The sequence below is a fragment of the Ixodes scapularis genome, unplaced genomic scaffold (assembly GCF_016920785.2).
Source record: "Ixodes scapularis isolate PalLabHiFi unplaced genomic scaffold, ASM1692078v2 PGA_scaffold8__174_contigs__length_109621045, whole genome shotgun sequence".
NCBI lineage: Eukaryota > Metazoa > Arthropoda > Arachnida > Ixodida > Ixodidae > Ixodes > Ixodes scapularis.
Window position 1 is genome coordinate 62,550,870 of NW_024609883.1, and position 68,192 is coordinate 62,619,061.

At 46.0% G+C, this 68,192-nt stretch overlaps 1 protein-coding gene across 1 annotated transcript; it reads left to right on the top strand.

The window, feature by feature from the left end:
* Positions 1–424: 424 nt before the first annotated feature.
* LOC8038720 (ATP-binding cassette sub-family C member 3) lies at positions 425–54,303 on the top strand (the record flags this gene model as incomplete). The annotated part of the gene is made up of 20 exons (XM_042287009.1): positions 425–510; positions 1,788–1,950; positions 6,894–7,151; positions 10,785–10,988; positions 14,638–14,784; positions 18,545–18,635; positions 19,119–19,321; positions 20,371–20,547; positions 24,341–24,508; positions 26,124–26,305; positions 28,270–28,345; positions 30,061–30,268; positions 30,875–31,185; positions 31,375–31,713; positions 33,385–33,486; positions 36,719–36,919; positions 38,510–38,668; positions 40,240–40,406; positions 50,525–50,719; positions 54,147–54,303. Coding segments are annotated over 20 exons (3,594 nt in total), but the record flags the coding sequence as incomplete, so codon positions are not given.
* Between the last annotated feature and the right edge of the window lie 13,889 nt (positions 54,304–68,192).

Below are 68,192 nucleotides of genomic sequence, written 5' to 3' on the forward strand. Positions count from 1 at the left end.
AGAACAGTCAAAACCAGTGCACTAAGACTTTGATGTCATTACAGAGAAATTCAGCTGAAGCGCAGATTGGAGAAGTGTGCACCGGCAGCGTGCGGAATGGTCTCGTATCGTCTCAGCGCGTACTTGGTTTAAGGCTCGGGTCTAATTGCTTCGCTGGCGCCGTACGACGGTGTCGACGTACCATGGAAGAAGAGGAGGATGTTCAAAGGAATTTATTATTCTAGGGCGGTGTTGGCTTAACTCAACTTTTATGATCTCATATATTGAAACTTAATATACTATTCCTAGAGTGCGCATTGAGTCCATGCTCAGTCTACTTTTTTGCCCGGGCTGTCGGAACGATGTTTTGATCTCTCCGAATGTATGTTTCAGATCGTGCGACAAGTATTCCAGGAAACGAACTCAGCTTCTCAGAGCCATTTACGACATCATATGGCTCGACACATTTTGGGTGATCATAGTTCAATACGCCTATTGCGGGTGTCTCATAGCGAGGGTCCCCGTTCTTGAGTGAGTACACCATGGCGGTTTTATTGTTTCATTGTATTTGTCCTGTGGCCAGGCCATGTTCTACGGTTTTGTTTAAACTCATAAAGAGCTTACAAAGCGATAGGCTTATTGCGCCGTATTTACTCATTTTCACTTAAGGGGCAGGCCGCGCAACCAGAATTCAAGCAATATTTAAAAAAAATTCAATTGCGATTTTAGTTATGATTGATATCCTGCTTTAGTTCACAGCTGTTTGGCTATGATTACTTAAATCAGACACTTCACGCGAAACATAATATTAAAAAATAGTATTTTTATTTACGTATATGATTATTTCTATATGCGCTTGTTTTTTTATTTGAATAAAAAAAAATCAAGCATGAAAGTTATATCAATCTGAACAGAAGCAAGAAGCGGTGCGTTTCTGAGCAAATCATAGCGCTGACATTTACTTCAACCATCAACTTTTACCTTCCAATGAAAACAGAAAAAGTCATTCCATATTCTACGCAAATTAAAACGCGAAACAAAAACAGCGAGTAAAGCTTTTTATTTTACTAATATTTGATGGGAAATAAGCTACCTTTGTTCTACTATGGCGGGGTGGATCACTAAGCTGTTCATACAAGCGCTATAGATCGAAAGTCATTCTTCCGCGTTATTTCCAGCGATTGAAAAAATTACTGTCAGTCCGCAATGTTTGAAGTTAATTTACTGGTGAAGAATCAATACTTTTTGCTACAGTTTTCTAAATCAAATTAATCTGATTGAAATCAAATAGTCTAATTTACAACAAAAAAGGCTAGGCGGCGCAAGTTAGCCGCCGTTATAAAGTGTACAGCTTGTAGCACCTATCCAGCACGTGGGCTGTTCGTCCATTGGGCGCGATGAGCTTGATTTGATTTCAGCCACCGCCGAACGCTTACGCAGCACTCGTTTTTAATATGAACTAAGTCGAGTTTACGCTGAGGGCTAAATGTTTAAGCTTAAGTTTCTAATACATACTCTAATTGCGGACTCGAAAAATCGGCGCACCACCTATTAAATGGCACGATCTTTTGAAAGGATCCTATTGACGAGTTAAAGTTTCGATATATTTTTACAATTATAAATTGCTTCTGATTCCTTTTATTTTCAATATTACCTTAAGACCATTGCATTTAGTCTCGATATAATCGCAACATGAAGTTCATAGCAATGTTGGCAGAGGGACAGGTGGGAATTTATTTATGTATTTTTTTTTTATCAACAAAAGGCTTCTTCAAAATAAGGTTTTTTACATCGTGCCGCCCCTACAGGAACCTTATTTCCTCCAACAACCAATCTGAGCAGAGCTCGCTGATTCTTCTCTTCGTTGCCACCATCACCGCCGAATCGCTGATCTCGTGCTATTCTGTGTATCTCACGATGCGGCTGGCAATTCGAATTCGCAGCATGCTACAGGCAGCAATATTCAGAAAAGTAAGTCATATTTGCCCACCTGACGATATGCACCCTAAAAATGCGAACGACCTCACAAAGCGTGCTGCAACTGACAGCGGCGCCAGTTGCGACGTTGAAAGGTGTACTTTAAGATATTAGCATTTAGTCGTTGTGATTTGGGATACTTAATTGCTTTAGAAGCTTTGTAAACTAGTCGTAGAAGACGCGCCGCAAGAGTCGTGCTGCTTGGATTAAATGCTCTTTTAGAACGTTCGATTCACGCGTCGAAGAAGCTTCCAGAACTCCGAGGCGGAGCCGGCGTTTCCGGTTTAGGTGCTTCAAGTTTAGGTGCTACGATGTTTTGCCGCATACCAAAAGGAACGACATCCAAGATGGCTGCGCCCTTGTGGATAAGATGTATAAAAGAAATTAGCAGTCCTATTCCCGGGACGCCATATTGTTGGCTAGAGGGCGCAGGGCTTGTTCAGAACTCTATTCCGTTTCAGTAGACCTTTCGCTAAATTACCCAAGCACCAAAGCGAATGTTGGGAACGTAGGTACACGCGCTGCGCGTGCTCGCTTTCCTTAAAAAAGAGTCGAAGTAAATAAACAAAATAAGGCATTTGTAGAACGCACGTGCGAAGTGCAATTTGTTATAGATTTTTGTTCCCGAATAGGTACTGCTGCAGGCGCCAGCACGTGCTGCGCATGTACCTAGGTTTCCTGCATTCTTTTCGATGCTTGGGTGATTCGGCAAAAGGTATATTTAAAGCCGGCGCCACAATGCTTATAGTTCCTTTATATGGGCACGACACCAGACGGTGCTCCAGTCTTTGACGTCCCAGAGCCGTGTATTGGCAGAGTTTGGCCATCCAGTGGATTAAATATGCCAGCATCTCGGGGCCAACCACAAGCCGCGAAACAGCGCCTAGCGGTGATCGCGTGCTTTAAAAACGCGACTCGACTAATTTAAGCCGTTTTAGCGTAGCTCGAGTAATAAGGTATACCTCTTGGGTGACTGAAAACTTAGCTTATGTGAGGTTTTCGTCACGCCCATATTCAAGGGTAGAATAAACAAGCGTGCGCTCCGAATGACTCGCTAGAGACAGCGTCTCAGCTGAGACGGGGAAAGAACGCTATGCCTACGCTAGCGCACGAGCTGAGCGGGATTCCGCGTCTCAAGACGCTCGCGCGCCCCACCCTTTGCACTGTTTTCTTTCAGCCAGTCTCAGCTGAGACGCTGTTCTAGCAAGCCGACTCAGAGCAAACTGTCACCAAGAGGCCAAGATTGAACGATTCTATTTCACGCTTTAAATGTCGTTTCTAATATTGTGACGTCATGGTCTGCTGATATGTCGCCGCTGTGTCGCACCTTTAGTTTTTGCTTTAACCGCGGGAGGAGTATTCGGCGCTGGCAGCGGCCTGTGCTCCAGCCATTTGCAAAACTCTTCTAATATACGGCTCTGTGACGTCCCAGAAAACGTTTGGTTCATAAAAAGATTGAACATAGCGCATTTAATACCGCTGTCTGAAACGTCGGTGAAACGTTTAACCACCAATTCTCCAGTTGAACGCCAAAAGAACGAAAAAGCTCGAGACGTGTTAAAATGTTTAGAATATTCTTGTCCACCAACTTGCCTCCTCCAAGACGTTTAATTGTGCTGACGATGGGCCTTGTTAAGCCTCCAACTTTGTTGTCCGTGTAGCATTTATGCTCTCCAGCACCGGTGACATAAGCAAGCTCGACAGGCTTGCAAGGCGGAAAGACCGTAAGTCGCTTGAGACTCAAGCGGCAATTTCTTTGTTTTCTAAAAAGCAAAAGAGTAACGCGAGCCACCGCGAAATGTGTGCATCGAATGCCGCATGGCAACGAGTTCGAAGAGAAAGTGCTTGGGACGCGGCATTCGAACCGCGGATATAGCGGTGACACTCGTGTTTGTGGACAGTCTTTTGCACGATCTATGAGCAGTGCGACCCCGGCTTAAATCCGACTGCAGCCAACACTGCTGTCTGACGGAGCCAATCACAAACCGCAAGAAGTGCATCGTCACGTTTGCTCGTTATCTTTGTGAGTTTGCTATACGGGGAGCAAGTCGTCTGCTTCTTGCGCAGGAGTTGTGATGACGTCAGAACGTCGAACTCTGGTTGGCTCTGCTTGAAGGAGAGCAGGTCGGCCTCAATGCAGCTTGATTTGAGGTCTACCCACTATCCTTCAGTCAGAGCCAATCACAGCTCGGCGTCCTTCTGACGTCACCTAAGCCCCAGCCTAAGCCCCAGCAAGAGAAGCAGACGAACTTGCGCTCCGTATAACCGGCTACACCAATCAAGCACAAAAATAAAAGCTCAGGATTCCGGCGCATTCGCTGTGCCTTATTAATTCGGTCGGTGATAGCAAAGAAACAAAGGCGACGAATGCCGTGACGATGCACTTTTGGCGCTGCCTGACTGGCTACAACAGATCGTCGGTGTCGGTTGCGGTCAGGCTTAATGTCGTGCCCCCAGATAAGCAGCTCTTCCCCCCTTCCGCTCCTGGGGCCCTAACCTCGTCAAACATAAAGCTGGAGCCGTACATTACATTCGCAGAGCAAGCTGATTGGACGTTGGTGGCAAAAACGCGAAGTCATCGTTGCGGCCATCCAATCGGTGCGCTCCGTCAACTTAGGCCCCAACTTTTTGTTGGACGAGTTTAGGGCCCCTGCTCTGAAGTCGATGTCCCTAGGGAGACGAAGCCCTATTTTTAAGCCGAAAGCCTTACCTGTCCCATTACGAGAAAAGGCGGCGGCGTTGTTTCCGAAAGATGGTCATTCAAATCCTTTCAGTGCTGAGCGTCTTGAAATGGTCGCATAACGCTTGTACGCGGAGCATTCCCTGATGCTTGCCTTGTCGTTCATTATAGTCCTACCAAATAAACAGATACGTTACCTCTTCAATCGATGCTGTCGAACGTTTCATCGCGTCTAGTGGTTAAACCGTCTTTCGCCACTTTTATTATATAATGCAGAAGGATTTAAGTGAGCAGTTTAGGTAACCACCTTCTGATAAAACACGAATATAGTGGAAGCTCGCTTAAATAACTTTAAAAATAATCTAATCAAAAGCTTATTTATAGTTTTGTTTAACCCGAGACTGGGGTATTTCGGAAAATACCCCAGTCTCGGGTTAAACAAAACTAGGGTTAATTTCCACCAGCTCGCCTGCACCCTTACAATTTTTTCATTATTTATAGTGCCGGCCGTCGTATCGCTAAGAGGTTGTTTTAAGATGACTTAGCGAAACGTCGGTTGACAGTCAAAACCTTCCAAGCGTTTTGTTTGCATGTTCCACTGCAGACGGCAATCGCAATTGGGAATACTTCAGAGATGTTGTGGGGAACAATTGACGAAAAAACGTTTCACAACAAAGATCTAGAGAATGAAGATGCAAAACCACACTTGTATTATTTGAAGACAAACATAACAAACCCTCGATATGCTTTATGTCGAGCATAATTTAAAACGGAGATGACGGATGGCAAGAAAGATACATACAGAACACGTCTCAAATGCATCTGGCTACATCTAATGAGCACATCATGTTATGTACGTCACTCTCTCCTCGAACATTAATCTATAGTGCTCACTTTCTTGCGGCTACCCTCAACGACGTTTCATCCCCACGTCCTCAACAATATCTGCATAAATTAAAAGTTACTTCAGCAAGTGCGGGCTGTTAGGAATAAGGGGTCGAAATGCCAACTTACAGAACACAAGAAAAAGCTTAAGAGTTGTTTGCCTGCGTTTGTGTGTGTGTGGGGGGGGGGGGGGGGGTGCACTACGGTGTTAAGAGGGTAACTGTGCTAAGAGGTTCTTCAAGTGGATAATCAGGACTGCGTCTGTAAGCAACTGCATCAGCCCACCTTCAATCCTATTAGATGCGGCAACTCGGGAGTTTATGATTTTTTAGTGGAAGGAGGGGAAAAAAAGTAAACATTGTATAACGTTGTAAGTTCTGCACTTTTCTTCAACCAAGCTACTTCAACCAACGATAGTGATGGTTCTACGCAATGATTCTCATCGTTTACACGGTTGAGGCAGTTTTAAGTTTTGCTAGTCCTCGACACTGAAGCTTTTGGAGAGGTCTGTATTTTGTATAGGTGGTTTGTGATGAGGAGGGCGGGGGCGTCGGAATGGGGGGCGGCTCTGGGAGCCGATCGCGGGTGATGTGCAATATGGGTAAATTTTGAATGGGAATGTGGAGTATATCAGGTGCGTCAATACAATTTGGTCATTTGCATCTAACACGTGCTGTGTGGTGCGTCCACTTTTTGTAGGCTGCCGTACCCATTGTAAATTATATGTGACTTTGATTACCTGCTTTTTTGAAGTAAAGACTAGAATAAGGAAGGACATACATTTTAAAACAAATTTCTCCGCGTTGTGCTTGCATCTTGGTATACATGGGTTGCACGTGACGTCATTCACAAAGCGCTCCGATGACCACTAGAGACGAGGGCAAGAAGGAGCTCCCCTCTTATCAGGACCCTCCTTTGTGCCTCCGGAATTTGCACAGGCGTCGCTATTCCCCTGCCAGAAGATTAGAGAAGATTAACCCGTGACTCGAAATTCTTACAAAACGAGCTTCCCTCTCCGCCTCTTACATGGTGGTCAAAAGTATGTGATGTGACGTCAATGCAACCCATGTATGGCAATCTCCGCCAAGTCACCTGCATGCCTATCCCCCTTTGTTTGTTCTAGGTTTGTACTTGCTCGGTTTTGAAGAGATAAAGACATTTGTGACGTGGCTATGTTCGATGTCCTCGTCATTTCTCTTTTTTTCTGGTTACGCCTGTCACTGTCGTTGCTGTTATTAACGCCGCTCCCAGAACGTCCGTTACTTTCCCTTTCCCCAGCTTTATATCTCGCCCATTCTACTTATCCCAGTCGGCGTGACCACGCCATTCAGGAGAATATATCCCCAACGCTTGTATGATTTTGCTTTCGCAGATCACTCGCCTCTCCCCGACCAGCAGGAGCGACAACCCTCCTGGATATGTGGTTACGGTGATGGGCATTGACTGCATGCAGCTCTCCATGTCCCTGCAACAGTTCCCTCCACCGCTCGTCGGTCTGACGTGCATGCCGGTTGTCTTCTACCTCCTGGCGGCTCGGGTGGGGACAGGACCTGCGCTCTGCTGCGCGGCGTGGCTGCTGGTCACCCTCACCTTGCCTTTTCCGACGTCCAGACTGCAAAATGCCATCTGGGTACGTACATGCAGTTCCGCTCATTTTGAAATCTGGATATCAATTATACATTATTTTATGTTAAGTTGGACCATGCACATCGAGTATCTGCGGTCATGGGTAAAGGAAAGCGGTGTATAATATGATTGGTCAAAAAGATGCATCGAAGCTAGGTTGGCCCTAAGCCGATTGGTTGTATTCCCAAGCACATTCTTTGACCAATCATAAGCCGCCAGCATACCAGTTGCCGTGGGAGTGAGTCAAAACCTTGAGATCCCGGTCGGTTACACTAGTGTAACGCCTCTGGAGTCGAAGGTTATCAGCCTCGGTGGCTAAAAACAAGTCGCGCACGGGGGACAGGACACGCCAGTATACTCATTGCTGGCGAACACATGTGCAGCCTGCGCCTTCCGGTCGGCTTGCCGATCGCAAGGTGAGAGCCTTACCGCATTCGGGTATTTCATAGTCTTTTGACGCCGCACTGTTTGTTTATGGTCGCAGATGAAAAATATTCAATGTATGCACTTTAACCGCGGAAGAAATATACGGGTTGCTTGTGTCTGCGCTGCGGCTGCCCCTGTCGAGATTCCCTCGCTGCTACTATTCAGCGAAATGTTTCAACATATGGATTTGGTCGCAGAAACCTAAATGAATGCTTTCCAAACCTTGCGTCATTTCGCTAGCATGCTATCAATTACTTACGGCTGTCAGCCTCTATTACCGACGCTTTAAGAAACGGAAGTTCTTGCTTTTTAAGTCCACGATTGTTGCTTCGCGATTTGTACTTCGACGTTCCTCTTGGCAAGTTCCACAATCCGATTGGTTGAGGAACGATAACAAGATATTTGAAAATCGACACGACATCATTTTTTGTAAGCTGTAAGTCACTTTAGAGTAGCGATGGAAAGCTATCGAGAAATTGTCTTTGGATACAATCTATAGATTTGAAAGTGTGGAAAAATATTGATAGGGGACTATCTATAGTACTATGAATTGTTTTTGTTTTTTGCCTATCGATAGTTGATTTGGCTTCTGTCATCGGTAGTATCAATAGTGTTATAGAGAGCTATGCACTACTACTATAGAGGCACGAATGCAGGCTGTTCAAGCGAAGGCTTCCCAAAATCCCTAAAAACAGGGCGCTTAATATGGCACTGACACGCCAAAGGTCGTATTGTATTTTTCCCTAAAACGATGCAAGTTGTAGTTATAGACACCCCAAAATATACCACAACGAAAAAAAAAATCTTTTGCACGCGCGCGTGCGCTTTTCTTATTTTTTGTGTTTTTCTCTCCCTCCTCTCACGTCTTGGGTTTTTTTTTTTTTTTTTATTTGTAACGTAATCGATTATGATATTTGGAGGCGTTGTAAGCGAAATTTCTGGTATATTTCATACAGGTATCCGTAAAACATTTTTTTACGCAGTTGCGAATGTACTACGCCTACTCTTTTGAAATATCGAAAATCCGAGTCCCGAAGTAATGCGCTTCCCGGGTTTTTACCCTTCCTCGGAAAACATCGCGACGCTCGGCACCCGCACCCGTAGCCGTGAGGATGATTGGGGAGTCGGGGCAGCGGACGAAGTTCTCTATGTTTGGTAGAGTTTCCTCTGGCCTTGGACGTTTCGATTGGTGTGATGTGACCTTCTGCTCCATGTTAATCGGGACGACACCACCGGCACTTTCCGTCGGCCCTTTTACTTCCAAACATTTTTGACCACCTTGCTCCTGGCATTTTAAGGCTAAAACGCTTGTAGCTGAGTCAACTTGAAGAACTACCCTTTTGACAATTTCCGCCCATGTACACGTATATAAGCGTTTCTGCAAAAATACAGTAGAAAGGGGGAAAACCATTATGCGAACAGAACTTTAAGATCATTGAGAAAAATGTAGAGTGAAAAACAACGAGAAGAGAAAAAGATTGACTTTTTTAATAACTCGGGCTTATATGATGGCTAGACTGACTTTATGATGGTATTTAAACAATTACACGTAATATTTTGTGAGAGTGAATTAACCTAACGTGGTACCAGTTGAGTGCACATGTATAGGTCTACAGGAATGCAGTATTAAATAAGCAAAATGTCTAATAAATCCTAAGATATAGTGCTCCAAGTATTTTGTTAAAACAACAAAGATGCGATGTTTGGAATTTTGTAGTTTTGGTAGGAAATATGTGAAAGCGGTTTAGTTTAAGGGGAAAAAACGTAATGCGCAAATACATTTGCAGTAAAAATTACTGTGAGTGTCTCCCTTTTTACCTATTTATCAGAACAAACAGCTGGGTATAAAAATCAAGCTGCCTAAACGTAGCACTTCAACGTGCTCCCTTTCAGAAGTTTACTCGAATAAATAATTAAAAAAGTATATAAGAAGTTTTCGGTCATTTCAGAAATGAGGCTATAATAAATAATTTTTTAAGCAAATAAACATATAGTCCCCGACACGAGTATTCGGTTTAAAATAAATTCACCCTTTTAGATAAATTGCGCGCTTGCATTTAATTTAAAAAAAAACATGGGGCTTTTCAGAAAGTTGATTTTAGGCTTGTACCATGACATAAATCATGCATTTAAATATCTGAATTTCTGTAAATATATAACGCAGAAAACTATGCTAACAACATATAAAATTTTTATATCAATTATATATTAAAACTTTTTTTTTCAGGTATAGAAAGATATTTAAACAAGCTTTAATAGATCAGGCCTAAGCCCCTCGGGAACTTAGACAAGTGTCAATAAAGAACATTGTCACGTTTTAATTGGAACGTTAAAGAGTCCATAAATGATAATGCCTTCAGCGCAATAAAACGCACTTAGAAAGAGTTGCGAAAAGGAAACAATTCATGTCACATTTAAACAATCTATCTTCTATTCTCGGACGGACCGAAGAAACAGCGGCTCACGTTCAGTCACTAATAGCTTAAAGTGATATTTAGGGGCACTTCCTAAGGTCCAGAAGACATAACATGTGTAAGAATAAATGGACTTCCACTTGAGATGACACGCAATTAGCACCCTCTGGCCGATATGTGGCCTCAAATAAAATCCGCCGGGTAGGCGATCGAATCCTGTACCAGGTGAATTCTTTTATCAAAGGTTTAAGGCGTATGTCACGCATGAGACTGCTTCTGATACCAAAACTTGGCTGCGAACGTAAAAAAAAAAAAAAGCTTGTCCCTGTTAATCATGTTGCTCAGTAAGAATCTACGCGTGAGTAAAAATAACCCTAACCTGATTTTGAGTTCTGCTTCCGCGAAATCTGGTTTCTAAAACAAGAAATAGTAACTACGTCTTTTCTTTTGTCCAGAACATGTGGTGCAGCACTGCCTGCAATCAAGGAGCGTCTATTCAACGAACGATGAGGCCTAATAAGGGCGTACAAAACTTGCGCAGGGGTAGAGGGTGCGTTTTTTCTTTTACGAAACAACGTTGGGCGCGTTCAATTGCACTTATACACTAAGGGCGTATCACCAGCCCAATATGCATGAAGGTACTACAAGCTTATTAAAAGAAATATTTAAGGATTAAAGTTACATGCAGGTCGAAATGCCTGAGAGGGATGTACACAAATATTTGATGCTATTATTAGACTGATTTCAATCCGTCTTATTTGAGAATATTCCGATGGTCTCTTCGTTTTGCTCTTCAGAGGCGCATTATGAAGTGCCGTGACGACCGCCTCAAGCGTTTCACGGACCTCCTGTCTTCGGTGCGGCTGGTCAAGATGTACGCCTGGGAAGACGCGTACATGAAAGCCGTCAACGAGCTCAGAGACAAAGAGATGGTTCCCGTGTTTCTGGTGAACCTCGTCGACGGTCTCATCGATTCTCTCTACAGCGCCTCGAGTTCGGTGGTAGGAATATTCTATCTTATATTTTACATCATTTTGTTTTCCAACACAATACGAGGTGAGGTGTAAAAAATTCTGGAGCAGGTTGTATCATAAAAAAAAAGATGGAAGCACGGTGACGCACACGCAGAGGTCTGCTGAAGGCATCAACCTCCATGAGTCACTAAGCCAAAAACTCGTGTAGCTCTGCTACACGAGCTTTTCGAACTGTTTGCACGAACACCCACGATTCCCGCATGAACTGAGAAACATAGCGAACAATTCAAAGTCGAAAGTCAAAAAATCTAAAATAGAAATATTTGAAATGAATCGGCAGGCTTGTGGCAATAACTCTTTGAGTCCTGCCAGGTGTTTGAGGTAGCACTTGTGCTTCAAGATTGACGGAACAAAACTAGACCAGGAACTTTTAGATCACCCCTCGTAGGTCATGAAGACATTATGACCATGTATTTGTTCGTGTATTATCTGCATTTCACATACGTCGGAATGTAAAATTGCCACTGTGAATATGTCTACATCCTGTATTATCTGTTGTAACTTAATGTTTGAATATTTCTACCAGAACTTCAGTTTTTTCGTTAAAATGGTAGGTGTAGTCTATAAAGTTCTATTGTAACCGCTCGTGTTAGCCAAGAACCATTTCGCTTATGCGAAATCGTTCTAGGCTCTTTTTAAAAGAAATGACCTGACTCGCCGAATTTGCGAAACAATCTGCAAGCTTGGAGAAACGGTACAATGCGTATGCAATAAGACCGACAGCCATTTTTTTTTTCTTTTTTTGCGTGAAACTATTTTTAAGGTCACCCGAGTGAGAAATTCTGAAGAATTTCTTTGACTGCAACAACTTTTTTGGCTGAACTTCGATAATCAATATGTAAGCAGCGATCATATCTTCGGGGTCATTCCGTCAACAAAATGGTCTGAATGTGGCCAAAACGAAGAGGAGGCATGTATCTACAAGTATGCTCGCTCAAAGACGTACTTCAACGAAATTGTAAATAATCTCGTGCTGTTCAGAAATAGGCTGAATATGATGCACAATATCCGTGAGTGACAATCGCACGTTTTCATTTTGAGCCTGATGGCTGTATTTTTCGTTATGAACGGCCCACTGTGGGAAGCGTTCGGAGGGCAGCCAGTGGAGATCACGTGACATCCAGCACGATCGCGACGTAGATTGTCACGATTGCGTGAAATTTTGTTGAAATTTCGCGTGATCGTGTCAGCAAAATTTGGGGGCTTATTTCTTGGTCTATACTTGTTCGAGTGAGCAGTATGACATCGGACACGCCAGTCTTTTTTTGAAAAGGACAGGAAAAGGAATTTTAAAACTGATTAAAAGATTAGCAAAAAGCACTTGGTGTATCTCGCAAAAGCCTCGTTTGTAATGCCCGTTTAGGAACTTTGACAAATACTGACAATGCCTGTCTCACCCAGAACTAAACATGCTTTAAACCTGACGTCATCCCGCCAGCTCTCCGGCCACCACGAGAGAAGAGGGGAAGGAGGAACTCCCCTTTTACCGGGACTTTCTATTGTGTGACCGAGAAGTCGCGATAGTCCCTCTACAAGATTATAGAAGATTAACCCGTCACTCAATATTCTCACGTAAGCAGCTTTGGAGTTGGTTGCTGTGGTCCGATCGCTGGCGTGCTGCGGCCGCTTCGGTGACTGAAACGGCTAGGACATCTTCTCCACGTCAGCTTCGGCGCAGCTTTCCTCGTCCCGAGACAATCTACGTCACAATCGCGCCGATTATCATGTGCTCTCCGCTGGCTGATTCCGAGCGCTTGCCAGAGTAGGCCGTTTATTGGCGGCGTGTGCGAATTGCAAGGAGCGCTTCTCTAGCTATTATCTTTATCGTTTGTGACGCCACAAATAGGACAGGCTGGAACAGATCGCGCAGATATTGGATTCCTCTGCTCGCCAGTTCGCTTCATGCGCTGTTTGGGTAACGTGCGGCAAAGCCTGTTTCACGCGTTTTGTTAATTTGGTGAAGTGATATTGTAGTAGAACATTTTACCAAGGCTTGAAACCGTAGCACGCGTAGTCGCGCTAACAACCAGTTTTGGCGTCGAGGCGTCGAAGCGCTGGGATGGTGATGTGCGGTTGTCTACCCCAGTACAAAAAAACGGGATGATGAAAATAGAATGTTCCGCGCCTTACACCATCGAAAGCATACTACGGCGAATGGGGTGTATTTTTAATATGATTAGGACAAAATTAAACAGAGACAGGAATGTCTCATCAATTTCAAAATAGGGAAGCGAAATTCGAATATCTCGTGATTCTAGTAAACATTTCACTGAAGACGACTTTGTGTATCCTGTTGGTTCCAATTTGATCTGTGAGTGCTGGTTCTTATTTGTTCCAAATTTATTCCGCTTTTTTTTTTTTGTAGACCAATAAACAAATTATTAAAAAAAAAACTGGCCGTTAGAAGCGGCAGCTGGCTTCCAGAGTCGTTTCAATTAAATCCCTGCGTATTCACCCGGCCGACACGAAACGTGCAAAAACCCCTCGCAATCGTAGTTTTAAATCTAGTAAGTTGGTGACATTTCAGCGTCCCAAAAAATGAGATATACATCAGCTATGAATTACTACCGCTAGTATGTTTAATCTGAGGATCCAAAAGCGCGTAATGCAAGATGCGCTTCTCAGCGAGCGATTTTAAATCGCTCGCTCAGAAGATAATCAATCGCCTGGACTTGCCGGGCCGATTCCGGTAACGTAAGAATTTATGAAAATGTATGCTTTTCGTTTGAGCAGAACTCGTGTTGTAACAAATTTCTTTGCCACGTATTCGACGAGGAAGGAGCCAAGCGTTTGTAGCTGACGACCATTTCCTCGTCGGCAACTGTCGAGTCACACTTGGATAGAAAACTCGGTATCGGCAAGCTCAATGCAGCTAAAACAAGTGTGCGGTGCTTTGCAACACGACTGTGAGCGCGTACACAGCTGAAAAGAGAGCGCGCCATTTACTCTGGCGAACGCAAAACTTTTTTTTACAGCAGTCTCCACAGATCCAAAAAAAGAATCAGAGAGTCTGTGAATAGCCCTGACACATGCCGCGCATGCTGTACTGTAAAGCTCCCAGTTTTTAAAGAGTTTAAAGGTTATATATATATATATATATATTGGAAAAACCACTCACAAAAATGTCATACACGTTTTGTTTTCTTTTTTTAAATAGATAATTTGTTTTTAATCGTCATACATGCAAACTAGCATAGCCAATTCGTGCTTTGACGTAGCACGTCTGCTCACATCATACTAGCTCCGTCACAGGCGGGCACCCGTGAGGTAAAGCAACCAATACATCTCGTCGCCAATAACAAAAATAGAGCCATCAGGCTCAAAATACAGACCAGCGATTGTCATTCACAGAATATGTGGATCCTATTCAACCTATTTCTGAACACGACGGGAATATTTCAAATTTCGTTAAGGTATTACTTTAAGGCCTTAGACTTTTTTTATATATCAAACAAGTTTAGCTAATTTGTGTGTGTGTGTGTGTGTGTGTTTTTTTAACTTCTACATTCTGTTTTTTCTTTGTTTTCTTCATGATGTAACTCAGAACTTACAATAAAAAATATTAGAGGAGAAATATATACATTTCTTGATACCTTGAAAACTTTGTTCTCTTCAGATGGTCATCATTCTTTTTGGCACACTAGCCGTCCTGGATCCGACTCGTACGCTGAGTGCGTCGCTCGCTTTTTCGTGCGTCTACACTTTGTCCCTGGCCGAAATACCCACAAATGGTATAACTCAACTCCTTAGGATGAGAAGCCTGGTGCGTATTCCTTCCTCAAGTGAAAAAAAGTGATACAGAAATCACGTTCTGTCTGGTATAAATTTCGATGAACACAAACAGATTTTGGTGAACACATTAAAAAATAAACGTTTGTTCTCATCTTTAACAGAAATCACGTTCTGTCTGGTATACATTTCGATGAACACAAACAGACTTCAATGAACACATTCAAAAAGAAACGTTTGTTCTCCGTCTTTAGTTCCATGAACTTGTTAACTCAGTGCTTGGCAAAAAGTCCTTCCCAGGGCGTTGCTTCTACTGCGCGTGGCTACCGCGTCAGGTCGCCAGGTTAACAGGGTACATCATCATCATTGTCACGCATAGTGAGCATTGATTTTACAGTGCTTCCAACAGCTCGATTTGGGCCACATGGAAGGGTTTGCAGATGAGCAGCCAGGAAGATCGATAGCGTCCGTCGTCTGCAAGCGTCTCTACGTTTCCGCCCACTTTCCTTCTTGACACGCAAAAAGTGATTCATGGGCACTTTGCAAACGCTCTCTATGGTTTCAGTTGCTCCATCTCTTAAACCTAATTTCTCTAAATACTAAGTACGCGCTGTGTCTACCTCGTATGCTTAGGCTAGCTCGGTCTGTTCAGCGTTTGGCACTCGGTGTTCGACGTCGCCTGCCTGTGCTTCACCGCACAGATTTGTTAAAAAGGCCGCCTATTGCGAACCACGATACAACTCAGATGTAAAAAATAAGTAGGGTTTTCTCGTCATGAACACCCCGCTGACCTTGATTCGAGAGAAATGCCTCGCTGAAATCCGCTGGAAAAACTGAACACCGAATGCGACGTCGTGCTACGAATATCGTCTTTCATTGGGTCCACGGGTGCGTACTCCGTGCTCACGGGATAGCTTTCGCATCTTCCATTGAGGCAGACGCCACCCAGGCAGCCGCACTGAGCGGCAAATATTCGTGGCTCGGATGGCACGAGTGGGCATCGGTGGTGCACGAAGGCGAACAGAGAGAATCGACAAGTTAACATATAGTTCAATATGGCGGATTCCAAGCGTGAAAAAGGGTTACGGTTCTGAAATCTGTGCCAGGCCGTCTTCACGATAGAAAAGCCTTGTGGTGTGGGTAGTTCGTTCATCACCGGAGGTCCGTTCCCCGACTGGATACTACGCCCCCTCCAGCTCGATGCAATGCGATTAAGCGAGAAATCTTGAAGTGGGGAGTGTTTCCCCGTCTAAAAATGCGACATGCGGCAGCAACTTAATGTGTCGTCATCGGAAGATGATGCTTTCCTCGAAGTCCGAAATTACATTGATTGAAAGTAAGGACGACTTCGAGGGGAGCGACACTACTGGCTACGATTGGGCCTCTAGAAATCACATAACAGCGATCCCAAAGCAGCGTTCGACGATTAGCTTTCGAAAGCGAAACCCTGTCGTTTTCCCGGTCAACACTTGGCTTTAACGTCCGGGCGGCGGATATGTGCATGCTGCACGATACCTGCTGTTCCCGCTCTCGTTCAGTTTGCACATCATTACGTAGATGGCAGGACAGAAAACGCGGACTTGTGGAGGGTTTCTATCGTCCATTAAAAACTGCATTCGCGCCGTCCGCAAGCAAACCGTGAAGTATTTTGGCTGCACTGCGGGTAACCAGACTTGGTGGCGGTGGCGCCCAATGGAGTTCACTAAAAGGCAGGAGTCTCAAACCCATTCAAGTGCGGGAGCCAGACAGCTTACCCCCGAAAGATCGAGGGCCAACAGGAAGTGGACCGGGGGGGGGGGGGGGGGGGGGGCGAAAATACATGTCTATTTTGGGACTAAAAAATACACATCAGTGGTGTTTAACGTAGCAAATCCGCCGACTGTCCCAATGACACCCCAGAGATTTTCGACAGAAGGAACCTTGTGATTTCTGCTTTTTTTTTAATTTCACCGTTTTGCCATATTTAGTTTTCATTTGCAAATACGACTACTTAAGGCCCACGCCTGGTGTAAGAAGATTTAAACACGAACGCACTGGCAGCTTTCAACAGAACGAGGACAAGCACATCGTCCTTCACCTGTTGCACAGTTCACAAGGCTCAAGAGGCACAGGAAAATATCTTCATATGGCAGATCTTGCTTTCCTGGTGATTTTATAACAGCATTATAAGAACCTGCTTGCATATTAAAGGCATTTGTGACTGCTAGGAACCTGAGCTCATAGTTCTATCTTCGGCAGTTGCTCCTGCTGAGCAATAGTGTGTGGAGTCGAGGTGCCTCCTTGAGCATAGAGCTCGCACTTGCAAGCCCAGTAGTGGTAGCGCCATTCTAGTAGATTTACATGAGCAAGGGCTGAAAACCAAATATTTAGACGAAGTAGTATTCCTTCCCAAGTAAAACAGAGTGGTGTAACATGTGTGAACACATTGTATTAGCCGAGCTCCTTTTTGAGCGGAATTGAATCGACGATATAGAACTATCATTTATGGCGCATGTGGCGCACGAGGCATGGGAACGGGGGCTTGTAGCCGCGGGATGGTTGCGGGCCGCATACCAAAGATTGGCGGGCCGCATGCGGCCCGCGGGGGGGGGGGGGGGGGGGGGGCATGTCTAAGACCCCTGCTGTAAGTATATGCAGCGAGAACAAAAAAACAAAAAACACATGCCGTGCGCTTCTTCGGAAATAGCGGAAGGTTTACGTATCAAACAGACTAGTCGGAGAGCCAGAAATTTGTCATTGCAACATGCTTTTCCGAATGGGCAAGTAGTAGGTCGCTAGCGTGCCGCCTGCGTCTTTTGAACAAGCAGAATGGATAGATGGATGCATGGCATACGTTCATTTATCTATCAAACAAAAAAAGTGAAAGCCGTTTACAACTCCCTGTAACGCCGAATTGGAGCGCAGCTCTTGAGGAGGAGGAGGGAAGGATACTGAGGGGAGGGTACAGCCCTCCTCCTCCTCCCCTCATTCTTGAATATGCTCCGAGTGGGTCACCTGACCTTGGGGGGACGGGGTTCACGCGCCCTCGGGGGGTCACGTGACCTTAGGGGGGGGTCACGTGACTTAAGGAGTCACGTGACCTTGGGTGCCACGGTACCTTGGGGGTCACGTGACCCTGGGGGAGGAGTCACGTGACCTTTGGGGGTCACGTGACCTTGGGGTGACCTTGGTGGGTCACGTGACCTTGGGGTGACCTTGGGGGGTCACGTGACCTCGCGGTTACACTGACGGCGACGGCGACGGCGACGGCGACGCCGACGCCGCTCAAGCCGGAAACGGGCGCCTAAGAGCTGCGCTCTAAAACTGTTAAAGTGGCGCGCCTAGCGGCTGAACGTTGCTCTTGAGACGACGGAGGAGGCTCATCGATTTCCGACTCTTTTCCCAGGCACTGAACGTATACAGGAGGCACTGTCTGTACACCAACGCCTAGCTTTGACGCCACGTCGTTGCAAAGGCACTGTTCTCGGTGCAGCGCGTGCGCAGACGTCTCATTTGACGGGAGCATGGTTTCTGCTCAAGCGCAATGCCCACACTTGCTGCAGGCAAACGCGGGCCTGTTTGTAAACCCCAAGTTGATCTACACGGGACAGATTCCTTGAATGCACATACCGTTTCTGTTTTATATGTTAACGGAACATGGTGACTAGTCTATATTGTGTCCTTTTCGTAAATTTTAAGACACTATTGGATAAATTCAGTAGCCTTTTATCGCAAATTGTTTTCTTAGTGTTAAAATATACGCCATAGTAATGAAGGTCGCTACATCAAATAAACGTCATTAAATTTCTCACCAGGTGTCACTCGGCATGACCAGGATCATCAAATTGTGCACAGAAGACGAACAGGAGGAGGAGCCTCAGGACTACAAGGTTTCTCGCAAGACGGGTGCGTTAGGTAGATCTTCGAGTTTTAAAGGCGTGCTCTAGAAACACCATCACTAGGACACAAGAACAACACAAGACGTCATCATTAGTGGATCCCCTACCCGCCGCATGCGGCAACGAATATCACGAGTGTCACCGGAAAGTGGTAAACGCGTCCGTCTTGGCGACTCGGCGCTTTGAGATGCTGCAAGACACACTGTCGGCGATGTTCACGCAATGTAGGAGGCGCTGCATGGGTCCACCTTTATTGACGTTTGGAGATGAGAGGCGCAGTCATTATATGTCTCCTAGGCGGCATTGCCTGTAGCGACAATAAGGAGCTTCTTCACAAACACTAGCAGTAACAGTCATACATTCCTTTTTAGTCCACGTGTGAAGTTCTTCTCACATGCACGCGAGTATAGCGGAGAAAGTAATTCCCAGCCTCACCGACGCTGTCGGAATATTACGGCGTATCTAACACGCAGGCGTCTTGTTTTTTCAGGTGAGATCGTCATGGAGAAATGCGCCTTCGCATGGACCAAGAGGAAAGAGTGCGTAGAGAGCCCAACCCTGCACTCCGTATCCCTGGATATTGCGCCGGGATCTCTCGTTGGGGTCGCAGGTTTTGTGGGCAGCGGCAAGTCTTCGTTCCTCTCGGCCATTCTTGGAGATATGCACTGCATAGAGGGCACGGTCAGAACCGCCGTAAGAGCCTCTCAATGCGCACATCACCTTTTTCACTCTTAGTCTTGGAGAACCTTATCGTGAAGCTGTACACGACTGAATTCCGAAGCCTAATTTGTCGCAAAATGATAGTGCAATGCCAACCTTCTAATTAGGCATGTTTTATGTGTTAGCGTGACAAGGGACCCTGGGATAGCGAACCCACTTTCTGGAGTTTTCATGTCTACGCAGACAAATCGAGCCTCACACCGGGTCGCATATACGGCCTGCAAGTTCGTCTGCTCTTTACGCACCTGGTGTCTTTGTTTACACCCCGAACGCGACCATGTTCGTTTGTTTCCCCCCCAGCCTCAACCAATTACGTCGTGCGCTTGGCTGTCTCGTCATCGGGCGTTCCCTAAGTGTTCTCGATGTTGCCATTTGATTGAGGTGTCCTTTCTTGCGTTCCGATGGGCGAAAGACGCATTTCGGAGCAATATCTCGCCGTATAGGAGCGACATTTAAGGTTGTCTCATTATTGGCGTTCAAAACTGCAAGTCATGCTGAGAATGTAACTTCATAACTTGTATTTTTGGAGGGCCTGTCGGGTTACAAAAGAATGTTTTAAGGCGTCTATTCGGGCAAGGTCGGAACACCGAAAAATCGGAAGAAAAGCTACAGCTGTTGGCATCACTTGTGGCGCCAACTTCGAAGCGACATATTTAACGCCTACGGGAAACGCCGAGCAGATGTCGTGAAGTGTCCCCTTTTTGACGGGTAAGAGCCATATCAAAGGTCTGGGGATACTTAGAGGAAAAAATCTACTAGGTGCTATAAAGTGACTATTTTTTACGCTTAAAAAGTGTAAATCTTTGAAAACATAGTGCGCATCAAAAAAGTTCAGATATAATTATACATTAAAGAGTTAGTGGTCCGAAAAGGACGGCGAAGTGTGTTTCCGATCATACGGTGGCAATTTTGACAAGTGCTGTGGGGCGTTAACACGAGGAGTGCAACGACACGTACATCTCGTGGTATAATGCCGCACCAGCAATTTTTTCAGAAAAAAAACAATTTTGTGGTTGACGCAGGGCCGCATCAGCTACGTCCCTCAAGTGGCCTGTGTGTACAACATGACCGTCCGGGACAACATTTTGTTCGGCGAAAAGTTCGACTCAGCACGCTACGCCAGTGTCTTGCGGGCGTGCGAGCTGCTCAACGACATCAACAAGTTCCCCGCGGGAGACCTCACAGAAGTTGGGGAAAAGGTGGGCCTTTTGAAAGCATTTCCCAGTAAAACCAAAATCTTCGGCGAGAAAAAACTTTTTTTTTCTAAAACTGCGGGGATTATTAACTAACCTTTCATGGCAGGCACGTAGCCAGGGGGGGGCCCCTTCCCCAAAATGTTTCATTTTGCTGAGACCTCCTGTCCCCCCTCCCCCTCATACATCATTTTGTCATGGGCGGGCGCCCCCCCCCCCCCCCCCCCCCCCCGAAACAAAATCCTGGCTACGTGCATGTTTCATAGTATACGCTCCTGAAGACAGACACAAAGCCCAAGAGGGCCAATTAAAACCGACCAAAGCTGGCACTATGCCTCACGTGGGTTTCCCAGTGGTCCGCGGCCGACAGGATCCACCAAGCTGGACCAAGCGTGTGTCCCAAGCGTGGCACAGCAGAATTCGTGTTCTTTAAGGGGGGGTGCAACGATTTTAAGATGAAAAGAATTTGCATCTCGTCATTTTTACGTTTGTTATCGTGTCCCGGAGGATAGATGAAACATCTCCCTTAATAAAAAAAAATGTCGCGATTCCGCTGCATAATCGCAAACCAGAATTCGAGCTTTTTCCCCCACCTGCAGCGCGAGTGGCAGCCGAAGGAACTACGGCAAGGAGCTTACGGGACTTCGCTCGGCTCTAAGTTGCAGCATAACGCCCGCTTATGTACGCAGAGAGAGGGAGAGGAAGCGTCCTCCAAGAGAGCACACGGGAACCCAAACGACACCCCGCATTACGTCACTAGGAGTGCGACCAGGTGTGACCCTGAAGACTGGGAGTGAGTTGAGGGGTGCCAGAAATGCCAATATTTATCTTTCTTTTACACAGCAACTGGGACACGCAGGCGAAATCGTTTTTTTTTTTTTTTTCCTTTACTTCAGAAATGTCAGAGGGCCACTTCCACCTGTTTTTCACCCAAGTCCAGAAATCGTTGCACCCCCTCCTTTAAAGGACCCATGAAACGAATTTTAGGCTGGAGTAAATCAATTTATATTGGAATTTTACTAATAGCACATCGTTCAGTGGGCCAAAAGAACAAAGGTAGAAAGTCAGAAGCCTGACTTTCGCTACGAAAATTTGCAAAACATAGCGGACTATTTCGTACCTCCTTCCCTTCGTAAACTCTCCGCCTTTTCACTGTGATACATCCGCGGACCCCGCAGCGCGTCACCGGGCTACTATAGTCGGTTACAAGTCAAGAAGGTAGGAGAAGCTCCTCCCACAAGTGTGATGCGCCCGTTTCAAATATCTCCGCAGTCGAAAGAAGAGTTCACTGGAAACGCTCCTTGTTCCGCTTCAATGGATTCCCACTTGTCTCCGATCCCACTTTTTAAGAAAGCGACCTTTGTATTCATCGGAGAGGGAACCGAGTCCCTGAAAGCAGCCTTTGTATCCATCGGGGGGGAAGCTAATCCCCGAAAGTCGTATTTGTTTCCGTCGGTGGGAGAGAACTCTAATCTCCCTCTCGTGGCTTCCACAATGCTAAGTCAAAGTCGAAAGATAAAGCAAATATGTACAGAAAGGCAAGACCCTCCTCGCGCGTTGTCCGCGACGTCACGGAAACGGTGGGACGCTATTGGATGCAAAGGTGGCGGAGGGATATCTGATTCCCTTTGAGGGGGACTTGCCGCTACCTTCTTAACCGGTAACTGACTATAGCCACCATAACCGGGCCCCCGCAGCGCGTCACCAGGGCCCAAGCGCACGTCACACGACACTGGACCTCACTTAATCCCTTTACCCCTAAGCTGACATTGCGGTGGAAGCTACGCGCTTGCCGGACTTGCCGGACCAATCAGCCGTCTCCCTTTCATCACCTGACCTCATTCTCTGCGGGTTGGTATGCGCGAGAGGGCATGATCACGTGGAAAATGTGTGGCTGGCCCAACGAGCACGTAGCTTCCACAGCACTGTCAGCTTCGGGGTGAACGGGGTGGGGAAAGCAACTAGTCGGAATTTTGAGCGACGGGCTAATCTTCTAGGGGGACAATGGCTGTGTCCGGCTAGTCAAGCGAGATTCCGAGCAAGAGGGGACTCCCCCCTTTCCGACTTCTTGAACTGTTTGGTACAATGCGCGATTTATGAGTTGAGAAGGAAAGCTAAACAGAAAAAAGTTGAAAAAGCGTTTCATGACTCCTTTAAGTACACGGCGTACGTCGGGGATTTGCGGTGCGCGCGTCCTTTTTCACTTTGAACATCAACCACGCAGGCAGCACGACTTGCTTGGTTGCCCCTCGCAGTCAACTAGTCCATATTTTTTTTGGTTTTTAGGAAATTGTGGACTGACATAGAGCCCTTTCCGACAGCCAGCAGACGGTTTAGGTGGCAGTTTGGACTCCCGTAATGAGAACGCTCTAGGCCTCTCTTAAACTTATATACAATAGCACGCAAAAGGAGAACACGAAAGGAGAGCTTCTTCAGTTCCTTTAATAATCTTTTCCTTTTGTGCTATTATATATATGATGTTTATCCAACCAGCCCGGCAATTGATTTTAATTCTGTCAAACTACTCAAGCGGAGGGAAGTTTTCCAATGAGAAAAAAACGTGCAAAAGCGCACCGTAGTACGGCATATGGCGAGAGTTTAGAAAAAAAACGGCAACTGCCATGTTCTGTTTGGCCAGCCCTTGAAGAGCTATCCACAGAGGACACGCCATATACCTGTGCACGGCATGCGCTGGGCGAAAGAGAAGGTCTTGCCTCCATGCAGCCGTGGTGGCGCTGTCGACGGCACTGCGCCTGCGCACAAGCTTCACTTCACGCGAATTCGGTTTGTGCGCACGCGCAGTGCCCACACCTGGTGTGGGTAAACGTTGGCTTGTTTGTAAACAGTGTGCTGGTCTATACCCTCCGCTAGCGTCCTTGAACGAAGCTTCGTTGCGTGCTCGTGTTGTAGGGCGGGAAACAAACGCACTCAACTGCGGTGTCAGTCTCTAACCTCCCTGAAACAAGAAATGGAAGGAGATAACATCAAGGACATGAGTAGTACAGCTGTTCGATTTGCGCGGTTGATGTCCATATACTAAAAACACGCGCGCGTCAAAACGTTCGAGATTTTTTTTTAAAGCGTGGACGCTTTTTTGTCTGTGTGTGTGTGCAGAAGAAATGGGCTTGTTTAGACAGAGCTAGGTACCTTCTGTAGCTTTAGCAGGGCTAACGCGACGGGAATGCCATACAGCACTAAGCGCTCGGATCATGAAAACTATTCGGACACGAGGCCGAGTGACAGGCATTTCAAATAGAGCGCCACAACTAACGTACAAAAATTCTATAACAACACAAAGAGCCACAGGGAAAAAAAAGTTGGGACGAAAGAGCAGCTTTTATGGGTTGTGATATTCAGAAGCCTCATTTCTTATGAAGCAGTAGCCTGCTGCTGTTAGACATTGATGTCTTCGGGCGTTCATATATATTTTACATATAGTAGATTTCATACATGTCATTGCACAGTTTCCCGCAGTATGAAAGACCCATTCGTTGAGGCAGTATCTGAGGCAGCGCCAAGCCCGCTATGGTGAGATTCACTTTAATATTTAAAAAAGGAAACACGAACGACATATTTTCCGTCCACTAATGTAGACCTGGCGAAAGCAAATCGAGTACAGCCTCCCGAAACTGTTTTGTCAAGTGTGTCTATCGTATTGTTGGAGACTGCACATCGACGATAGTAATTCGCGAATTTTCTAAAATCGTTACTTTGTCGAAGTCCTACTAGCATTTACATACGCGTTCCACGGCAGTCTTTCTGTGTTGTCCTGAACTGCATAAACAACCTTTTTGTCTAGGGTACAACGTTGAGTGGCGGTCAGAAGCAGCGGATTTCGCTAGCTCGTGCCGCGTACAGTCGTTCCAACATCTGCCTGCTGGACGACCCGTTGAGCGCCTTGGATCCCACTGTCGCCGCCAGAGTTTTCAAGCAAGTGGTGGGAAACGGCGGCCTCTTGAAAAATCAGGTACGACACGCCTAGCCGCATTTAAAAATGCAAAGAAGCAGGAAGCATACATTCTAAGTGTTGTAATTTGCGGTTTACTGAATGGACAGCACAAACTATTATAAAGTTTAGTAGATTGTTTAGTCAATTCCGCTGCGCTATCCCCAATCCGCTACGACCTCCTCTACATGTAACGTATCAGGGCCACACTTGTACGTTTTAGCAAAATCTTTCTAACTCGCTACAAAATAGAGCGGTGCGTGAGCAAACGCAACGTCACTAGCAACGTTTCAAGACACCAAAGCTTGCGTAACATTGAGTCTTGCAGAGTGATTCTTAGTAATAGTTTATTAGCGCCTGTTACCCAGGTGCATGTTCGTGAGAACAAAGAAATGTGGAGAGCAAGTCGTCTGCTTCTTGCACAGGAGTTACGGCGAATTTAGAACGATGCCAAGCTCTGATTGGCTTTGATTGAAAGGATAGTTGGCGAACCTCAATGCTAGATGCCTTGATGTCCATCCACTATTTGTTTAATCAGCCAATAAGATCGCGACGTTCTAACAGCATTGCAAACCTAGTGCAAGAAGCAGACGGGCTTGCGTTCCGCATTGTGTCAACGACTTCAAAGTGATGTGTCGAAGCTATCACTGGGACTGCACTCTAAATTATCACAGGACTGATATTTTTTTTTCACCATCTGTCATGGTTTTAAAATTTAGTCACTGATATGATAAGTAAACACGGGCGTGGTTCATCACGTACGTGCTTCTTGCTTCGTCACTGGTTCTGTGGCCTTCTTATCGGCTGATAAAAAAATCTCATTGGCTGAGGATATATAAGACACTCCAGAAAACCCCAAACTGCGTTTTTTATTTTATCAGTGACTATTAGAAGGTCATGTTTTCCCCCCTGCATTGTTGTAACAAAAACTTAGCCAACAAGTGCGCATTGTTGGAAAGATAATCATGTTGCGTCGGATGCTAAAAACATTGATTGTAAATGGGCATCATATGCAATCAATTTTTTTTTAGCATACTGCGCAACGCTAAAGAACAGGGGAATGTTTGCCTTCAAATCAAAAGACTAACGGCTAAACATCAAGATAAGCGAATTTTTTTATTGTTATTTTTTTATTTTATTTTATTCGCAAAGATTACGCGCAAAGCAGCACGGTCAAACGAAAGAAAGATCAGAGGGGCGGAGTTTGATACAAACAACGTGAACGAGTATGACAGAGCACTGTACCCTGCGTGAAACGCGACTTATTTTAATGTATAGTCCTGCGTTTGCATTAGTTGCCCTTTGTCGAATCTCTCGGATGTTTCCTTGTTGCTCGTTTGCGTAAATCAACTCTATCGAGATTATGAACCTTCCTTAACCGGCTAAGTTCCTAAATACTAGTTTACGTCCATTCTAAGCGGTGTGTGACCTTCAAATGCTGTATATAAGGTATCACGATTAACATTTTCTGCGAGTTGAGACATCACATGGAGGCGGGGTGGGAAAGGGGGGGGGGGGGGGGGCCTTTGGTGGTTGAGAGAATAAAACAAGCTTTCAAATGTTGCTTTCCTTTTGTTTAAGATGTGGCCACCTTGCGACCCTTTTACGCCTGTCTCATGTAAGAATAACCTTGCAGACTCGAATTCTGGTGAGCAATCAAGGACACATACTCAAACACATGGACCAGTTACTCCTGATGCACGGCAAGACAGTGATTACGCATCGCAGCATTGCTGACTTGGTTCAAGATGACCGGGCGCCAGAAACACTGCGCTTGGGTGCGAATATGCCGCCGTCGCAGATGACTGTCGATGCAAGGTGTGTCAACGAAACTCTATATATATCTTAACGTTCCTTTATAGCACTAACCGAACTTTTACCAAGACCTGAGGTCATTCTGCATACTGACTTTGCTGAGTTGGAGTAGGTTTGTTATCGGTTTGTAGACCTCAGGGCCCCCCCCCCCCCCCCCCCACCACCTACAATAATTAAAGCCTGTGAATGGCCTCCTCTATATCTACGTAACGACCACACACTCCGAAACCCCAACTCACCAATTGAGCCCGAGCCCGACGCCGGGCGTCCTTTAACACGTTAGAGAGTTTTACGGCACCGTTTTTGCATATCCAAAACGGTACGAACTGCGCATGTTTTACCCCAGAGAACGTTATCTGGGAGTTCCCTGAGCACGCTACAGCTCGCTTCGAGGCCTTGGCTGACATCCCGGTAGCAGACCAAACTAACACCTTTGAAGACTGGGTGATCCCACAGGACCGGCCGCCGCCTCCAGTGGGCTCCTGTGGAGTCAGCTCTGCAGCTTCTTTTACGCGGACGGTAGACCAGCGGGGCACTTGTCCCGATGGCCATCGCTGACTGCGGACTCCTTTTAATGGTCCCATCGCACGGTCCCGGGTTGAAGCGTTTGGCGACGCTTGTGACGTTGATTTGTGAAACGGCCGTTGACCGCTCTCAAACGCGGCTGTGTGTGTATTCATTCTTCTATTTTTTTTTTCTTTTTTGCCGCTGGGGAAGCTTTAAAGGAAGAGCAGCCACGCATGGCAATAAAGAAAGACGTCTTCTCAACTCAACTCAAGACTCGCATATGCAAAGTTCGAACCGGAGGGACTATCGTACCATATCTGATGTGCAAAAACGGTTCCCTCAAACTCTCTATCGATTAGAAATAAAACCTATTTAAACGCTGACGCAGCACTCGTGCTCAACCTATCTCTGCTTAACCTCACTGTGAGGACGTCGAAATGTTAGTTCAGAAACTATGATTACTATGTGGTGTCGCCTCAGTCCGCTCACCTGAATTTCCTAAGCTTTGGAAACGATCTTCCAAATATCCAACGCATCGCGTTGTGATTCAGCGCATAAATGACCCGATTCAAAAGAGAGATTTTGAAGACATGTTATTGTTTTCATGTCCACGGAGCTTAAATAACAGGTCCATTCTTATTTATCTTGAAAAAAAAAATCCATCTTAAAAAAGAAAAAAAAAATTTTGATTCTTTTTTTGTGGGGGTTTTGGGTTTTTGCCGACATTGTCTCGTATAATGACCAGCTTGCTTTAAGTATTTTACGGATCATTCAATTTTTTTTTATTACTGTTAGTGCTAGCTATCGTATTATCAGGATTGTACTCCGAGCCCAACAAGCAATTTTTCGTTGACAAAAAAAAAAAAAAAAAAATTTCTTTAGATATATCGCTTTTGGTGCATCGACCGCGCTTGATGCCTTGTCGCCACCTAAAAAGAATATATATTATGCACACCATACATTGCGAAATACCTGCATTATTAATTCACAAATCAACTTTTACAGAGCATAGGGTAAGTCATCATAAACATCCTGTGTCATCCACAAAATCTGTCACGCCTTGTCACGTTGAACGGTCTTGAAAAAAAAATTATTGTGTGGTCAGCACCTACAGATTGTTCGCACATCGTAAAATTCAAATTTTAAAGATGTACAGTCCGCAGACTATAGTCTGGAAAATGCGGAAGACAGTTTAACTTGAGGCAAGTCTCAGCTGAAACCAAGGCGAGATCACAGGGGCGCTGGTGTCGGCCGTCCTATTTGTCCCCTTGCTCCTTGGTTACTACGCTCAAACTAACTGATTAAGATATAGTTATGATTAAACCAAGAAGCATTATTATATAAATAAGTTTTTTTTCTAAATGCAAGTTAGAGTGTGGTTTCTAACACTGACATTTTGCTACCCCTCGACCAAATTATGAGTGCCTCCGAGTGCTTAAAAACGTTTGCGTTCCTTTCAGCTTGCAACATTTGAAATCCAAACGAGACATGGCAAGAGGAAGGGTCATACGAAAGGAGGCTTCATCGTCATCTATGGTAGGCTGACTTTCAGAATTAACTAGCGTCATAGGAGCTAAAAAAATTCAAATTTGAGTCTTTTCCGTTGAGTGACCCTAAGCTAATTCTAAAAAGAAGCAAAGTTGGCAGATGAAAAAAAAAACAGTTCGCAATATGTACGAAAGCTTTAGCGACTGTAGGGGGCGCTGCGGACATAGATTATCCCAAATATAGCACAGTTATTTTGAGATCTAATCTGGATTTTCTCTGTGTTATAGGGCCCTGAAAGCCCCGCGAAGCCGAAGTATTATGAAACTTTGTATTTCTTGGCTGGAGTCTTGGTATTTGGAATCACCAAATAATTGCCAAAGTTAGGCTGCAGGAGCGGGTTTTTCGGTTGCCACCTGGATTTTTGGGCCGCGTTCCCTAGCGAAATCCAGAATTAGGCTTCAATCTTGGTTGCTTTATTGCACGTTCCCAACAAAAAACCCAGTATAACTTATTCCTATCTGGCCCGATAGATTTCCAGGTTCATAATTTAGATAGTGGAAAGTTACACTGGGTTTTTTTCAGCAGACGTGGCATGTTTGGGACTAAATCGACAAACGAGTGCCAGAGCTGGCCTTCACTCTCATATTGCTTGGTTTCACCTATCCTTGGGCCTCGTTTCACGAGCCAATGCCAAAATTAGTTCACTTCTGGTAGTAAGATTGCCACGTGGCATCTTTGGGCCTAAATATTTAGAGTGTGCCAGAGTTAGGCTTCACTGCCTGGTGAATCGTATGGCATCTGGCATTTCTGGGCCTCAATTCCCTAGCAAATGGAAGAATTAGGCTTCCCTTCTAACTTTTGACTTGCCAGGTGGCATCTTTGGCTTATGTCTACCACTTTGACAATGGCGTGGCGAAGGAAAAAAAAAGTCAGACTTGTCATTTATCTTGCTAGTTATGTTCAAAGGATACGTACATCCTCCTGAAATATGAAAGGCCCATCCGCAACGCAGTTTATGGAGGATCTACTGAATCCGCTTTGACCTGGACAGTGTTTTTCAGTATGATAAAATACATGAACATTTGTTTTATTCCCATCTTCAAAATAATGTGTCTGGCAAGTGCGGGCTCAACGCTCAAACTTAAGAGGCTAATGAGTGTTTCACATTGCATGAGGGAGTACATACGTTGACCTTGACAAGAGGATTAGTCAAAAATGTTACCAAACCCAAGGCAAGATTGCCAAATTTTGGCCGAGTGAGGCGTTTCTCTGGCGTGCTGACTGGGATATTGGTCAAAAAGACGGTTGTTTTGACCGTTAAAACGGGGTCCAGCGAGATGAGCGTGTTTGGCAACACAAACAAAATAGATCACCCTATGGGCACTCCAGCGACGTGCTACCAGTGCGACAACACCGTTGCTAAAAAGCATGCTAATAAAATATAGTTTCATCCGTTTTGTAGGAGGTTTTCAATGCAAGTTAAGCACTTATGACCGATATGATGAAAAAAAAACGTACATTTTACGCGAGGATAAAGTCTACTGGATAACCAGAATTATTCCATCCTACAGGATACTAAGGTTTCAATCATCTTGATCTTCTCGCCGTTCACCTATATTATATATTCCATCCTCAAATGTTCTGTACCCTTAGTTTATTAAACTTCATTGCTGACCTGGCCAACGATGCTTGATGAGAATGGTCATTTGACGAAATGCCAGGCGTGATGTGATGTCTCGATCTTTTTACTTACTTCGCTACAGGGGACACTCGAAGTGGTGTGGTCCTTATGCAAGCTTTCCGGTTTCTGTGTGCCTATTGGCACCGCCTTCTTCATCGCAAGCGCAGTGGCACTCGCGTGGCAACAACTCTGGATTAAACAATGGACGGATGCCAACTCTGAGGACAGTACCGTCGATCCCCACAGTCCCTCATGGGTTAAGGGACTGGTGGCCCTTTGCCTGAGCGATGGTAAGCAGTCCAAATAGAGCAGTCACTTGGACAAAAGCTTTACTCTCATAGACTATTCAAATGTAGAACTTTGTGCAAAGCAAACTTTTAGGACCCTCACTTTTTATTTATGCTTTTTTTCGTGGAAACAGCACCTTGATAATGTCCGCCAGGGACAAGCAAAATATATTGAGCATGCTTTATGTGCGGTTGCTTATAGAGTGAAAGCACAAAGCCAAAGTGTCCGGCGAGAATTTTAGAATGCTTAAAAAACGCAGACGTATTTTTATTTATACCTATGCTTTGGTTCTGCCACGTACCTCTGACAACCGGTAAAATTAAAAGAACATGTTTAATACCTTAAAAGAAACAAAAACTAACATGAAAAACCTATGCGATATGCAGAATTTTGCTATGAAAAGTACTCAACAATGCTCACTGTTAGCTCAGCGTTTTGTTAAACAACAAAGAACTGATTTTGAATGTGCCCAAAAGTATCCTAATTTAAAAACAAAAATATCAAGCTGCGTGAAAACAAAACTTTTTTTCATTAGTACGATTTTTGAAGTAAAGACGAGCATAAATTGCCACAAACTAAAATTAGCAATTTTTTCCCCTTTTGCTTAGTGTTGTTCCGTAGCGTCGGAGGAATCTTGTTTGCTCTGAGCAATCGTCGACTGTCCATGGGCCTGCACAATTCAATGCTGAGCCACGTCATGCACAGCCCGGTGCCATTTTTTGACTCCACACCACGGGCAAGACTGTTGAACAGATTCACAGTCGACCTGGAGTCGATCGACTGCCGACTCTACCTGGCCGGAAAGCTAGGGACCCAGAACATACTGATTACACTGTCCAGACTGTCCATCATCGGCAGCCAGACGCCGCCGGTGCTGGGTGTGGGAGTAGTTGCTGTCATACTTATGGCGATAGGAATGGTATGTCCTTTTTGAATGGATATTCTGATGCATGATTTGATTAGTGTCAGCCTTGTCTGACGTTCTATCCAATAAATGCCACTTCTAGTTCTCCTGCTGTATAGCGCTGAGCCTCCATGCTCAAGCAGGAGGTGGGGCAGCCCTGCCTTTTGGAACCTTACTCACTCGCCATTTTTCGACACCATACAGGTTATCACAGTACGGGCATCCAACAGCATCCGGTTCAAAGAAAGTACCCATGTGTCGAAGGTTTTGCAACACACCACGGAGACCATAGAGTCGTTAAGCACTATTCGGGCCTACGGGGCCGTGGAACGCTTCTGCAAGCACTTCTGCCGACTGACCGACGGCAACATGCGGATGACCTACGGCTTCATGGGGTGCTTCCGATTGACGAAGGTTTTGACCTCCTTGCTGGGATTTGTGATCGTGCTGGCGACCCTCATTTCCGCGGCTCTGTTACCTGCGGAAGAAGACGGCGTCTCAAAGTCCAGCAGTGTAGGCCTGGCGCTCAGCTCATCTCTGGCTGTGAGCTAATACAGTAATATATTGATATATCAGTGAAAAGGCCAGGTGCCTCTTTCTCTTCGATATCCCATATATCGCATGCGGTGAGAGTTCCCCCCGGAAAAATAATAAGTAATGTAACGGGTATTACGTATCTCCGAGGGGATACGTAATGTAACGGGAATTACGTATCCCCAAGGGGATACGTAATTCTGCCATGATTCTGGTGGTGGCTCTAGGCGACACACTTCTTCTGGAACAAAATTTGCTCGCTAAATCCAAGTTCTGACCAAACTTTATATTTTTGGCCAGAGCTCGGGCATCTTGGTGCTAGGTTGCAAAGCAAATGCCAAAGTTATCCTTAATAGCCCGATTTTTTTATTGTCATCTGACGTATTTCGACCTCAGTTTCTGAGAAAATTCCAGAAGCGTGTTCTCCCGCTTGTTCGGTTTTGCATCGGCCTCTTTAACTAATCTATACCACTTTAGCACTCACGTGATATGCCAGAGAATACCCAAACTCTAGAATGTCATTTGGCTGGTGCGGGTCAAAGCAAAGTAAGTACGTTGCTGTTAACTAGACCACCGAATCAAGAATCCTATGGCGCCCAAGTAGGGAGATTTTTGTAGTGTAAAACCCAAGTCAAATCAGCTTTTTTTTTTTTGTCTGGCGTGTTGTTTAGGTCGGTATTTTCCAAACTGTGGGTTGCGACCTCCAGGGATCTCGCAGCTGATTCAATTGGAGATCACGGGAACTTAAACAACACAACAACCCGCTAACTTAGCTTCTCTCCAGCGGCGTCGATGAAAACTTGCTAGAAGTCGCCGCTCAACACCCAGCTTTTTCACCGAAGGCCCTTATCTCATTGGCTGCGAAGGGGCAATGATATGCTAGAAACGCACCACGGGCTGCGTTTCTAATGTTAGTTGTAATTTTGGAATCAGACGGTACTTCAATATTTCGGGATACTCTGTTTCACTTTAAATCGGGAACTTAGCCGACTTAATCAACGGCTAAACCGATCGTGCACACAAACCTCGGGCAGAAGATCACTGCGCCTTCACTGCGCGTGATCGTTTTGGTCGGCGAGGTAAAACGATCAAAAACAATGAGTGCCTTTTCGGTGCACGGTGTGCGCTACTCAACTGACACCATTGAGTTGCAACGTCGACCGCGGTACGACTTGGCGTGAAACGGAGTATACAGCTATGAGGAATGACGGCCGATAACATTGGAAACAATATATTTAGTCCATGGTAAAAGAAGGACGAGTCCAAAATTATAATATAAATATATTTGCCGACATGTAAGGAGGCTACCCGATAGATGAGTAAGCCCTTTTCTTTGACTTCCTACATTCGCATGCTAGTGTTGGTACTCCGGACTAAGCGATACGCAGTTTGCAAAGCTCTAACTTAAGCTTCAAGACATGCTTGGGCTAGTTGGTGGATGAGCATCTTGGTTTAAAAACAGCGCGACGAGAAAAAGGCAACTCAAAGCGCACTCTTCTGTCTCATCTTTACTTTGTTCCTGTCTTTTCGCGCTGTTTGATACCGTGATGCTTAACTCAAGGCTGTTATAATATGTTTTACGGAAGAAATCCGACAGTGACACTTCTTTAGTCGTTGCTCCTCTCTTGACATCCGGCGTCTTGTCAAAAACACCAACTCCGGATAATTCACGCCTTTCAGATTCCAATGTCCTTGATGTCCCTGTGCATGGTAGTCTTCAACCTGTTCCAACTAATTGTGTGCTTTGAGCGTTGCATCGAATACACAAAGCTGCCGAAAGAGGTCAGTCCATGTTTTTATTTTTGCACGTTATAAAATTAAGCATCTCTATATGCCGATGGCCATCAAACATTCATCGTGTTCTACACATTTTCTGTGCTGCTTTTAGACCATTGATGTAGATGTAACTAAAAGAATAAGAAACATCATGTGCGTGGTCAGTTCGTCAGACACGAGCCATATTAACACCGAGTGTGTCTAAAAGCTGGAATCCCCGTGGAAAGTGTGACGGAACGCCAAGGAAACCGTTATGAAATGTGTGAGATGTACTTCAGAGGAAAAATAGTAGAAACAAACGCATAACTGAGAAAAAAATAACAAATTTCACATTGCGCCTCGACGGGAAACAAACGCACGACCCCATGATTATGAAACAGACACACTACGACTGCGCAAAACGGGATACTTGCGAAAAAGGGGGTAGGCCCGTTTACTCACTCTTCAAGCTCGAACACCAGACGCAGGACACCGGTGTTTGGCGTTTGTGTTCGAGCAGCTAGTGGAGACAAAGGAAGGTAGTTTTCCGTCTACTCAATAACGATTCGTAACAGAGATCGGTGCTCGAATGTGTGCGCGCGCTCTTTCCTGTTCTCCTCTCCCCCCGTTACAATTCGTATAACCAAACAAACTTATTTAAAAATATAGCTGCAACGTTCGCCACAAGCCCCAAACAATGCAGCAGAAACACATTGTGCGCGTACCGATTATGTCCGTAGAATCAAGACATATTTTTGACAGACCAGGGCTACCTTGGCTTCTTTGCCATTTAACTTGGGGGCCTGTAGGTATCGTTCAATTGCACATCCAGCCTGCGAAATATCATAACATTTGCGAAAAGTGCTCTTTAAACACGCCATTATCCCCAAAGGCGTGAAATAGTGCAGGTTGAGTGCCTGTAGACAATCGCATAAGCTCCTGTAGAATTAAACATAAAGAAAGGAGTTCATTTTAATCACTGGTGTTTGGTGGCGGACGAGCTCACAGCCGACCATTATCGGCAAACCCTTGCGCACATCGTAGTTTTTTTTTCTCGTTTTTTTTCGCATATTATTGGGGATTGCCTTGATAAACGCATTAGAATTATTGGTTTACCCAATAAAAAAAATCCGGACCGATCATTGTGCTTTGCGAAAGGACAACTAAACAAAGTACCGGAAGTCTACTGGGGCACGGAATACCAAGTCGCCTTCATGCTATCAACTACCCCCGGACGCGATGATAAAAAACAAAACGAAAAAAAAAAAGAAAACACCATGTAAATTATGCATTCAGTAGGGCCATAAATGTTTACTGAACCAGGCAAAACTTTCAGGAATTCATCATACTCTACAATGTTTTCATTCGCAAATACTTACGGCGCCCATTCTTAATGCTACTAGTACTTTTGTTTTTAAATACCTCGGTGTTTTCATCTCATTGTAGTATTGTGGTAATGTCACAAAGTTTCTAATACATCGACAGTGTCGATGTATTACAAACGTCGTGACATTACCACAATACAACAATGAGATCATGAAAATACCGAGGTTTTTTTTAAAAAAAAGTATTAGTAGCATTAAGAATGGGCGCCGCATGTATTTGCGATCGCTGCACGCATTCAAGCTCATTACTTTCCCGTCTCACCTTCTTTCATACTCAGTCTCACTTTGCGTCTAACTGTAGCCGAAGCTACGCCAAAGGTCTGTCGTCATGTCGCTTGTCTTTTGTGCGTTTGCTATACTCGGCAAAGCCAATCACTCAATGTAAATGCGCCCTGATCTTGCGTTGTTTTCTTTTCCTTTGCGTGATTTATTTAGACGGTTATAGCGAACGCAAATATTACGAGTTCTATGACGATGCACTTATGGAACTACGTGCATTGTAACGTCGGTTGCTGTCAGAATTAATGTCAAAGGGTTATAAATAAGCGCATTAGGCGCGGAAAACAAAAAATAAAGCTGTGTCTTGTGTCTTCTCAGTTCTGTATAAGATTTCTTCGTCGTTTAACAGATCTTATGTGAGTCCAGACAGGCAGATGTCTGCATGATACATTAAGATTGTAAGTGTAGGCTCGATTTTAGCAGGGGTTACCATTGAAGAAGGCACACGGGGATAGGGTGACGAGGGGGCTTATAGAAGATTTTCACATTTCATGTCATAGGCAATTATATGCCAGCAAACCGTCGTTGCCATTGCAAAAAAAAAAAAAAAGGAGATTCCGTTTTAACAGAAAAAGAGTCGTGTAGTGTGACGGTGAAAGATCTAGATCAGTGGTGGCCAGCGGCCTAAGAGCCGCAAACAAAACCACGAAAGTTGCAAGAGCCGCGGAGGGGGGGGGGGGGGGGAGGGGGGGGCAACATTTTTTTAGAGCAATAAACGAAACTCGAACCACTTTCAATCTATCCGAGGCAACAGCAGTCCAACTGTACGTAAGGTAGCAGTAGCAGAAGACTATCTAACCGCTACCTGTCTTTCGATTTAAAACCGGTTCCATTCTTTTTTTTGGGCAAGTATGTGTATGTGTGTGTGTGGGGGGGGGGGGGGGGGGGGGGGTTAGGGGAGCGAGCCGCGAGCCGCACTTTAACACGCGAAGAGCCGCATGCGGCTCGCGAGCCGCAGCTTGGCTACCCCTGATCTAGATTATGACCTTTTGATTGGGGTGCAGGTGTGGCCATGTGTGTTGTAATGTATTAAGGCATTATGTGTGTTCCTCTTTATGTTGTTTCTACCATTAATTTCTACAGTTGCGAGTACAGCTTTCTCCTCTCGTGTGTGTTTACCTATCGCCCTCCGCATGTTTTTTTTGTTTTTTTTTTAGCTGGTTGTTCAATTATGTAGAAAACTTTTAAGTTTGCTTCCCTTCTCTGACTCTCCTTGTCATGATCATAATTATTATTATTACCCTTGCGTACCTTCTCCAACATGGAGTAAGTAAGGTGTCGAGATAACAAAATGGAGCGCCAAATTCGTCTGCTTCCTTTGCACGGATTGTGGTGACACCAGAACGCCGAACTCTGATTGGTTCCGGTTGAAGGATAGTGGGTAGACCTCACGGCAGCTCGCTTTGAGGTCTACCCGCTATCCTTCAATCGGGGCCAATCGGAGCTCGGCATTCTGAGGCCGCCCAAATCCCTGTAAAAGTAGCAGACGAACTCGCGCTCCGCATTGTATTAATCTGACAGTCGTTTTTAGCTACTTCTGCCGATTTAGCTCGCCAAATAGTGCAAGTGAAGTAAACAATGTGTGAAATTTGCAGGAACAAGTTGAGAAACCCAAGAAGGACGGCGATACAAAGCGTGTTAACGATGGCTCACGTGCAGCAGTAGCTCTGTCCGCAAACGAGAGCTGGCCCACCGAAGGTCGAGTGGAATTTAAGGACTACTCAACGTCCTACAGACCAGGAGTTCTGCCCGATGTACTAAAGGGAGTGACGTTTTACGTTGACGCATATGAAAAGGTTGGTGACGATTTTCTACTTTAAAACCCTCTTCCGGTATGGTACGAACTGCATATATTTTTTTCAGGCCTGATTGAGAGTATAGACTATCTTATTACTCTAAAGGCAAGCGCCTGGAGAATAGACCATTGCAGAGATAGGCATCGCCTCCCGTTGTCTTTTTGATTTTCTCGGGCTGTCGACGGCACGTAAAGTAGTACACTCCCCATGAATTAAAAAAGGCGATTCATGTTGGTTTAGCATTTTGTGATTTCATAACAGAAAGAAAGCAGAACAATAACGAGATATAATCGGCTTTGGTGTGCTTGCTTTATTTTGCTTCCTTTGTGTCCTGAACTCGCTGTGGTACGAGAGAAGGAAATGCGCCACTTCGAGGTTGTACGCATGCAGCTTTCGAGCCAGCCCTATGGTACATCGGAACCACCCCACAATTCTCCGCGCCAAGCAGTGCAATGTAGTGTCGAGCCAAGAAATTTTCTGAAAGGTTTATTCCTGCCATATTTGTGTACATATGTGGTTATCAGTTTAAGTAGCCTCTAACGGGTTACCAAGCAATGTTACTACTGGGCAATAGTTTCAATGCGCAAACTTCAAATAGTGAAGGAAACAAACAAATTTATGCAGTATTTTGCATGACATTAGAGGTATGCAGTAGGCTGGTCTAGACCTATCGATCGCTAGAAACCACAAACTCTAATGACATCATCCTGACCACCAAAGTTGCATACCATCCTATTGTGTTAAATAGGTTTATCACCAGTGTTTCGCCTTTTAAAAGTTATCGCATTGCTTTATTCCTTCATTTATTCACTCTACGTAACATGAGTGCACAAATACGGCGTTCACTTGTTGGTAGCATTTTACCAAAAATAGGTAGCGCTGTATCATACTATCATAACCGTACTCCTCTTCACTTTGTCCGGTTCTTGCTAAAAGACGACCAAACTGTCCTTTAATTCCTTGTCTGCACCAAAGAGAGCGTAAAAAAAGCGTTCTTAGCGCATAAATAAACTCCAAATTACAGAGCGCTCAGTTTTCATCCGAACGCAAAGCTGGCTGCCCGACTATATGTCAAAATATCAGAACAATTAATTATCTTAATCAAAAGTTATCTATGATTTATTCTTTTTTTTTAAATGAATTCCGTCAGCTAACAAGTACGTACCTTAACTCAGTTAAGGTACGTACTTGTTAGCTGACGGAATTCATCCCCATGCATTCTGCATTCGTGGGTATTGCCTATCATCGTTTTCCAACTGAAAGTTTATTACAGTTGCTTATATTATTTGAATAATATTACAAACAGTTCTGAAATATGGAAATTTAGTCCGGACCGATAACGCTGAATTTGGGAGGAAACTGTGGGTTCGGCGCCGTGCAGTTTATTTTGCTGTAAAAATTAAAACAAAAAAAAAATGCAGGATGTAATACTTCTTTCTTGACACCATGTGTATTTACCAGTGCGTCATTTGTTTTTCTTTATACAGCTCAGCCTTTGGAAAATATACCCTCTTTTTTCCGTTACAAGTGTGCGCTATGATGAAACAATGGCCGCCCCCTGATTCACGTATTCTGCCTCGTGATGTCTAGGTGGGCGTCGTGGGTCGAACTGGAGCCGGCAAATCATCACTAGTCCTGGCTCTACTTCGAGTGCTCAAGGCCACGGAAGGATGCATCAAGATCGACGGCGTAGACATCTCTCAAGTTCCACTAAGAAGACTCAGATCCGCGGTCACCGTTATTCCACAGGTAGCGTACACCTCTAACGTTCACCTACATTTAACGAAAGAGCAAGCCGCTTATTACAAAGAATAGACTTGATCCTCGAAGTTCAATTTTTTCGAAGCATTGAAAGAAAAAGAGTAGGAAGAAAGAAGCTGGGGAATATGTAAGTGTAAATAGAAATTAGAAACACAAGACTGACTTTGTCCTGCATTACCTTCCGCACTTCCTTGTTTTCTCCGTGTCGAAACTTTGTCGTCTCCCCTGCGTTTTCCTGCTAATTACTGCCGAACATTTTTAATTTATTTTTAGTGACTCCAAATACTTAGCTCACACGATTGGTTCAACGCTACAGACGTTGGGTAAAACTTTCCGTCGTTAACAAAAAAAAAGAAAACGCTTACCTATTGAGTTATCTTTAATGACTAAGCTATACTTAATGACCTCGTGACCTTGCATTTTTGAGTTTCTTTTAAAAATCTTAAGGATTATAACGAGGGAAAAATTAAATGTAATTGATATCTATTCGCGCTGTTCCATCCAAGCATGAATAACCAACTAGCCCAAGCCTCCACTACCAAGATATTGTCACGAATTGCAAATGATGAGACGGCGAAAAGCTGAAGAAACCAAACGTTGGATGGGACGAACTTGTGCTCAAAACAAAATAGAGAAAGGCTAGCGTCACATTCGCCAATGTCGGCGAACAAGCAGGATCGAGCGCTGGGGCGAGACTGAGTGTGGCTTGCCACGGGGAGCACCTTTTGTAGCCGCGTAAGTCTCTGGAACATTCGGCCTAGAACGTTCTGCGCGTAGAACATTCGCAACTCAATCAGACAAGAGAACGCCAAGTAGAAAGAGTCAATAAAAGAACATTCCGCTGCCTGGAATAAGACCCAGATCTTCCGCACGACAGCCAAGCACGGTAACCATTCGGCCACGTGCGCGCTCGCTCAGCGACGTCTGTGGCAATATCTACTACTTTCTAATATTATCCTCTGTAACTAAATTAATGCGCTGGGGGATTGAGTGGCCGAGTCTGTTAGGGCAGATGGGAGCGCGGGAAGAAAAAAGCTCGCGTTACAGTACCAAGAGATCCCAGATTCAACACCAACTTCTGTTGTTTCAACCTGGATGAGCATCGTGCGGGCGTGCACGCGGTTGTGTGTCACTGTTGCGTGATGCACGTCAACGCTCTCAGACTCGGAATGAAACTGCAGTTTCAAAATGCCTCGTCTACTGAGGAGACTCCTAACGCCCAATGCGCCTAACAAACTTCCATCTGTCCAAACAAGCACACAACACAATTTCCCATTATAAAAAAAGCTAAAATAACTGACAAGAAAAAAACAATCAGGCGTGAAAACTTTTAAAACGTTCAATATGTTGAGTGGCACAGTCTTTGAAACACTCTGAAATGGAAGTGATTAAGCAAGAAAGAAAATTTTGACAATTTCGTTCTGCTTATTTTTAGAGTATTCCGCTATTCGCCGGCACGACCGTGTCCCGGTAACTAAATTCTTCTTTGTCAGTCTCACAATAAGTATAGAATTATTTGTCACTTGGCTCCTGTTCCTTTTGGTCCTCTCTCTTGCTAGGACCCCATTCTGGTTCGAGGAAGTCTCCGAGACAACCTGGACCCAACCAGATCGCACACGGACGAAGAACTCTGGCGTGCACTGAACCAGGCTCATTTGGGAGACCTTGTTACGAGGCATCCTGAGCAACTCCTCCTTCAGACCGGGGACGGAGGAAGCAATCTGAGGTTACCAATGCTTTAATATACATGTAGTAATTTGCTATAAACATTGGCGGCGATATTTATCGCCAAAGTCCAATAATGCGAGGAATGCAGTGCCGCTTCGATTGGTTGAGAGAACGTTAAACAGTCGTTTCGAGAGTGATCAAGAACCTGTAATCTTTATCACACTCGACGCTTTATTCACAGGGGAAACGAAATGCTGCATACGTCGCTCGATGGGAATTTCTCTGACCAATTTTGCGGGAAAACTGAATCAGTGCATGTTGCACGTGACGTCAGGTTACGGGACGTCGATTTCCCCGCTAAATTTAGCAGAAAAACTCTTTGTAACACTTGAATTCAATTTCCCCATTTCGTTTAGCTGGCAAATCGGAAGTGATGTTTATTTACGTGATGAAAACGTTTCTGCTAACGTGAGCGAGAAAATACAACCACACGAGGAGAGACGGACGGACGAAAGTTTGGAGTTGGGGATTCCACTGCAAGACATTCCCTGCTTTAAACACATACTGACAGATCTGTAGCCGGTAGCAGCAGGGGCGGTTGCAGGAATTTGCTGAGGGGGGGACGGGGGGGGGGGGGGGGGGGGTCAGGTGTTGGTCAGCGTACCATATGTTTAGGTGTTTAGGAACCTCCTCCCCCCCTCCTTCGTTGTACGCCCTAAATTTTACAGATGCAGAAATCAAGAGGGGGGTCAAGACATCCGGACCCCCCCCCCCCCCTCTAAATCCGCCCCTGGGTAGCAGCTTAAGTAATCAGGGGAAACTCCTCCCACTGCTTTCAACTTTACAGAGCGAAGGCTAGAGAGGAGGCGACCTTCTCTCCAGCGTTTGTTCTGCTGAAGTGAAGAGACGTGAAACGAGCATCCCCTGAACTCCCATCCTGTCATCGAATGCTCTCTTGGAACGCCAAGCTCAAAGTTCATTTACCGTTCCCGCGTAATGAGAATGCACAACATGAATGTATATATTTCTATGTATTCGCTTTCAATCAAAATACAAGCGAATACCTAATACTGTAAACGACTTATATGTCGCGGGCTTAATATTTCGCTATTTAGGTCAAAGCTGAAGTTTTCGAATTATTCACGGGTTCTAATTTTCGCGACGCGGTGGGATCTCAATATAGATTCCAATGTGTTTACATTTTGCCGGAATTGGTCGCGGGACCTATTTTACGCAAATTGAAGGCGATTCGCGAAATTCACGAAAATTAGGTCTTCGCAAAAATTAAGTCGTTTACAGTATATGTAATGAGGTTAGATTGCAAATTAAATAATTAGTTATCTCTAAAAGACGCAACGCTAACTGGATTGTACCAACACCTCCTCTAAACTGCGGAAAAAAGGGCCTACAGTATCCATTTCCATTTTTTTTAAAAACAGGTGTCATGTTTTGTATTTGTTTTTGTCTATAGACATCAACGAGGTACGGGGGATTAGAGCGATAAACTGGCAGCTCAAAGTGACCCCCACCAGGCCGCCGCCATGTTGCACACTTTTTACCACTATACATTAGACGTTATAGTTTTAAGTCTATATTTTAATAAAGTACCGCTCCCAAATAATTGCCTATTGATGATTAAAAATAGTAACGAGATCAGTTATTTTTCATTTGTTCTAAGTCCAAAATGTGCGTAAACGAAAAAAACTCGGGCAGCTTCGCAACGGCCTCGCTTCATGCCGTCAGCTGCGGTGCTCTATTTGGGTTTTTATCGGTGCTAGACACTGATCTCTGGGGCTAACAGTATTGAAAAATAGTTTATTATGTTTTTTTACAGCGATCGCAATACAAATCTCGGCCAAGTATTACGTAAAAGCCTCTGAATTTGGTACGGTCATCTGTCTAGCGGTAAAAATTGTACAACATGGCGGCAGCCAGGGGCGGGGGGGGGGTCACTTTTGCCTGGTAAACGGACTACCAGTTTGTCGTTCTCAGCCCGACGCGTCGTTGACAGACATGAAAAAACTGTGACTTTCAGTAATAATAATAACAATATTAATAATAATATTAATAGTAATAATAATAATAATAATAATAGCTTATTGCTAGCAGCAAAGAAAAGTTTAGTATTGCGGATACATCAAAGCCAACAGGAGGCTTGTGCGACGTCATCCTCCAATAATAAAAAAAAAAAACTATATGTAGCTGTGTAGCTATGAAAAATACAATAATATAAAACAGACAAAAAAGAGAAATATAAACACAATTTCATAAAGTTACTCACTCTAGTTATAACGTGAAGGTTTTACGCGACAAAATATTGTGGACAGACTAAAACGGAAATTAAGAGCAATGTCAAAGCAAAATGAAATACCACAAGACTAGAAAATATGCGGAAAAAAAAATTCACGGAAGGTGCCTTTTGTTAAAATGTCCTACAATCAACAGAATATTCATTTATGTTCTAGAAAGGCAGGCGCTTAAAAGTGGCACACATTACTAAGCAAGATGCGTCTACAATATGAATAAACCGGATAGAAACCGAAACCAATAGCTCCCTATAAAACGAAATATCTCTAAGCATCCTTTTAACTTTTCCCAAGGATCTTTCGGTTATAAGTTCAGGTGGTGAGTGAGAAAAATATATGGCATATAGAACGCACGCGTACATTCGCCATAATGAGTGCGGGAAAGAGGTATGGGTGAAAAGGGTGCGTATGTCGATGTAAATAGGAATTTAAACAATGATAAAAATATAGACTTCTGAACTTAATTTACGGGGCTACTGAGGTATCCTTAAATCATTCTTTGTATGTTAGTTCCTATATATATATATATATATATATATATATATATATATATACATATTGCCACGCGCTAGACACACCGGCAGATGGCACAGGCTATCGCATTAAGATAAGCACGTGACATTGGGCAGTGCCGCACACCAGACACACGGGCCGGTCGCACGAGCGTCTTGCGCTCGTGCCATCGCGTGACTGTGAGCTTTGTTTTTTGGGACATTCTTTTCATCTACTCCGCTGGGACTTGACACTGAAGTGAAGAAGTTAAAGTTCTTGTTTTTCCACGAAGCCGAACTACAGGGTGTCACAAAAGAAAATTTACACGGTCTTTTTTACCGCAAAAATAAACTAGGCATCGCCGAACGCTCATTCTCCGCCCAAAGGTAGAGCTAGAGGTCACAACCAGATGCCAAAGTTTCAGCCCGATCCGATAAGTTAATCAAAAGTTATAAATGATTTTCTGAAAATTTCAATGGGAAAATTGTGGCCGACGGAGTTTTCGAACACATGGGGCTCTATGGCACCAGAAACCGAAAATGAGCAAAAATGGGCTCCATTTTCCCATTGACATTTTCAGAAAATCAGTTATAACTTTTGATTAAGTAATCGGATCGGGCTGAAACTTTGGCATCTGGTTGTGACCTCTAGCTCTACCTTTGGGCGGAGAATGAGCGTTCGGCGATGCCTAGTTTATTTTTGCGGTAAAAAAGACCGTGTAAATTTTCATTTGTGACACCCTGTATTTTTGTGTTGCACATAAAGTCGTGACATTAAGTGGTGGAGGTGCGGGGTAATGTCCTCCACATGCTCATGTCTAGTACATCCTCGAACACCCGTGACCTCAGCCCAGCTAGGGACGCCCACATCGAAGGAAGCACGTCGTTAAGCACCGACGTTCGCTTAAGCCGACGACAGCAAGGCCTACCAGCGGAGTTCGGGCTTCTTTCGGACAAGGCTTCAGCAAGAACCGAGACCTCAGGCACCGGGATCATGTCTTCCCCTGCTGCCCCGAGTCAAATAGTCTTCCAGGTTCCACGAACACCGAAGACTTTCCACGGGGACCTTTACGAAGACGCGGAAGACTGGGTCGAGCATTTTGATCGGGTAGCGATACTAAACGGCTGGGACGATTCGTTGAAGTTACGGAACGTTTACTTCTCGCTTGAGGACGCAGCCCGCGTTTGATTTGAAAACCGAGAAACAAGCTTTACGTCATGGGACGAATTCAAGTCCCAGCTTCTGCGGACCTTCGCCAACGCACAGCGCAAGGAGAGGGCTGAGCAGTTGCTTCAGGCAAGAACGCAGCACCCTAATGAGGGCGTCGTCGCGTACGTAGAAGAGATGATTCGCCTCTTCCGTCGTGCCAACCCGATCATGACCGAAGAAAAGAAGGTGCGGCACCTGATGAAAGGCGTCAAGCAAGACCTTTTCGGAGGCCTCGTGAGGAATCCTCCTTCGACGGTGGCTGAGTTTGTCGCAGAGGCATCTACAATCGAGAAAACGCTACAGATGCGCTCCCGGCTGTACGAACGCCAGTTGCCGACTGCCTCGCAAGACCATCTAGTAACGGCTTTCGGTAGCACCAGCGACGTCCTTCGTGAGCTCATTCGAGGTGTCGTCCGTGAGGAACTTCAAAAGTTACAGACGCCGGTACTTCAACCCACCGTCGCCCCTGTGTCAGCAATCATCCGGGAAGAAGTTCAAAACGCCCTTGGCATAACACCAGTACAGGAGGAAGCCTCGGAACAGCGCACTCCGTCATACGCTGCCGCCGTGAGGAATTCCGCACCACTCATTGACTTCTCCAGGCAAGCTCCGCCTTATCCGCGGCCAACACGGCAGTTCACTCGACGCCCTAGCGAACAGCGCCCGCCGACAAGGAAGACCGAGGTTTGGCGCACGTCAGATCACAGGCCGCTCTGCTACCACTGTGGCGAAGCAGGGCACGTGTACCGACAGTGCCCATACCGCCAAATGGGACTTCGAGGCTTCTCACCTGATGCTCCCCGCCCGCGCTACGACCAGCGACCACCCGAAATCGAGGACTCCTCAACCAACCGGCTGGTGCTTCAGCTGATCGACGCCAGTCTAGGTCTCCGTCACCGAGACGTCACGAGTATTCTGGACGCCGCTCCTCCCCTGACGCTCCCAGGGCACGGTCGCCAAGTCCATGCCGGGAAAACTAAAGGTGGCGACTTCGGGAGGTGAAGTTGCTTGCCGCCGAATCCGAGAAGACCCTCCAACGACGCGAGACGCACAAGACGACGACATGGAGACACCGTACGGCGACGATCAACTAACTACCTCCGACCTCCCCCTGGTTATCGACGGACACGAAGTGACTGCGCTGGTCGACACGGGCGCCGATTATTCCGTGTTAAGTGGGAATCTTGCCGCTCGACTGAAGAAAGTTATGACTGTCTGGGAGGGGCCACAAATCCGCGCGGCTGGAGGTCATTTAATTACACCGGTCGGCAGGTGCACAGCAAGAATCCAGATACGAGGAATTACGTTCATCGCCAGTTTTGTCGTTCTCAAGGAGTGTTCAAGAAAAGTTATACTCGGAATGGACTTCCTCGGAGAGAACGGCGCACTCATAGACCTACGTAGGCAAATGATCGCATTCTCCACTGCACGATGCGTTGAAGAGGAGAATTCAACACTACGGCGTTCTCCACTCCGAGTAACAGATGACCACGTTTGTCTCCCGCCATGTAGCAGCATGCTCGTGACTGTAAGAACCGACGAGACTGCCTCTTCAGGAATCGCCGAGGCGAACTCTTCTCTTCTGCTGGAACAGGGAATCTGCATAGCCAGGGGTCTCGTTCATATCCACGACGGACAAACTGAGTTATTACTTACGAACTTTCGCTCCGAACACCAGCATATTTCCCGTGAAACTACCATCGCCTACCTTGAGGACGTCGCTGATGTCAGTGGGTCCTTTTCACTAGAAGCTTCACTGCCAGGCAAGATAACGACAACCTCCACAAGAACATTTGACGTTAATCGTGAGCTCCCAGAAAAAGAAAAGGAACATCTGCTGGATCTTTTACATAAGTATAATGACTGTTTTTCATCGTCATCGAAGGTGCGCCGGACGACTGTCGCCAAACATCGGATCATCACGGATGAAGCAACAACGCCGAAACGACAGCCACCGTACAGGGTCTCGCATAAGGAACGAGAAACGATACGGCAACAGGTCGAAGAAATGCTCCATGACGACGTTATACAGCCATCAAAAAGTCCCTGGGCATCGCCTGTTGTGCTTGTGAGAAAAAAATATGGTACACTACGATTTTGCGTAGACTACCGTAAGCTAAACACGGTCACCAAGAAGGATGTATACCCGCTGCCCCGCATAGATGATACTCTGGACAGGGTGCGTGGTGCGAAGTGCTTCTCATCGATGGATCTCAAAACAGGTTATTGGCAGATCGAAGTTGATGAAAGAGACCGAGGGAAGACCGCTTTCATTACGCCCGATGGTCTTTATGAGTTTAAGGTCCTTCCGTTTGGACTATGCTCGGCGCCGGCCACATTCCAGCGGATGATGGATAATGTTCTTGCCAACCTCAAGTGGCAAACATGCCTTGTGTACTTAGACGATGTCGTAGTGTTTTCCACGAGCTTTGAACAACACCTGAATCGACTAGAAGCTGTACTGCAAGCCATAAGGACCGCTGGCCTCACACTTATGCCGGAAAAGTGCCATTTCGCATTCAAAGAGCTCAAATTCCTAGGCCACGTCGTGAGCGCAGAAGTCGTTCTGTCCGACCCTGAGAAGACTTCTGCCGTCGCATTGTTCCCTGCTCCCACCGACAAGAAGACCGTACGACAGTTTCTGGGACTGTGCGCCTATTATAGACGCTTTGTGGAGCAATTTTCCAAAATCGCCGAACCACTCACTTGACTCACGCGTGACGATGTCCCGTTTACGTGGACGGAAGAGCAGCAGTGTGCTTTTGAAGAGCTTCAAGGTCGCCTGCAGTCGGCACCAGTTCTCGCACACTTCGACGAGCTCGCAGAGACCGAGATCCACACTGATGCTAGCAACGTTGGCCTCGGAGCTCTTTTAGTCCAGTGGCAAGATGGAGTCGAACGGGTGATTGCGTATGCCAGCCGCTCACTGTCCAAAGCAGAGACTGACTATTCGACCACGGAAAAAGAGTGTCTCGCAATCATTTGGGCCGCCATCAAGTTTCGCCCCTACCTTTACGGGAGGCCTTTCAAGGTGGTCACCGACCACCATTCTCTATGCTGGTTGGCCACCCTCAAAGACCCTTCCGGGCGTCTCGCGCGCTGGAGCCTGAGACTTCAGGAATTCGAAATCACCGTCGTGCACAAGTCGGGGCGAAAACACAACGACGCGGACTGTCTCTCTCGTGCTCCTGTTGACCCTGCTCCGCAAACCGATGAAATGGACGACGCATTTCTCGGAGCTATTGACACTGCGATCATGGCCCAACAGCAACGAACAGACCCCGAGCTTTTATTGAGCACCTGGAAGGCCGTGATACACCTGTACCAACCGCATTTTCTCGAAGTCAAGGTTCTTTCTGCTTAAAAGACGCTGTTCTGTACAAGAAAAATTTCCAGCCAATCGCGGCTTCATACGTTCTTGACATTCCGACCGCCCTTCGCGACGAAATTCTTTACGCCAGCCACGACGAGCCAACGTCGGGACACCTTGGTTTTGCCCGCACACTCGCGAGAGTCCGTAAGAAGTACTACTGGCCTCGAATGTACGCTGCTGTACACCATTACGTAAGGACATGCCGCGAGTGCCAGCGGCGTAAGACGCCGCCTGTGAAACCCGCGGGCCTTCTTCAACCAATTGACCCGCCGTCAGCACCATTTGAACAAATCGGAATGGACTTGTTGGGCCCTTTCCCAACCTCGTCCTCAGGTAACAAATGGATCATCGTTGCGACGGACTACCTGACGCGGTACGCCGAGACACGCGCACTCCCCCAAGGAACCGCATTAGAGGTGGCAAAGTTCTTCGTCGACACCGTCGTCTTGCGTCATGGCGCCCCAAAAGTGGTTATAACAGATCGTGGTACCGCATTCACAGCTCAGCTCACGCAAGACGTCATGAGGCTAAGTCAGACGACTCACAGAAAAACTACAGCATATCACCCGCAAACTAACGGCCTCACAGAGCGCCTCAACAAGACAATCGCCGATATGCTGTGCATGTACGTGGACGTCCAACACAGGACATGGGATGAGATTCTTTCCTACATCACGTTCGCGTATAATACAGCCCCACAGGAAACAACGGGTTTCACGCCATTTCGACTAGTGTACGGACGCGAGGCAACGACTACGTTGGACGCCATGCTGCCTCACTTCCCGGACATGATGGATGCCGACGCTGATATCTTCGCGCAACGTGCAGAAGAAGCTCGTCAACTGGCGAGAGTACGAATCCGCCGACAGCAGCTTGTCGACGCCCGCCGCTACAACCTGCGCCGCCGGGACGTCCGATTTCGACCGGGGGATCAAGTATGGGTTTGGACACCTATCCGGCGTCGAGGACTCAGTGAAAAACTTTTGCGAAAGTACTTCGGCCCCTACAAGGTTCTTCGTCGCCTGAGTGACCTCACATACGAAGTCAATCCGGATAGTGGACATCTTTCCTTCCGACGCTCCGCACGCCCTGAGGTCGTCCACGTGGTCCGGCTAAAGCCCTACTACGCCAGACAGTAGACACTTCTCACTCTGCATTTATTTTTGTTTAAGCATCGGGACGATGCTTCATCGGAAGGGGAGGGCAGTGCCACGCGCTAGACACACCGGCGGATGGCACACGCTATCGCATTAAGATAAGCACGTGACATTGGGCAGTGCCGCACACCAGACACACGGGCCGGTCGCACGAGCGTCTTGCGCTCGTGCCATCGCGTGACTGTGAGCTTTGTTTTTTGGGACATTCTTTTCATCTACTCCGCTGGGACTTGACACTGAAGTGAAAAAGTTAAAGTTCTTGTTTTTCCACGAAGCCGAACACTTTTTGTGTTGCACATAAAGTCGTGACAATATATATATATATATCATGATGGTGTTTAGTGATCTTCAAACGGGAACCGTGGTCTTGTAACGCTACCCATGGACAGATGTGTTCGCACCCAGCTATCGGTATTGTCGTCCGGCAAAAAAAAAGACTAATCCCTTTTGACTCGACTTACTACGTACTATACACCTAATCTGACCATAGTCAACGATATAGGTTATATGAACAATTACGATAATATGAACAAACACAGTTACTGCAGGTCCGAATCCCACTTCGCACGATTTTCAGAGAACTTTGCATTTCGTTTCACCCGAAGCCTACACCAGCCGACTGTACCAGTCCGATAATAATAATAATAGTAATAATTGTGAGAGTCATCCTCATCATAATAATAATATTAATAAGAAGGAAAAATGAAGAATGTTTACAAATCTCTGTAACGCGAAATTAGAGCGCAGCTCTTGAGGAGGAGGAGGGGAGGCTACGGAGGGGCAGGTATGCCTTTCCTCCTTTTCCGTACCCTCTCCTCCTCCCCCCGTCCTCTGCTCCTCGTCCTCCTCTCCTACCTCCTTCATTTTCTTCCCCTCCTCCTTCAGCCCCTCCTCCTCCTCCTCCTCCTTCGTACGTGACGTTAATTTTCCCGCTACATCTAGCGGAGAAACTGAATTTGTTCATGGAGAAACTGAATTTGTTCATAGGTAACGTGACACCAATCGATGTAACATCATTTTCCCCGCTAGATTTAGGGGGAAAACTGATTTGGTGTTGAAGACGTTACGTCAATTTTCTCGCTAAAGTTATTGTGGTCACGCCGTCGGCGACGCCGCGAAACCCGGGAACGGGCGCCTAAGAGCTGCGCTCTAATAATAATATTACTACTGATGATCTTTAATGACTCTGGAGAGCCGGTTCTCATCCTGGACCAAGTCAAGTTGCAGATAAACGGCAGTGGAGCCTATAATCAAGCAGCGGCAACATCGCATCGTTACGGTGTTAATCGCCTTGCGCGCTTTTAATCCCCGACTGAACCAATCAGGCACAATATGTACGTTGCGATCCGGCGCTTTTTTTTTTTTTTTTTTGCGTGATCGATTTAGCCGGTAATAGCACACCCCTAGAGAAAACGAGCTCCATCACGTCGCACTTTTTGCTCTGCTTAATTGGCGCCAAATGATTTTAGCGTCGCCCGCTGTCGGACTTGAGGTGAAAACGAGTCTAGGTTACTCTGGGTACATCTGACCTACTCAAAAGCACTTCAAACGTCAGCGGCGGAGAGACTCGTTTGCACCCGTGCCAACTCGCCCGGGGAAAAGTTGACATTAATCTTTCCTCGTCAATGTCACGTTGCAGCGTGGGTCAGCGGCAGCTCGTGTGCCTCGCCCGTGCACTGATTCGAATGCCTCGAGTTCTGATCCTGGACGAAGCCACGTCGCAGATGGACGGCGACACGGACCGCCTGATTCAGGCAACGCTCCGCGAGAGCTTCGTGCGCTGCACGGTGCTGGCCATCGCACATCGAATCCATACCGTGCTCGACTACGACAAGTAAGTGTACCGTGTAACCTTCTTAGTGTTATCGGTGTTAACACTCCGTCAGCACGGCAGAGAAAAAATCCTGACTTGGCCCAAGTTTGGCGATCTTATGGTCCTTTACAACTTGGACGGGAAATGGTCTTGCTCCATAACGTTGGTAGGGCCGAAACACTTTTCTTTAAAATAACTAGCCAAAAGAAACGCCAGGTCTAACTTGCTTTTCGGGTTTGTCAGCTAAGTTCTGAGGCGTTAGACATAAGCCAAAGATGCCAAGTGACGACTGAAAAACCAGCAGTCAGGCTTGATTTTGGCATTTGCTTAGACACCGTGGCCCCAAGCTTCCCGATAATAGCAGAACATTCGGGAAGTAAGGCCTAACTATGGCACTTGTCTGGCGATTTAGGGCCAAGATGCCATATAAAAACGAAACATTCAGGCAGTGAAGTCTAAAGGCCCGTTCACACTTGCGACTTTGTGCAGTCGCTGGAGCGCCTGGAGCGACTAGCGTCAAGCGACTGGCAACCACTAGTGTACACACCTGATTGGGCGACCGACGAGTCGTCAAACTCGCTTCCAACTTAACGAATAATAATCAACATCTTCCTGAGCCGGCTAAACGGTTTTTCTGATCAAAGGCACCGGCAGGTAAAAACAAAAACAAAAAAACTCAATAGTGCTTCGGAAGGTAAAACAACGGCTTAATGTGCGCTCCCTCAACCGTGATATTATGCGTACCTCCCATGCCGAAAATGTCGCCGATCTCGTTCAAGGCCTGCGGCTTTTTGTCCCAAACCTTGTGGTCGGGGTGCCGCTTATTGTGAAGAAACGGTAGTCTTTGACAGCATTAATAAGATCTTCCGCAGAGAACTCCATGCGTGCCAGTTACCGCCGCCGTGCGCGATTCGCAGTTTCCCGCTGGAAGCAGTGCCGGATGTAAACAAACGCACGCATCACTTCCAACGAGACTGTGATTGGCTCCGCCGTCCAGGGACTCGTTTTTGTGACTTGAAAAATCGGTCAGGGAGCGACTGTCCGAAACCAGTCGCAAGTCGCTGGTAGCTCCAGCGACTGTCGCAAGTGTGAACAGGCCTTTATGAGAGACGAGACCTGTTGAAACCTCTTCAAATTTCTTAGGACGAGGGAACACACTGGCATTCTGGCGCCATCTATGCGGTGACCCTGAAACTGCATTTCACAAGAGCGAAGGTTTTGCGGGATTTCCGAGGCCAAATGTGCGTAATATTTATAAGAAAGGCTCGTTTATAACGTTGACAACAGTTTTTCGAGCCAAGAAAGAAAGTATAATGCGCGAGAGAAATAGAAATTATGCCGGACCACCGCCGCTACCCAATAGATGGCGCCAGTGTGTCCTCTCGATGTAAGAGGTTTCAAGGCACCTAGTTCTAAGATGTTGCGAGCGTGTGAACGGGCCTTTAGGGTAAATGTCATTTAAGCAGCGCCACACGGCAACTCAAATGGCATTTAGCGTAAAGGTCCTTTTCGTGAACCTGAGTTCCCACAACCCCTTTACGGTTGCTAAAGGTGCACTCTCGTAGGCAGCGGTCTACACTAGAGAAGCGAATTGAAATAAAAGTTCGTACCGATACCTAAAATGAAAGTTTTTTTTTTTTTGTCTTTTTGTTATTGAAAAGCAGCATGATTCTGGTATATTATGTACAGACCTCGCTCTACTACTAGTTGTCTGTACTCACGGCCCATGGTATCTAGTAAGCCTCGTCGTCCCGCTGCTCGCATCGTCCGCTTCAGCAACTCAGTTTTCCTCCTCTCGATTTTCCTTACAACCAGGGCCGTAACCAGGGGGGGGGGGGGGTTAGGGGGTTCTGACCCCCCCCGAAATTTTTTTCTGGGTACGGCCCTGGTCGGTGCACCTGCAGCCAGCCGATTTTAAACTCCACCTCTGCGCACGCGCAGTGGCGCCGGTCGGCTACCGGGTACCAGACCGGGACCGGTTCTCCGGTTTGCTGTAACTCTCCATTATATGCCACCGATGCACATGATTCATAGGCAAAAATAAGACGATAGACACTTTCAAAATGGCCGCCGTTGTCCCCGAACCCCCCCCCCCCCCCCCCCCCCGAAATTTTTTTCTGGGTACGGCCCTGCAGTTACAACCATGGTCATTTAGCTTTTATTTCTATTCTTTATATTTTATCAACCTTTAATAGTGCATTACTCACTGTACTGTATATATTTCTGCATTTCACTCTCGCGTCGTGCGATATGTCGAACGGCGGAGTAGCGTCCAGGAGTATAGGAAGGGGTCGCCGCGTTTCCACTGGAGCGTTGAGGCGACCGGGGAACTGATATAATTTTGGGATAATCTCGAGCACGACGCCGAACTGAACAGGGCAACTGCGTAGCAGAAACGCAGAAAGGAGCGGGAGCACAGAGCAGTGTTAGGACTGCGTGAGCGGGAGACGCTCAGGGCTGCCGCTAATTGCCAAAAAAAACACTTTGCTTGTGCTTAAAGTGGACTTCGTTGTAATCATTCGACTTAACTCTTCGTTTTGTCTTTTTTAATATTTTGTTTCCTTAACAAAGACTTAAAAAATTATTTATCGCCAAAATTATATTTTTCTGGCGTGAACGCGATTTATGCATTTGAACGAGCAACGAGACTTCAATCGCTGTAAACATCGTCTAAATGACATTTACTTGCGCTGTCTCGCAAGGCAGAACTTAAAAGACATTTGAAAATCCTAAAGGACTTTGGCGTAAAGGTCATTTTAGGTGCCCGTCTGACAGAGGCATCACTCTGACACTTGTGTGGTGATTTAGGCTTGAAGATGCCATGCGAAAACCAAACATCTATTTAGTTAGGCCTAAATCTGGCCAACGAATAAAAGGTTTGGTGATAACTTGTATTCTTTGAGCTTACTGAGCCCTAAATTGTCAGTCAAAAATCAAGTTGCGTAAAAATAAATGTGTTACTGGGCAAGCACCATATACCCTAAAGGTGGTTGCGTGAAAAAAAAAATAGAGATAGTCCACGCATGAAAGAAAAGGCCTACACTGTAAAGCAAGCAGCCCAAAACTCTCCAATCACATCTATAAATGAAATTTATTTACCGGTTTTATAGCTATACTAGAGTGTTTCTTTATGGCAAAGCAAAAATTAACAAGTCGGCGTTCCTCTTTTTTTTTTTTTTTTTTTGTAGCTGGCGAACTGTTGATTTGCGCAGATTGGACAAGGGCCATTGAATCAAGCTATACAAATTAATTTAATTTAGTTTTAAAACATGTAATTGCAAGCAAATGACGTAATTGCCGTGAGTATATGCTTCTTGCTGACGCCGCATAAAGTGTCGTGTAGAAGAGCAACTAAACATTAAATTATTTAGAAACTTTCTTCATCATAAATGCTAGGGCGCCCTATTCAACTTTATGTATAAAATTGAATTCTGGTCTCCTTTTTCAGGATCCTGGTTATGAGCGATGGCAGCGTCCTGGAGTATGGATCAGTCACGCAACTTCTCTCCAACCCGGCAACGATGTTCAGGAGCATGGCTCAAAGCGCAGGCGTCGTTCCATCACTCGACAGCGAGCAAAAGAAGATCTCTAGAACTAAACTCTGACACTCACCGCGTTTTTTTTATTAAGAAAGAGCCTCAATTGAATTTCTTGAACATTACATTCATAAAAAAAAGGCCAAGAAAAACGTTGCGGTTGGAAACCTTAAAAAGCCCTTCAGAAACGTTATACACTGCTCTTGGTTGTAAAAATAGTACAGAAGTACAAGAACAAATAAAAATTCATAGTGCGAACACAAGCTAAAACATAAAAAGCAAAATACACTATAATTATATGTAAAAAAACACGACGTTTGTAAAATTTAATATTTATCTAGAAAATTTAGTAATTTAGGATGTGCACAGTAGCATTTTATATTTGAAGCTGGGTGATTCCATGCTAGAGACGCCGCAATTTTTTTATATCTGGGATTCGTATGGAAAAAAAATAATTTGGATAAGGAAACCCCTGAACTCCAAGAAAAGTATTTTTGTGCAAAAAATGTTTTTATTACCGCTAATATTATTCTAGAAATTTATGGATTTCCCAAAAAAACCGTGCAGTCAAAAAGAATGTTGTAAAAAAACGCATGCGTCCGACACAAATATAAGTGGGCGCCTAATTGCTTAATAACTTGCCCTATTTTACATTAAAACACAAGCATTGAAAGCCGCCATTTTGAGTCCAAAGAAAAGCTCCAAGAAAAATAATTTTGATACTCCTTTATTTATTTTAATAAACTTGGAGTCCGGTGCAACCTACAATACCTTTTTTTATTGCTCTCATAAAACTAATAATTGAATTACACATGTAAAATTTTAAAAGCCTCGTTTTTTGCGTTTTGAATAAATGACACAAATCTCCAGTTTATGCAGAAACGGCCTTATTGAGAGCCAGAAAAAGCAATGTGGGCATTGGTCCCGCTACTTTCGAGATAAATCTACCTCATGTCTTCAACGTATCAAAAAATTAAAGAAATACTTCTTGTCGTTGCTGAAATATATATATATATATATATATATATATATATATATATATATTTCTTTCTTTTTTTTTAACGAATTTTTTGATTATGCCGTTAGGCGCCCACCTCGTTGGTGACGCACGCTGGCATTCGACTTCGAGGTGTCAACGGTGTGAGAAGCCACCGCAAGGGCTTCACCGCTCTCCTGAATACACATTTTATTGAATTAAAGTGGACGTTATTCTAACTTCCATGCATCCGTATCCTCTTTACGCCACGTAGTAATACTGGCGTCTTCATTTTATTCTCCTTCTGCCCAGGTAACTGCCGACGAGCGCAGGCCTTCATTTCTGCTTCCTGTACATGGGAGCGCATACTACGGATCGGCCTTGTCTGTTGTATGTTCAGATGTAAAAACAATTCAGAACGGATAGCCCTTGTGGGTTTCTTTTACGGAGATCCCTCTACTAATAATCCCGCCCGATCGGTATGCGCTCCGCCCGTCACCCAGGGAGTTACACACTGCAACGAGAAGACAGCGAATGGGTTTACTGTACCTCTCGGTTGACGTTCGTCGAGAGCCGGTAGTCCGGGCCCGTCGACCCTTGTTGTCGCCCGTCGATCAGAGCTCACAGTCGGGGTCCGTATCCAGGCCTGCGGATCGCCTTTCCCACGCCAGCGCTGCGTAGGCCGGCTGTCCCGGGCTATCAATGCCCGAGTCTCGCTGCGGAACCACCCCGGGATCGTCAAAGCCCAGGTCATACGGCCCGGGCTCGCCGTTTCCACCGGTCTTGCTCCAGACCTCGCTGGTGGACCGCTCCGGGGATCGTTATGGGCCAGGCTAGGCAGCCTGGCTTCGACGTTCCTTGTCCAGCTTCCAGCCTCGCTCAGCACGCAATGTCTCGCGCCAGCTCGTGTCTTCTCCGCCGACCGCCTGTCACGTGTCCTCTGCCTCGTCTTTTACCCCCGGCTCCCACACTCTCCCCCCCTCAAGGCCCGGACTTCGGGGGACTTCATGAGCCTCAGGGAGCCGCTGGGCTTCATGGGCGGCCGCTGTTGCTGTTGCCGGAGTGGCCACGTTGCAGCGTCCGAAAGCGGCGTGGGCGGTGGTGGCTAGCGAAGCCGGCAGACAATGCCGACCTGTATGTCGCTCGCTGTCCCACTCACCGCGATGCAGCAGGGGGCTTGCTCTAAACTGGTCCGGCCGATGCAGACGGACTTGCCCCGTTCCGCTTAGAGGTCACAGCGGGCTTAGAACTGCCCGCCTGAACCGTTCGTCAGGCCGAACAACTGTCAGCCACCCTGAGCACTTGGGAAAACGAATGGACCCGTCTTCCCTCCCGGTGGGCTTCCTGGGTTACGCCGTCTATGGCCATCTCTCCAGGAAGCTACTCTGCGCAGAACAAAGTGTTAAAACAACACACAACGAACAAATACTCTGCCGCAGATTGTAGCAGTGACCATAGCCTCCACCGCCAAATTGCTTGCCGACGGGTTCGTCCACCATGTGGCTAACTCAGCAATTCTGCATCCCAGATCTCGCTCCTGGGTCGCCAAGAACACGGGATTTCTTGTGTCCTATCACAACCTCATGTTATACGTGTTCCCCATCGCGACAACGGTAGTATCCTTTCAAGTCAGCGATGTGAACCGGGCAAGCCTCCTCGTTTGTATCTCGCCGAGTAAGCCTAGACGTAAGACACGACGCTCGCGTCTTTTTACCTCGGGTGCCCTTCTCACCTCGGAGCAAGCGATACGGCAAAACCACTAGCTGCGTTGCTCAAAGCGTGAGTTTCCTTCAGAACAGGTAACGATGGCGTAAACCTAGTCCATCTTTTGAGCTAGCGAAGGGATCCAAACCCTGTGGGCGGGACGGCCATATTCCATAGCCGCGCTCCGAAACGGCTACATATACCATGTGGTACTCGATGTAATCGTCAGCGTCCCGTTCCGTCCACGTGTCTACGAGCTCTAGGGACTGCTCGGTCCTCGGAGGGGCAGCAGCTCAGCGAGCAAACCCGCTTAAACCGTTTACGCCTCAAGGCAAGCTGGACAACTACAAGCCACCTAAATGGCTACCGCCTCATCCCGGGCCAGGTCGTGACGCGACATAACTTATTAAAAGTCTTGCTGTCACTGCCACGACCGGCCAGAGTGAAGTCGAGAAATTATCCTATAAATCGCCTCTGCCCTTCATGGATTGTTGGAGTGAAGCGAAGCAACTAGCCGTCTTGGCCCAGCGGTTACAAATCATACTGCTCCTTAACTCGCCTGCCAGCGTTCCCGGTGTCAACTGCAATTTACGCCAGTTTACCCAACACCCGCTGACAATCTCGTCCGCCAGTGTTCCCGGTGTCGACTGCAATTCCCGCAATCTTTCCGACACCCACTGACAAAAACCCATCTGCACCCCGAGCCTCGACAAGCGCTTACTGGCTCACCGCATCACTCCAAGCCTAAATCCCAAATATTCAATACATCCTGGCTGTTTCCCCTCCTGCCAGTCGCTATCCTGCCTTCCAGCGAACCTGCCGTGCCTCTCCTCTGCCTCCGAAGACGACTTTCTTACATCTTAACCGCGCTCCTCGTGTTCCCCCCGGTTACGGCACCTTCTGCCAACCACTATTCTGGGGTACCCGCGAAAGCGCGTCCGCAACCTCGTCCTTCGAGACCTTCAAGTACTCGATTCGAGGAGACACCTGCTGAGCTCTGCTGTGAGACAAGTCACCAAAATTCCAACATGCTTTGTCTCAACGGGCATCGTTAGCGTTACTGAACAACCCGCTCAACGAATCGTGGGACTCTCTGGGGACGACTAGAAGCAGAGGCATACCGAACGGGCCCCACGTTGGATGCGCCATTTTAATGTGGGGTTCTTTATGGAGGTCGCTCTACTAATAATCCGGCCCGATCGGTATGCGCTCCGCCCGTCACCCAGGGAGTGACATACAGCAACGAGAAGACAGCGAATGGGTTTACTGTACCTCTCGGTTGCCCGTCGTCGAGAGCCAGTAGTCCGGGCCTGCCGGCCCTTGTTGTCGCCCGTCGATCAGAGCTCACAGTCGGAGTCCGTGTCCAGGCCTGCGGATCGCCTTTCCCATGCCAGCGCTGCGTAGGCTGGCTGTCCCGGGCTATCAATGCCCGAGTCTCGCTGCGGAACCACCCCGGGATCGTCATAGCCCAGGTCATATGGCCCGGGCTTGCCGTTTCCACCGGTCTTGCTCCAGACCTCGCTGGTGGACCGCGCCAGGGTTCGATGGGCCAGGCCAGGCAGCCCCGGCTCCGTCGTTCCTTGTCCAGCTACCAGCCTCGCTCAGCTCGCACTGTCTCGCGCCAGGTCTTGTCTTCTCCGCCGACCGCCTGTCACGTGCCGTCTGCCTCGTCTTTCACCCCCGGCTCCCACACCCTTCACCGATGGATTAAGTGAAAATGAAATAATGTATCCTACCTTTTACGGTGGTTGGGACCACGAACTGAATCCATGTTAATTATATAACATGTAAACAAAGATTACAGAAAATCGTTGTTGATAGGCACACAAATAGAAATGGTGATGATGATGATGATCATGATAATGACGATGATTACGATTTGTTATCAACTCATAATATGGTTTCCAAAACGGCACACCTAAATTACTAAAAAAGATTTGACAATTTCTTTTGGGATCAGTGTTGTCAACCTCCGCGGTCGTTTCTTTCCCGATTTTTATTGAACCATTCAATAGCTTTTCCTACATCTTCAGAAATTATGTTCATTTGCGTCAGTATTGACCTTGTCTTTATGGAGTAGCTTAAAAATATGTTTTTGTAGTTGAGTGGCCATTTAAAAGTTAATTTTGATTCTATGGAACGATTTCACATCATAAAACTGATCAGTAAAATCTTCAAAGGAAGCTTAGTGAAGCTCCAAAAACAAAGTTAACTGAACATATAAAACTCATTCATAACAATAAAAGCAAGTAAGGATATAACTGCCAGTTCGACATAAACGGTTAAAACGCTTTGCACAAAGATAGGGTGCCTTGGTGTGCGTCTGTTTCAGTGGAAACAGATCATTTTTTCATCGAGGTTCAGCAGCGCGTTCAGAAGCAAACAATATTAAACATGAAACGTCGAAATGAAACAAAAATAAAGCACTCTAATCAAGGACGGGAAATTCTCAAGTTTCTCTGTCGGGCAACAGACGGACTCCCCAGTCTTCCCGAACAACTCCTTCCTTGGGAAGATCGCATGGGCATAACTGAAAGTAAGCCGACTGCCCTAAAAGGCAAATCCCAATAGCAAGCTCGAATCGCCAAAGGGAATTGCAAAATGGTTGAAACGTGCACCGGTCCCACACACATTATCGCCTTCTACACCGACACAGCCGCGCAAGACTCCCCGGTTCTCTTGAACATCGCGGCAGTCTTCATTACAGCTCTGAGCACCGCGGCCACGACTGCATTCCCAGCACACACCTTCACCAAAGGGGCGCGAGCTTACAGCAGTTCAAGTTGCCCTCGAAACCACCCTCAGCTCAGGAAAACCGGTATCTTCCGAACTCCGAGTATTGTAGAAAAACAAGAAGCTCGAGCGGAATAGTTCAAGCAATCAAGAAGCTCGCCACCCGACTCCTTCAGAAGGGAACGCGTCCATCAAAATCTCCGGGATCGCAGCGTATGCAGGCATCCAGGGCAATAAAGAATTACACCAGTTAGCCTCGCGCGTCCCTTTCCTCTCTTCGCGACACTCCTGACATCCCTCCACACACACACGACCATGGCTACGCCACCGTCTGTAATTAGGATCCGGCCGGCCACAATCCACAGGAATATGACCCGGACAAAAAACGAGCCCAGATTAGAGACCAGTAGCGAACAACCACTGCGAGAGAAACTTCCCCCAAACGTCGATTCACTTTCCAGAGGTTTCGGCAGACGGGCTAAGGTAATCCACACAAAAGCACGCACGGACACCACACTCACGTCTGCCCGCATCGCATCGTGAAGCGAAGGAACCAAGTCTGCAACCCTGTTCCACATGTCACATGGATAAAAGGCCGACACTCACCACATTTTGTTGGAGCGCCCCAAATCAAGTGAAGCCAGGACCAAGCGCCGACACCCAGATATCAGTTCTCTGTAAGAGTCGACTCACCATCCTGGATTTTGGGACGACCAAAGAAGAGCTCTAGCCGGTCTCCTGGATGTCATCTACGAGGCCAAGTTAGAGATGTTCATTTAATCCCTCCCCTTTTCGTTCCTGCCAGCGTCCAGACCGTGTGGTCACAGACGCCCTTTTTCTGCCCTTCCCTTTTTTATGGCCCATAAACGCTTTCTGGCTGACTGCACAAAAGCATTGGCTAGAGCTACGCGCTCGAGCCAAAAGAAGCCAGAACACGTGTACTAGTAAAAACATTTAAAATAAAAAGACATTCGGAAGGTACAATACCTGCCGTCGGCCTCGAGCACATAGCTACCGTTTTTTGTTTTGGCTCAGTAAGCTCCCCCAAAATCGCTGTTGTTACCACTGTAGCTGCCCCCAAATTATTCAAAGAATCCTCCTTTGCTCTGCGCTCGGCCGGTACAAAGAGGCAAAGTGGAAGGAACTTGTTTCCAAAGCCCTCAAGAACACATAAAAAAAACAATTCCTAGATTTGAACAAATTCCCCTTTGCCCCTAAACGATGACGGAGATTCCTAGATCAAAAGAAAAATCCCCGAGTTTGGCTGCACCCTTTGGAAATCAATTTATTACGATGCTATTTTTATACATGATTCTAACCGGAGACGACGGACGACAAAGGGAAGGAAGTATAGATCCCACACACGTCTCGGACACAACTACATATATATCTACACTGTTAGCAAGTCCCGTGTATTTGGCGAATATTTGGGGTGGAAAACACGCTATTTACACAAATTACCATAAATTTACACGATGAGTAACAAATAATTCGTTCAGAAATCATGCGAGGTTGTAAAAAACGTGTTTTGGTTCAGTCATACACGCAAAACCGTGTAGCCGACCTCGATAACACGCATCGCCCCCGGCGACGACCGCGGCATTGCCGGCAATCGAAGCACCGGAATGCTTGGGGACACACTTAGAAAGGACCGTCGATACAAATGCCGCGGAAAGAAACATGTCTCGGAGACAGATATGCACCAAAAGCAATTGCGCCATGTCGCAGGACGTTGGCGAAACCCGCGCTTACCGTGCTCGCCGCCATCTTCTGGTCGATGGCAATGCGGCTTCCCTCATGTCGCCCATGTTTGTATTTAGCTTAGGGGTCCTGATAACAGTTTCTTAGACACCACAAATAAAGTCATGGATCTAATTATTCGTTCCAAACAGTTAAAATGGATATAAAAAGCGTGTCCTCGATGTGAACACGTGACATTGCAGTTGGTTTCGTTTTTGCTTCAACCTTCAGCTGCAAGCGATCTGGCCACGGCGCAAGCGCAACGCCGATGTACGCTGGAAGCAAAGCGCCGGTTGGCTTTCGTTGTTTTTGTTTGACCGGAGAAAATCTGGCAAGTACGCATGGCGCCGCTACTGTTTTGGTTTGACGGGGCGCAAGAAGTTTTGCATAGAGCTTCGGAGTTTGCGAGCACATAGTGAAGACGTGACCGGAGAAGTGCCCCTGTGATGTTCCTGGAAGACGGAAAGTAGCAATCGTAATCGTCGTGTGTGCTTTGAAAGCGAAGGGAGTCACAGGGTCCACGAGTTCGCAACCACAAGCCAAGGAGCAGCGGGCGTTTTCAACAATATTACGTTGTTTTAATTGAATTATAAACTCCGGATTGTTGTCTTAAATCTGCCGTTTTTTATGCTTCGTGTTGGACTGCGTTTGCATAGCGACGCACACCGCTCGAGTACATGATTCGGTCCGGCAACGAGTTTGTTCCGCCAATCATGCGGCATGAATAAATTAGGGCAAGGTTTCCTACCTGCCCACAGATGCATGTACTGAGACCATTTTTTATGTTGTGAACGTAGTGCTCTTTCTTTATTTTGGAAGCCGCGTTGGTGCATTTATTATGGTACAATCACTTGAGAGTTGAGAAATTGGAGAGCGAGCAAGCTTTCTCAACTTTGTCTCTCTCTGGTACTGCCCTGTTTCAGTTTCAGTAGGCATATCTACTAGCAGGTACAAACTGCTCTAAAGCAGGTAAAAAACCGGAAGCTTAGGACGGTGCGGACTCCGTCTTTCGCGCTTTTCGCAAGGTGACAGGGTAAATGCTTTTGTGAGATATGCGGAATATGCAAGCGATTTTGTTATGCCAGTCGTTTGCGTCTCTCCAGCAAAACGAATAAGATAATCTACTACAAAGGCGCAATCACAAGCCAAAATTTAAGATAGCAGTCGTTTGCTTCGGTGATCCGTGTAGCTGTATTTTACCCTGCTCTCTGCAACACCATGTCATGACGAAGAGCTGGAACGGTCACGGTTTGTGCTGGCCTCCCGGTTGACAGAAACCCGCGTCGCCCGCATCGGCACCGAGTGCGCTTGGGCTGTTGATGCTCAAGCCTTTCATCCGCGGCTTGTCGCCAGCTCATCCTGCTGCTCAACGGTGAGGAAGCGGTGAGAGTAACCTCGGAAGTGAATGTAAATCCTCGTTCATTCAGTTATCCGGTGTCAAAGTGTGAAAGATGTCCAACGTGTACTGAGGGCGGGAACTACGAGCGTTTTGCATTGCTTTTATAACCGAAACCAGACCAACGAGATAACTGCCTTGCGTACTCTAAAATGACCGAAGCAATAAGTTTCAACAGGTCGAGTACGTCACCGCTTATGTAGGCGAGACGGTGCACACTGTTTAAACGCTTGCAGTATATACGAGTGGTACCAGGAAAGCGACGTCAACAGAGAAGGAGCTCGCGATTCAGCATAATGCAGTGCTACGGGCCCGTGTATCTTCAAAGTTCGGGGTGGTGGCAGTATAAAAAAAAGACGCATCAGCACCCCACACCAGTGTTCACGAATAACACCGGTCACAAACTCCCAAGCCCCACCGCTCCAATCGACACCGACATTCCATACGACAACAAACTGCATCAAAACGCCCCAAAAGTGAAGGCGTCTGCTCCCGTACTGCAACTGCTGCAACTAGCGGAAGTGAAGTGTTGGGCGGATGTCTGGATGTCCTTCACAAAAATATATAAAAAATGCTTTGCGCAAGGATCATTTTCATTTATACGTAATGACAAAATCCCAATAATTTGCTTTCAAATCTGATTCAAGCTAGTCGGACTGCTCATAACACTGGTCAAGCAAGAAAATAACAAAAATGTGAACTTTTTCATGACCGGTTTAAGATTTATTGTTAACATATCGTTATTTATTGCAACGGACTAACATTATAGATTTTGCCTCCACACTTTTTAAATGCAAACAGTTCTAACACACGGCTGTCCATTGCGCCGTGTTTTGTGTATTCTTCTATAAATCTGTAATGGCGGTCAGCGACCAAAAAGCTCACCCGCACATGTCAAGCTTATATGCGCCGCGGAGAGAAATGGGTATCGAGTAGGAAGTGTCGGGCGTAGTGTCGGTTGTTGTGTTTATGTACATGTCGGTGTTGTGTAGCTGTGTGTTGTGTTGCCTGCGTTGTATGTAGGGTTGCTGTGTGGTCGTTCGCAGTGTTAACAGACTCGCCTTTTTTTTAAAAACAGGCTGCTAAAAATCTCGATAGGTGGCGCAAGTTACCGCCCGATTCTAAATAGTTCGCTCAAGTTATCTATCCATGTAAGTTCGGCATTCGGATTTTTTGTTTGTTTTTTGTTTAGCGGCTCGTTGAAGCTATCGACGCCGCCGACCGCCGACAACGCACGTACGTACCTTTGCAAGCAGCTACGTCCGCCGCTTGGAGACTTCACTGTGTATAAAAGACATCGAACGAGAACTAACGCGCCCTGTGTGCTTTCAATTCGGCTGAAAGGCGCGCGGCTCGCTGGGCTCGTCTCTCGACTGTTCTCGGCCGCTGTCCGCCATGTTTCATAAGGAACACGCTCGAAACGGTTTTGCGGAAGGCAGACACGGTGTAGCGTGTTAAGTTTACACAGCACCTCATGTGTAGACCAAAAACACAGATGGCCTCGTGTAAAACGAACACGTTTCGACGTGTCCGCTATGGGACAACGGTTTACACGTCTGGGCGTGTTATTTTTGCTAACAGTGTACCCAGAGTGTTTATATAACACCCCTCACACAACCTCCACCGAGTTTGCACGCGCCCACACAGCCAGCGCCACGCGTCCATGACACAGTCGCTATTACACTTCCGTAGAACTCACCCTCTCACACGACCTGCACCGGGGTTTCACACGTTTCGACATTCACCGCACGCCCTCCATAACACACCCAGACATGGCTCACACCTCTCTAACAAAACCGTACAAAAAATAGATGTCATGCAATGTTACTTTTTCCTCTATCCACCCCTTACAAAAGTAAAAACCTCTGCGACGCCGCGTCTAGTGCGATTGAAGGCTGGCTAATAGAATTCACCAGAAAGCCGATTCTAATTTTTTAATTCATTTTGCACAATTTTTTTACTCATTGGAATAGTGCTTTCCCTTACCGGCAAACAATCATTACACTTTTGTACGTGCCTTGTAATTTCCGAATTCGTTGGATTATTCCTGACACTTCTCCTGTGCTCGAGTAATCTTTCATTCGAGCAGCGCTTTGTTTGTCCGACGTAGGAAATTGGAGAACCCACAGGCCATTGGAATGTCATAGACAACACCAACCTTCCATTTTACGGAAGCGTCCCTGTGCCTTTTCAAACAACCTTGAATTCCCCTGAAAATGGCGTCAGCCTGTTCAACTTGTAGTAGGTAGTAAAGATCACCTTTACCTGGAACGAATCCGCAGTCGCCATCGAATTGTCCGAAAACCCGTGAAAAAACGAAATACATGCTACTTCGTGCAGTTTCTCTTTCGCTTCATTTTCAATGCAACTCTTTCACGGCTACCCCTACCACTGTATTATCCGAGTAGCCCTTATCCTTCAAGTGAAACAACTGATGCTTAACTGCCCCACGAACCTTGTGCCGACAAGATTTCTTCAGAGCATTGTTTAGCAAAGATGCCACTACACCTCATTTACCAAGCTTTGAGTGATAACTCTGGAAAGGTAACAAGGATTACGTCGCAAGCTTATCGTATTCCCAGCACAGCCCATCTAACGCGTGTTCAGCATCAAATCCGGGAAATGCAACGTTCCCCCAACAGGTGTCTCGCAAATGAAAACCAACTTAAGCGCCGCCTGCTCTATTACATATTTGACCTTAAGAAGGAATCTCTTTACCTCTAAACATATAAAAATTCCGCCGACGTACCTCCTAATTAATACTATCCCCTTCGGCGTCGACTGTATACAAATTGCCAAGCAGCCGAATCCAACGGAGCTCGATAAATCTCGAATAGGCCAACGACGAACCTGCAAGCTCCTGTTTTTTTTTTTTTTTTTTTTTTTTTACTTTTAACATTTTGTTGTTGTTGTTGTTTTTTTTGCCGAAAGAGAGGTTTCGCTTTGCTAGTGCAAAATGCTCAAGCAACTACACTGCACCCAAGCTTCAAGTTGCGGTAACGCTGGGTTACCCATTTGTACCAACTTAATCTCATTCGTACATTAGAAGAAAATGTGTCACTCGCATAGATAAGATATTCTGTTAGAAAGTTGATGCTGACAATGTCATTAAAGTGGCAATTTCGGCCAGCTGGTTCATGATCAAGTGGGTAAGCGACAAAAGAAAAAAAAAGACATAGGGACAGCGAAGTAGACACACAAGCACGCACTCGCAACTAACTTATATTTGAAAAACCGCTCTATGTAGCCATGGCAGAACAAAAAGTCACAACTCATTCCGGTGCAACCCCCGCACCAAAGAAGAATACTCCTTTGCCGGTAAAGACAGCGATGTGTCACTTCTAAACGTTTGTCGCCGTTTGCTTTGATTTGAAAAGCTTCATGTTAAAGTGCCTTGATACTTCTTTTACTATAAGCCACGTTCAAACAAAGGTACTCTTTCGTTTCATTTCGCCAATTCAAAAATAGTTAAAAAAAAGCATTGCCTATATATGCCTGGAGGCGGCTCTCAAGGAGTCTTGGAGGCACACAGTGCCCAAGAAAGATTCGAGCAGCCGGTAGCGCGGCTGGAGAAAGCGGGTTTCCCTCGGGGCACTTTGGTTGAGGTGGCAGAAAGCCTGGTAAAGAAAATTAAAGGGATACAGAGGTAAATTGTGTTGGTAAATTGTGTGCCGCCAACGTCGGCAATGGCTTGCTTGTTGTAGCTCTGTATCTTGCCTACAGCACTCAGCAGATATTTCGTGCCAGACAAAGAGAACTTCATACCAATCATGCAGTAAAACATCACATTGGCACGGAGCGACGTTCACTCGCTGTTCTGCAGTGCCATTTCGTGGGAGCACGCTCAAGACTAATGCTGAGGAAATTAAAAACGCCGAGCAGTCTTCGACAGAGCTGAGAGCAAATAGCATGACATTAAGAGTATAATGTGCTTCGTCAAAGTGCTGACTTTAAGCTGTCTCGTTCTTCCGCCTTGCTCCTGAGGTACTGTTTCCTGGCATCGGCAGAAATTAGACAGAGTGAAGCTTCCAGATGTTAGAACTATATTTCCTTTCACCGGACAAGCGATGAGCGAGAATGCCACAATATATATAGATATATACCGTGCTGTTGGCGAGACATACCGTACTAAACAATCTGAGCAAGATATGTATATGCATATGGGTGTTTCATCTCAAATCGTGCTGGCAAAAAAGGTCGAATTTTTAATTTCCTTGAAAAAATTATATGTTGTGGCGTCGTCTATAAAAACGCAGTAGCCACAGACCGCAAGTTCGTCGGATTTTTTGTTCTCGACTGGCGAATTTTAAAAGAGGCCGCGGTGGGAAGCAGTGTTTTTCACGTCCGTGGTGGGTCGGACGTTTCGCTCGATCTCCCGCTGTGGATTTTCAGTCCACATTATATTAACTTTTTCAAGTACTCTGTGAGCAAATGTAAAAGGCTCTAACACCATGAACAATTTTAGACTTTTTGCCTTTTTTTTTTTTTTTGTAAAAATGTCAAAAACGCTTCCTCGGGTAATTGTTGATGAATTTTGACAATTAAATACTTCAGATCTGCTTGGGTTACGTCGATACTTTTTATGTCTATATAGAGCCCAAAACACGCTCTTTATATATATTATAAAATCACTCAGCTGTATAAAATTCCCTTAGCGGTACGTTTACGTTAACGTTATGCTAAAACCAAAAAGTACTAATTTTAAAACCAATTTTCTAAAAAAAAAAAAAAGAATTTTTTTATTTTTTGTTAAAATGCCGATATGATAGCTGTCTATTCGTAAAGCAAGTCGAGAAAGTGTTATTTTGTTTGCATGTTCTATATTTAAGCCTCAATATCGGAAAAAGAACGTCTTCGTTCTGCAAGACCCGTGCGTTTCTATGAATTGTGAAAAAGATTTCTTGAATTTCTGTCTGCGTTTTGTAATCAATTATAAACTCATTTTGTGGTATTGAAGAGTTATCTATGTTTTGATAAAAGCGGGAAACCAAGAGAAACATATTTAGTCAAATCAGCAGGACTAGTAGACCTTCAATATCGAAGAGGTACAGACGTTACATTGTTTCATTAATACAACTTTCACTGTAAACTGCTAGTATGACTAGCTATTAGCGGTCATATTACTAAGACATAGAAAGTCATTACATCATTTGTATTTTATATACAACTCTTTCCGAAACCAAATGCTAGGGTCTGTTCACCGTACATCGCACAGATCACCAGGGAATGGCCTTTCACTTCCCTAATACACAAAAGTGATGATAGAGAAATGGTCCGAAACACAAGGAGAGACTGTCACGGAGAGGGGTAGGGATTAAAAATGAATAAATAAGAATAAAATTACCCAACTCCGATCTTAATGAATATTGCGTAAAAAAAAAAAAAAGATTTAGGTACGAGCGCTGGCAA